The 54,462-nt window shown below is 47.2% G+C and overlaps 1 protein-coding gene across 1 annotated transcript; it reads left to right on the top strand.

The window, feature by feature from the left end:
- Positions 1-435: 435 nt before the first annotated feature.
- LOC144132258 (uncharacterized) lies at positions 436-53,992 on the top strand. The gene is made up of 6 exons (XM_077664537.1): positions 436-502; positions 24,832-24,891; positions 29,456-29,529; positions 41,830-41,908; positions 48,248-48,388; positions 53,850-53,992. The coding sequence occupies exons 4-6, from the start codon at positions 41,854-41,856 to the stop codon at positions 53,990-53,992; spliced, it is 339 nt and encodes a 112-aa protein (XP_077520663.1). The 5' UTR covers positions 436-502; positions 24,832-24,891; positions 29,456-29,529; positions 41,830-41,853.
- The last annotated feature ends 470 nt before the right edge of the window (positions 53,993-54,462 follow it).

The raw sequence follows: 54,462 nt of genomic DNA, 5'->3' as shown, positions 1-54,462 counted from the left end.
AATCAAGCGGCAGCCTTTATCGTTGCGTTCCTGAGCCATATCTGTTTTCTGCTCGTTTGTTCGAACGCCCAGCTTCCCTCAATATGCACTGACGACAGCACAGCTGAATACCAGATTGAAAGCGCTGTACGCCTGCCTTAAGGTTCTCGTGAGCCTCCTCGAGCTGCTCAGAGAATAACTCCTCCAGCTTTCGGCGCACCACATGCTCGACCTGGCTCTCGAGCACAATGACTATGTCCTTAGGGTCGTTCGCCCTCATATATCTGCTGAGCTTGGACACAGCTCCGGAGAGAGCCTCGCTTTCGCTTTCAGAGCGGTACGACTTCAGCAGTGCCCGAATCTTCTTAGCGTACCTGGAGCAACGGAAAAGGTTGAGGTACTACCACTGAACTGTGATTTGTGCGTGGAAACGGGGAGGAAGAAGAAGAAGTTTGCTTGGCTGACGTGTTTTGCTTGCAGCTGCTGTTCTCTGGTTCTCCTGGTGGTTCCGGATTGTTCGTTGGTGAGCCCGTACTACGTTGGGGGGTTTTGGCCAAGGCGTAGGTTAAGGCGCAGTTCATGTGAACTTGATGGTGCGTTTTGTTGAGAGACGTCGCTGACCTCCGCAGGTGAAGGGTTGGCAGTTTGGTTTGCCAGCTTGTCAGCCCAAAGTCTGCCGCTTGAGTCCTCCCAAAAAAATGGCATTGATGCAATTCGCGTTGCTCTCGTCCCAATCGGTGAGGGTGCAAACAAAATGAAAACCCCCAAACTAATTCAACAAGAGCTAAGATCATTGGCAGCCCATTATCTGAAGATCTAGGAAACGCGTCCATTTGGCCGTTGAGGAATGGTGTGCAAGTCCTAAGGCATCGCTTGTGTTGCTGACTTGCTTCAGTGCAAAATTTTCAGCTCATTTCCTGTGAAAGCATTCATTCCCGAAGAGCTTGCATGCGTCAAGGGAATCGTACGTGGGGTCGACCCAGCACGATCCCCGCAAGAAATTCTAGAAGAATTTCAGGATTCAGGACTTGGGGTCCTTTCAGCCTATCGCTGTAGTAGAGAGGTAAATGGCTCGCGTGTTGCTGCTGAGTCTCTAATTACAACTTTTGCTGGCTCTTCCTGCCCTGCTAGGCTAAAGATTTGGCCGATTGTTTACCTTGTGGACCCTCTAGAACCCCCACTCTTCAGTGCACCAACTGCTGTCGGTTCGGGCATAGCGGCGAAGCATGCAAGTCGGAGACCCCCTGCCGTTTATGTGGAGAAGATCATTGTGCTGATAACTGCACTTCAGAGACCCCTCATTGTTGCCTCTGCAGCAAAATTCACTCAGCTCATGATGTCGACTGTGCAAAACGTAGCGAAGAGCGTAGCTTGCTGGACATTATCAAAGAGAAGCGGTGCTCAAGAGCCGATGCTTACGCTGCTCTTAAAAGGAAAAAAGACTCATACGCTACTCATGTGCGCGCTTCTGTTGGAGACATTGAGTCCAACTTGATGCCTAAAATGTGACCACAGTGGAAAAGGTTCTTAATAAAATGATTGAGCGAATGCTGAACACTTTTTGTGAGGCGTTGGCTCAGTGTGTTGCAGTTCAATCTGCGTCAACATCAACATCCGTCCTGCCAGCAACGTCTGCATCTGTTTCAGCTTGTGCAGCTAGTGCTGGCTGCTCATCAAACTCCTGATGCTCCCCAGGTCCCTCCTAACATCTCTGTTCCTAGCAGTGCATGTCGCACTGACATCTGTCCACGAATGTCGAAATACCGTGCCCTACGCACAAGCGCCGTGTTTCCTCGTCACCATCTAATTCTAGTTCTCCACAGATTAAAGCTAAAAAACGACCAGCCAAACTTCTTCCTCATGTTGATATCGTTAAAGAGGCGGTTTCTGCCTCTTCATTTGGTCGGTTTCCATGGCAGGTATCAAAGTGCTACAATGGAATTGGCGATCCGTATTGTCTTCTCTTCCAGATCTAGAAATACTTATTCACAAACATAAACCTGATATTCTGCTTTTACAAGAAACTTGGTTATCACCTTGTAAATCATTTTAATGCGAAACCTTCGAGTTTTCAGGTCAGATCGAAATGTTGGCAGAGGAGGCGGATTGGTAGCCATGCTATCTACACATTTATGTCATCAGACATCTATCTCTAAGAAAATTCCTCTCCCTAACTGAGAGCTTTTAGCGATCAAAATTTCATTTCCACATTGCGCCGATATTGTAATTGCTAACGTCTATTTTCCTTTAGGTGCACACAGGACAGACCCTTTAGACAGCTTGGTGACTGGCATAAGCAGTGCAGTCATCGCAGATTTTCTCACCATAGTGACAGGGAAGTCGTACTGATTCCTGTGACAAGCTTCTCTGGTCGTGGCTGTCTGTAAATTTTGTACGCTGCTGCAAATATAGAAAGATGACCTTTAAGCGAGGGGTTGATCGCTCAGTCATTGACTTAACAGTATCAGCAGGTAGGCTAGAAGTGACTGACTGGTCGACAGAAGATTCGGGTACATCTAGTGATGACCTTCCTATAACAATCACTATCCGGTTATCTCCGCTCAAAGCTAGTTGTGTAACCCACAAATTTTTCAGCCACAATATTTATAAAAACCTGATATCCGCTTCATTTGCCTCTATAGTTAGTACAAGCCGGAAAGACAGAGCTCAGTAGACGGTTTCGTTTTTGCAAAATGCAGTAGAACCCTCCATATTCTCTGTACCCGCAGCAGCTTCTAATACACGTCGTCTTCTTAGTGGACAGAAGAATTTGAGAAGGCCTATCGTCGCAGAAAAGCGGCCTGGAAGAGGATATCCTGCAACCAGAGTGCAGCTAACTGGTTAAATTACAAATTCTTTCCGGCATCATTCAAAAGAACAACGCCAAAAGCCAATGAGGAGTATAAACAATATTTAAACACATATCTTAAAAATCCTAGCAATCGAGAGACCCTGTATAGATTCATGGCACATAAGAGTCCTGCAGTCTATCTCCTCACTAGTTCGACAGTGTTATCACCACAAAAGGCTCAGGAAACCCAGGAGCGTATTGCTTAGGGATTGGCGTTACGCTTCCAGGCGCAGAGAAATGTCCCTTTGTGCTCAATCTCACCCTCTTCGAATTAAACCGAGGTTGATGCATCAGAGCTCCTCAGTCCTGGTAATGTTGCATCCTGCAGCTTCTGGACAAGATGGTGTCACTGTTGGTACGATTAAAATTTTAGCCCAATATTTTACAAGCGACCTCTTATATATGGTCAATGCTTCGTTGGAAAATGCATGGATTCCAGTAGAACACGTTCTTGGGCAAGTTGGTTCTTAGCTTGATTAGATGAAGCGCACAAAAACACAGCACACAGGAAAGTAAGACACGAGACAGGCGCTGGATTCCAAGCATTTGGAAGACAGTGAAAATTATTTTATTGATGAAACATGCAGGATAAGGATACGTCTCAGATAATATTTGGCCAATTGAGCTGACTTCAACTTTAGTCAAATTTATAGAAATAACAGTAGACAGACGCTTCACAAAACATGTTCATGACGTCAACGGTCTCAGCTCAGCGCAAATGGGTCTTCGCCGCGGATGCTCTATATGGTCCGCGCATGTGGATCTAGAGAGCAGAATTCGGCTTTCGCTACGCAGAAGGGAAGTTTCAGCTTTGATCACTCTTGATGTAGCAAAGGTCTATGACAGTGTAGAACATACTTTTTAGCTTTACAGACTTGCTCTGTAAAATCCTCCAGCCTACATTTATGCGTGGATATCTGAATTTCTCAAGGACAGATACTTTTATTGCACTCAGGAAACCCTATGTTCTAAAACATATTATCAATGAAGAGGTGCGCCGCAAGGATCGGTGCTATCCCCGCTGCTTTTAATATTTTGCTCAGTGGCATCCCCATTCGTCCTGATATAGCACTTTTTGTGTATGCGGATCACATAGCTTTTTTCGCCTCGTCCAGAGATATCCATTCCCTTTACCACATTCTGCAGGGATATTTGGATGCTTTTGGAGGAAAATCGAAAAAAACGCTAAGGCGCCCGTGTGCTGTGCGATGTCAGTGCACGTTAAAGATCCCCAGGTGGTCGAAATTATTCCGGAGCCCTCCACTACGGCACCTCTTCTTCCTTTCTTCTTTCACTCCCTCCTCTATTCCTTCCCTTACGGCGCGGTTCAGGTGTCCAACAATATATGAGACAGATACGGCGCCATTTCCTTTCCCGAAAAACCAATTATTATTATTATGCTCTTCGAGTATGGTTCCAGGGTAATAATTTATTCGAAATGACCGGCGGAGAAACAGACGGGGATCCGAGAAGAAAAAACACTGACGACAGGACGAGCGCTAACATCTCTTTAATTTCGAGAAAAGCCCAGCATAATATATGCCAAAAATCAAGTGACAATCAGGGGGCCAAAGATTACAACCTAATACACAGTCATCAAGGGGCGGCCAACATATGTATGAACCAGGAGGAAAGAAAACCACCAAAAATTGAAAAAGGGCGTGAAACTTTATGAAGTGAAACGATCAAAAGCACTTGAGCCAGCAAAACCAAAGAAAATACACGTGCAAAACGACATCGTGGCCGAAGGGCGGTGTCAAGAACACGTTAACAGCAACAACGACCGAGCCTAAAAGGGCCCAGCAAGCGAAGCAAAAGCAGAGTCAGAAATCTAAAATCAGATAAAACGTCATGCAACCCTACGGATGCCACAAGAAACTAAAAACAAACGAATACAACCTAAAACTGAGCAAAAAACTTGTCAACACCAAGAAGGTAAGAGGTAAAAACAGTCTACATGTAAAACACAATTTGAACGATTACCGTCCACGATTGAGCCGCACCAAAAGCCTGAGGAGAAGAATGCGCTCCGGCTAACATAAGAAAACTTCATGAGCAAACGGGAAGTGGCAGACGAACATGCAAAATACATGTATCCATGTATCCTCTAATATAGGTTTAAATTTGTGGCGAGGCTGGTTGCAGTGGTATTGCTAGGTTACCTCCAGACCCTCTATCTACGTTGAGGAAGTGCTCCCTGGCCCTGACATTAAAGCATCTTCCCGTTTGGCCCATGTACACACTACCGCACGTTAGGGGTATCTGATAGACAACCCCAGCCCGGCAGTGTGCGTCAGAGAAGATCATGACATCGTCGAGATATACGAGGCACGACTGCCACTTCAGGCCAGACAGCGCGGTGTCCATCATTCGTTAGAATGTGGCATGCGCCGAGCACAAGCCAAAAGGGAGCACCTTAAACTCGTACAAATTGTCAGGAGTGATAAAGGCGGTCTTCTCTCAGTCGCGTTCTTCGACCTCCATTTGCCAATACCCACTGCGGAGGTCAAGGGACGAAAACTAGGTGGCATGGCGCAGGCGGTCTAGGGAGTCATCAATTCGTGGCAGAGGGTGCACATCCTTTTTCGTGACGTTATTGAGGCGTCTGTAATCCACGCAGAACCTGAGAGTGCCATCTTTCTTCGTGACAAGGACAACAGGCGATGCCCAGGGACTCGGGAACGGTTGTAAGACGTCGTCCTGGAGCATTTGTGTAACTTGGCGGCGGATAGCGTGACGTTATTTTGAAGACACCCGATAAGGGCGCTGACATAGTTAGTGGTATTTGGTCGTCAGCAACGATAATTCCGTGCTTTGTGAGTGGCGTCTGTCGCACCTTGGAAGTTGATGCAAAACAGTCGCGGAAGGAATAGATGAGGTTTTCTACATAACGTTTCTGACTGGCCAAGAGGTGCGGGTTTACACAGGTCGGAATGGCTGTAGCCATTGCATCGTCTAGGTCTTACGAGGTGGACAATGAGCACTGCTTGGTACACTCTAAAAGATCGTCAAAATAAGCGACGACCTCTGTCTTCGTTAAATGCTGCGGCACACGGGTGAAGTTGGTGACTAAGATGTCAGTTCAACCGTTGGCAAGTTCTACTAGGCCTCGAACTACACAAACTTACCGAGCGAGGAGGGGCGACATGTCCGCTTCAGCGATGCCAGGAGTGCCGGTGCTGTCGTTACACTCGACTGTGACGAACTTGCTGGCTCAGGGAGGGATTGCTATGTGGTCGTCACATACGCGTAACGTTACTCTTCTGGGCTCGGTGTTGGTGTCAACGGCTCGCTGGGCGGAAAAAGATACCAAGAGCTCGCGAAGTTCGATGGCTGCACAGTACTCTTCAAGGAAATCCATGCCCAGAATGAGATCTTTTGAACAGTGACGTAATACGGCAAAGGAACCAGTGAAAGTAAGACCGCGGATCTGGTTGGGACAGGTGTAGCTGCCGCACTACAAGGCCACCGGTGGTGCGGATCACGGATCCACACAAAAGCGCCAGAACCTTACGGAGAGTTGTGGCGAGCTGCCTGCTCATCACAGAAAAATCAGCGCCGGTAGCGACGAGTGTGTTCACTTCATGACAGTCGGCAATTAGTCGCCGACCGATTTTTTGGATTGAAGGGACCCGAAAAATGGTCCGAATAATTGAACAGTCCCAAAAATTTGTGAAGTAGAAAAAAATCACTTTACTGAGATAAAATCGGCTTAAAAATGTCACTGATTTTACCTCGCGGCACGTTTCTCTTGCTGGCGACAATTTGCGCCTGTATTTGCGCCAAACTTGTGCTTTCACTGTACATGCTAGACATCAAGGTCACCGAATTGAGTTGGAATACTTCCCAGGCTTCTTTGACGGACCTAGCGGGACCATGTTGTCCACAACCCGAGTGTGCACCACACCGCTCATCAAACACACGCAAAGATAAGGCTATTTTCGCTCAAAGCGGCGGAACCGCCGGACGCAATCACAAAACGGTGAACGGATGTAACTTCGTGAAGACTGAGCGCCACTCGGTCGACGCGGTAAGAAAAACCCAAGTGACGAAACGGCGAATGGCGAACGTATGGGACCCGCCGCTGTGGCTCAGTGGTTAGAGCGCTCGGCTACTGATCCGGAGTACCCGGGTTGGACCCCGGCCGCAGTGGCCGCGTATCAAAGTAGGCGGAACACAAAGGCGCCCGTGTGCTGTGCGATGTAAGTGCACGTTAAAGATCCCCAGGTGGTCGAAAATATTCCGGAGCCCTCCATTATGCCACCTCTTTCTTCCTTTCTTCTCTCAGTCCCTCCTTTATTCCTTCTCACCGAGATGTCAGAAAGCATCTGCACAATTTCCTGCCCCCGACAACCAATTCTCAATGGATGCGACAAGCGATAACTGCCCGCGACAACGTCGGTGACAAAAGCAAGTTCACGGCGATGACAATCTAGCTGACCTCGAAGTGTCAGAGATCGCAGGGACCTCTACTGGGAACAATGAGGTGCAGAAAGTATGTCAAGCCAATCCAATGGCGCAGCGTAAATCCACCTCAATCCAAGATGGCGCTTTTTGCGCCGGCGACAAGCCGATAAGATGGCCGATTTTGGCTTGCAGGCGACTGAAATTAGTCCGAAAAATCGAACTTTCGGACTTTGGAAGTCCGAAATATACGTCGCGAATATGTATGTGCTTCAATGGAATGACTGACGGTTTCTCATCGAGGTCCGAAATATCCTACCAGTCCAAATTATTGGAGTCCGAATTACACGTCGGCTACTGTACTAAAATTTCAGCAGAAACTAATCGTTCGCAGCACGTCGGTGAGGTCGTCACACCGGGTCGTCGCCGCTCGGGCCGTTGTGTCGAATCGTCGGATGCAGGCTGTTTACTCTGTGCAGTGGCGGCAGTCCTACCCCCAGAGGACGCCGTTTTCAGTTTTCCTAGTGAGGGGACGTGCCTCTGAACTGACCATAGGATGAGGGCCGACTGGGCGAAGCAAAGCGCCTCGGGGACGGCAATCGCGATTGGCGCCGCTGCGAGGTCGGGGGCAGCACCTGAGTGGCCAGGTATTCAGGTGAGTAGCATGGAGTACATTGCCTGTAGAAGATGTGCTTGCTGACGGAGTATCCAAGTGGACGTGTCGCAGTTCTTCGCTTACAATGCTCCGCACAAGCTCCCGCAACGCCTCGTCCCCGGGGGCTGGCAAGGACGTGCAGTAGTGAGCAGCCGCTACATTTGCCTGACGTCCGTATTGGGCACTCCGTTCCTGCAGCGAACATTCCATGCTCGTAACTTCCTTGGCGAAGGCAGCGACGGTTCTCGGAGGGTCGTGCATGAGGCCAGCAAACGGCTGGTCCTTTACCCCCACGCATAAGGTACCGCACCTTTGTAGCTTCGGGCATGGCCGGGCAGGCCCGATTGAAGAGACGAGTCATGTCCTCAATAAACATGGCCACGCTCTTGTTGGACTGCTGTGACCTGCAGCGAAGGGTAATTCCAGCATTTTCCTTTCGCTCGCTCGAGCTGAATGTGGCGAGCAACTCACGGCGAAAAGCGGCCCAGTTGGAAAAAGATGCCTCGTGGTTCTCGAACCACGTTTTCGCCATGTGTAGCAGTGCGAAATACACATTAATCAGCTTCCGCTCGTGATCCGATTGGTTGAATGCAGCAGCACGGTCAAAACAGGCCAACCAATCTTCAAAAACCTCGAACCGGACGCCATGGAAGTATGGTAGCGACCGCGGTGTGAGAATGCCGTACGGCGGGGCACTGCCGGAGTACCGACCTGTCTGGCTGCCAGTGGTGGAGGTCATATCTTGCACAGGCCTTGTCAGTGGCTCAAACTCGGATTGCAGGCCTCGCAGGCGACGGCTCGCTTTGTGCACAGGTGTGGCGTCCGCGCGTCGTGGAGAATTGTCAAGGAAATCGTTGGGGTCAGCGTACATGGGATGGCACCCAGCGCCTCCACCAAATGTCACCAACAAAAGTAGCGGGACGCGGGAAGCACAGCAGTTTACTGGAGCAAGGCTTGCCGAACAACCGTGCTCATTAAAGACAAAGAAGACGTTCTGCCAAGCACTAAGAGACAGGTTCAGCTACCAGGTGGCGCCGGCAGAATGTCAGCAGTGTGGCAATATGCCTATTTTCTTCTTTTTAACGTTGACTGCTAGCCGGAGTTGGTCGCGGCGCCCACAGCGCATGCATTTCGAACGCTATCCTCGCGTGGGTCTTGAAAAGTTGGGTGCGGCCTTTACATGGATATTATTTCTTAAATATTTCCTGCCAGAAAACGGGGTGCAGCCAATACACTGTTGCGGCCTTTACATGCGTTTATGCGGTATATTGCAACGGACGTAGCTGCTAGCGTCGGCACGCACACTGCCACTTTTGGTTCACACTGCTACCGAAGATGGTCAACACATCTGGGATGATGATGATGATGGTGGATTTTTATCGCACAACGGCATCCGTGGCCAAAGAACGCCATGGCACAAGGTTTCTTCTACTCAGGGTGGGGGGGCGGGGGTATGAAAGACCCGTTTCCAAGCATTTTACCCCAGATAAGCCGAGCGCCAGGCCAGGGGAAGGCTTGTACCCATTATACTATCACTGGTGGCTTCCCAGCGGCACTGGGGATCGAACCCCATACCTCCCGCATGCGAAGCGGAGGGTGTGTGGTTTGATCCCTAGTGCGCCGGTCAACAAATCTGTGCACTTAGCGGCAAATAACTGCTCACTACCCTACCAAACGAGTTTGCAACCACTTGAAAAGAAAATAGCGATGTTAATGCACGACTCTTGAGCCGGTGCTTAAATGCGTGCACTAAAACAATGGCACAGAGTGGACTGACATTCCAACTTAATTTCGATTGCCGATTCTTGCCATCATCAGCACCAAACTTAAGCGAAGCGGAGGACATGGTAGGCGTATGCTGGCGCTGCCTGAAAGTCACCACGTTTGATAAAAGATGAGCAGTGCAAGCAGCGCAGCTGGTAAAGTTTGGCTCTTTGAATTCCACTCTGAGAATCATGACAGCTGCACCGGTATTAAAGTACGCATAGCAAACGCTGCGCCAGCTCGACGAACCCGACTGCATCCAAATGGAAAACAGAAGCTGTGGACGTGTTGTTGACAGACCACCATGTAGTTTCGCATGTTGTCTGTTCGAACCTGAGTGGTATTCTGTACTTTATTTTGGACCTTGTAGAACCTAAATTTCGATTATTCAGAATAAGTAAGCCGCGAGCGATCGCTGCTGCCACGGTCGAGCCAGCTCTTTTCCACCGAAGAATGTGCCATTCCGGATTCTATGTGCCAGTGCAACGGCTTAGGTAAAATGGCAATTTCTGTGCCTCATTGCTGCGACTTGAGGCAGTGGTACACGCAGTGTTTATTTTAATTCCTGTGTATTTCTAGCAGCAGCGCAAGCAATACAGCCTACAAAGATAGTGCTCTGTCGAGCCAACAACGCAACTGTGGGAACATTCATTACAGCTCGGAAGCCACTACCAATATGGAACAAAGAGTGGAGAAATGGGGTGAAGGGTTGTTGTAGCCGTCAGCTTTCTGCTTGTTTACTCCTGTGAACATGGCCAGGCCGCCGTTGCCCTTGGTATGAACTCTGTAGTTTGGACTTATTCGCAGACAACAGTGCAACGGCTTTAGGACAAAGATACACAGAAGGAAGGGCTTAAAGTACTAACACAGCGCTGCGTTCGTCCTTTCCACACTTCCTTCCGTGTATTTCCTTCGACCTAAAGCCATTTTGCTGTTGTCTACGTATATGTCAAATCTACAGTACCGACAAGCCGAAAAAGTAACACTTCTGAAGTCTGTCCACGACTCGCGGAAGAGTGAGGGGATGCCGAAATCTAGCATTGCAGAGAATGTACAGCCAGGTGGCAAGGGGCGTGCGCTACAGCACAGTAGCACAGAATTCGTTCACGACATAGTTCGTGGTATGGCCTGTGGGCCGCCCGCGCAAATGGTCTCGGTAGCATGCGGTGTGCGGTCACACCTGCACATTGGGCATAACATAAGCATAACCCCATCTCGAATACAAGGTTCATTTGATTCACTTGCACTACGTGTACTGGCTCTCGAGCCGCTGCACTTTGCCATTCGTTTCAGCGGTGCAGCACGACACTCTCTGCACGACTCCGTTCATTAAAAAAATGCTAATGTCGTGTGGGTCTACTTCAGGAGAAGCTAAAGAAAACTGTGCTCCTCCTCAGTGTTCAGTGCCGAAATCATGCAGATTGTGGAGTGGAAGTATGCTATGGAAAAGCCGGAATTGGGTGCACCCACGCTAGCACCGCATTTCCTAGTGGTGATGCGCCACCCGCGAGGCTCGGGCACTGGCGGAATACGTGCCATAATAGCACGCAGTTTGTTTACCCACCACGGTGGCTGTCGTTCAGGCGCTTGTCTACCAAGCCGGAGTAGCTGGGTTTGAACCCGACCGTGGTGGCCGCATTTGTTGGATGCAAAACACAAAAGGCGCCCGTGTGCTGCGCAATGTGTGTGCACATTAACGATCCCCAGGTGATCGAAATTGTTGTGGAGACCTCCACTACGGCACCTCTTTCTTCCTTTCTTCTTTCATTCCATCTTTGATCCCTTCCTTTACAGCTGTTTGGTACCCGTGTACGAGATATGTAAGACAGTCACTGCATTGTTTCCTTTCCTCAAAACCAATTTTCATTTTTTACGCAGTTTGGTTGGTTTCGCTAGGCCTAGCATGCTTCACTTCGAAACCACAATGAAAGTACTCTGAATCTTGTCAAAGTTTATGATAAAAGACCTAACCTTGTTACCAGTTTGCTGCAATAATCTCGCATCAAAATGAACATATAATTGATTTCCACAAGGCATTCGACTGTGAAGCGTGCAGAAAAGCAGGCCAGGCGGAGGTCTCCTTAAAGCGATTGCCGCGTGTCGCACGCATGGAGTTCCGCTCGAACCGTTGGCCAGGGCATCATTACTGACATTCAAGCACCGGATCTTTGCGAGGATCATAAGAACTTATATTGACAAGATGCTTCCTAGTAAAGTGATCTAACAACCGGTTTTACTCCGGGCGGTTAATTCGTGCTGGCCGTCAGGCATGCGTCCTGTCATCCATACTTCAGTGCATTGTGTATTTGAAGGATTTGCTGGGGCTGTGCTAATGCGTCAAAAGTGTTTCTCAGCATAAAATGGGTCGCGAATTGGGGGGCCCAACTGTAGTCGGAAAAATTTTATGAAAAAATGCTGGTCCCATGTAAGGGCTACACCCTGTCAAAACAACGAAGAAAACATTGGCCACTATGTAAGTATATACGGTTTATTTCGTGATAATGTTGCTATTTTCTGCTTCGTGTTGGCCTTACCGTTATGATACTGGATAGCATAACAAAGATGAGAGTTGAATGGCACGTGAGGTACAATGACTTTTTCAAGACTTGTGTTTTGAATGATTCAGGCCTCACTTAAGTAAATTGCTCCAAACTGAAACTTTTGTTTTATTGTGCTCTGAGCATTATTTCTTGATGAGGCTCAGAAAGTCAACTTGGCTGAGCTTGAGATCTGGAAAAATGTTTAGTTGTATTTAAGAGTATGGTACTCCATGAAATATGTATCTACGTACAGTGCCTTGATGCAGTTCGCACGCATAAAACGCATGTCTGCTGTCCACTTTGGGCACAGGATTGTTGGCGCACACGCACCTTTTCCACATGCGGCTGCCTTCAGCAGAAGTTCGGACAGTCTCTAAATCAGCAGAGGAATGATACCCCATGAGCGTCAGTAATAAATAAAGGGCAGCGGCAATAAAGGTTGAAGTCAGCTTTCGCCAGCCTCTGTAAGAAAATGCCATGAAGATAAAAATCAACTTTCGCCTGCCTTCGTTACTATCACTTGAAGAAATAGAAACCACGACAGTGCATCAGAGCAAACCATTCGACTCATGAAAGATCGAAATCTGTTCTTTCTCCACTAAGGTAGCATGAGAACTTCTTGTTCACTCCAGTAAGCTTGTATATTCTTTAGGGCATGAAATTCAATCACAAGGTCGGAACCGTTGCCATATGGCAAAAATGCTGGGGCACAGACATTGGTCACGGTATATGAATGGAAAAACCAACGAAGGGTTAAGGCAGTTCTGATTTTGTTCTATTACCCTAGAAAGGCAATTTATCAGTGCCGAATTAGTTTTTTAAGTATATAGCCCCTGTAACGATCACTGATATGTTGTGCAGCGGTACTCCAGCTGCGCCATTTGTGCCATTCTGATATATCTACATTTTGATGTGCCAGTCTGCTCCAAAAGTGGCAGAATTGTCATTATTGCACCTTAGCTGCGCCAGAAAGAAGACGCAGTGACGGAAAAATTTGAAAATTGAAAATTGGTTGTTGGGGAGAGGAAATGACGCAGTATCTGTCTCACATCTCGGAGGACACATGAGCCGCGCTGTAAGGGAAGGGATAAAGGAGGGACTGAGAGAAGGAAAGAAGAAAGAGGTGCCGTAGTGGAGTGCTCTGGAATAATTTCTGCCACCTGGGGATCTTTACCGTGCACTGGCATCGCTAAGCACAGGGGCACCTTTGCGTTTTGCCTCCATCGAAGCGATGGCCGCATTTCGATGGAGGCGAAACGCAAAGATGCCCGTTTGCTGTGCGATGTCAGTGCACGTTAAAGATCCCCAGATGCAGGAAAACAATTATTTTTGGAACCATTCAGGCATTCAGTTGGCAACCTACTAAACGTTTCTGCAGTTGACAACTTAGGGCGCTGGTGGGCTAGCTCGTGGTGGAATATAGCAGCCAGTTTATTTGCGCATATGGAAGAAGGAAAGCATGCGAGCCAACTCTTCCGATTTTTCCGTAAAATGTATGAATTTTTACCCGCCTTACTAGTTTACGAATCTAGCGTAAAATTTTTCGGAAAATAAATTTTATTTGCAATTTAAAATTCTGCAAAAAAAACACCGATGCCGGTTGTAACCTTGCACCGTCAAGAGAGAGGGAGATGTATACTCTGTGAAATTAGGAGCAGCAGCTGGAACATTTCGCAGTAAACAATCGTTAATTCAACCCAACTAAAAAATGTTTATGGTGGCTCCTCATCCCGGGTTAATTCAGATAACCTTGACTGCCGCCACAGTCCCGCCAAATATCTGTGTAAGACTATGGCGTCGGGAGCTCGTTTATTCGGACGCCCAGGAGCTGGCATCAGTCAATTCGAACGGCTCCCAAAGTGGTGCCGTATCAAGCTATGGCATGCTGAACTAACCGATGCCCAGATATTTGTCCCCAAGCCTGAACTGCATGTCACATTGCTATCAGTGCCCCTTCGACATGCACGCGCAGCTGCAGGTGTTTTGAATATCAGCAGGCCTCTTGTGGTAGGCCGATAGTCTGGCCGCATAGTTTCGTTTTCGGAGCTTCGTCGCCAGCCTGAAGCGGCGGCGGCTATCGACTGCGTTTATCAGTCAGTTAGCCAAGCTACCCGCTGTGCAGAACAATGATTGCGTTGTCACGGACATTTTTTGCTTGTTTATTTATCTAAAACGTCTTAATTGTCACTGCGGCAATGCTCTAAAACAAATGCGCGCTGCCCTCGATTCAGTCTGCGTGATATACTTGCGTTCTTTCAGCGCACCGAAATTCCAAGCTCGTCAAGTGCAGTTCGCTGTTTCTGCGTGTCTTCACGTGCGACGCCACATGTGAAAAAGGTTCAGCGCTATCGCGTCTTGTACTGGCCGCAACATTAAAAAATTTGTGTGCTGGCTTGGCTGCAACTCCCCCACCTCATGGCGAAGGTTTTACGAATTAAAAGCCTTGAGGTTGGAAGGTATGGGAAAGAACTCAGGAGAGACTGTACATCACATTTTTTTGAAGCGAGATCCCCCTGCTCCCTTCCTACTTGGCCGCCATCTCATTGCGCTTGCAGCAGGCATTATAGCAGACAACAATGCTGCGCCTATAAAAACTATTGGATGCGCCAATAGTTGTTGCAAAAGCGCGTGACTTACAGCACACTTTATGGCGTAAAGCTCTGATAGCGAGGGCCTCTCCGCAGTCTTCCTTCCTCTATGTTCCCGCATCATGTTGGTTGCATAAAATGGTTGCAGCATGTCTGTCAACCCTGAAGAGGGCTGAAGAAGTATATTCTGGCTTGAAGGACAAAACCTTGGAGCAGGTCCAACGAGGTCATGCTTTATTGGAAGGTGGGAATTTCCTCGTTGCTGATACACTTCGCCAGCTTGATGAATTTGTAAAAAATTCTTTGAACCGTTGGGATACTAAAGTCAACATAAAAAAGTTTCAGTGATCATGTTCTTCGGACTTTTAGTCAAGCACGTTTGGCAGAACTTGTGGGAAAGACAGTGTCGGCATTAATAAAATGATTTGTCACTGTTTTTTATGAACTACTATCTTGTTTCTTTCCTTCCTAGCTACACATGGCTGAACCTTAACTCGTTAGGAACAAACTCTTTTTTTACTCCTTTATTCCGTCGCGCTGCTCCCAGGTTGTTTCAGGTTTGTAGTTCGGATACAAAGGTGCTCCAAAATGGATATTTTCCTGCTCCAGAAATTTTTCAAAAACTTGAAATGGCTGCATCAGCATTCGTTGTGTATTTGTGTGTACATGTGCACATTGCGCACTTATCTACTACAAATACCGTATTTACTCGAATGTAACGCGAATTTTTTACCGAAAGTACAAAAGGAAATGTCATCCCCCGCGTTACAATCGAATACTAGGTTTAAAAACGCTATAAAGAGCACCAAACACACACTTAAAATCATTTCATGTGTCAAACTTGAACGTTGATCGTACTGGTCATTCGAAATCAGGCACTCCAACTCGCCGGTCAACCAGTACGCGAATCACAAGTCATAACTTCTAGGACAAAGCGGAAACCTAATCGCAAACGCAAAAAAATGACGCCGGTGAGAACAAGCCAATAAGAGTCGACGCCAGCTTGAGTCACTGGATGAATGGATGGAAGGTAGGAGCGTCCCCTTTCAAACGGGGCAGTGGTTGTTGCCACTATGCTCAGTTTTTTCCTTTATTTTTGTTTACTCTGCTCTATGTTAATACAATTCGCCATTTCCTTTAAAAAACGTCTTCATACACTTTAAAACTTATGTCACCTCTCTGCTTTTGTGCCACCAATCCTCCAATCGCTTTTTGCTAATTTCCACCGCAGATTTATTTACATGGCTATTGTTATCACTAAACCGTAAGGCCTCAGGAAGAGTGACTGTGCCTGCATCGACATCGGGATGGATACCATCGCATTTTAGGATGAGGCGTTTTATTCTTTCTTCAGATTTACCACACACAGCACATGTGTCATCGTCTTTGTTAAATTTTTTTCTGTAGCTGCGCCTTCTAAGACACCCTGACCTAGTTTCAAAGAGGAGGGCACTGCCTCTTGAGTTATCATAAAACGTTTCCTTCCTGATCTGCCTTTTCCAGCATCGATATAGTTCGACACTATGCAACTTTTCCATTGAATCTATCCAATTTTTACCTTCGACGTTTTTAACCTCTCGTTTAATGCTCTTTCTTTCTCCTTTCTCATCTCTTGCAAACTCACTGGCCAGCTTTCCAGTTCGTTTCCGCCACTGTGTGTCAAAGCTCTTTCTGTACAGGTATTTATATACCTTAGCTGCTCGCCCGTTATCATCCAATTTCCTCAGGCGTTCTTCGTATAGTACTTTACTCTGAACTTCCCGTGCTTCGAACGTTGCCCAGCCCATATCCCCCTGTACTGCCTGGTTTGTGGTTTTCCCGTGGGCACCTAGTGCTATTCTTCCGACAGTTCTCTGATTTACTTCTAATCGCGACTGAACTGCAGCCCTTAAGCATATAACCGCATTCCCGAAAGTAAGCCCCGGTACCATTATTCCTTTCCAAATACCTCTGAGGACTTCATACCTGTTGTGCCCCCCCAATGCCCTGTTTCATTATCCCGACATCTCTTCGCCCTTTTGCTATGAGAGACTGTTCGTACTTTTCCGTCTACATATGCCCGTTGTTTACCCATACCACGAGATATTTGTATTCGGACACTCGGGGTATTTCATGCCCTTGTGTTGTAAGCTCCTGATCTGCTGTGCTGTTGAAAACCATCACAAATGAATTTGTTGCGCTAAAACTGAACCCTAGACTGTCTCCTTTGTCTCCACAGCAATTCACCAAAGTTTGCAAATTTTCCTGGCTAACAGTACAATATCGTCCGCATACATCAAACCCGGTAGACGTTGCTCAACAACCTTTCCGCCTAATGTGTATGACAGATCATAACCTAGATTGCATCCTTGTAGCCTTCTTTTCATACTAATCATGTAAAGCATGAACAGCAGCGGTGATAGAGGGCAACCTTGCCTTAATCCTTTGTGTATCGGGACAGTTGTTGTACTCTTAATTCCTTCCCATGTTATTTCAACTTCATTCTCTCGATATATTTCGTGTAGAAAATTAATTACCTCATTAGGGAAATCTTCACCTTTTAATATGTTCCACAGGAGTTCCTTGTTCACGTTGTTGTATGCACCGCTTATGTCCAAGAAGGCTAAATACAGAGGTCTGTTTTCCGCCTTAGCTATTTCTATGCACTGGGTAAGCATGAAAAGGCAATCATCTAAGCGCCTACCACTTCTGAACCCGTTCTGATGTTCTCCGAGTATTCTATTACTTTATACCCATGACTGCATTTTTATTTTCACCGCCTGCATCGCCAGCCTGTATGTAACTGATGTTATCGTAATCGGTCGGAAGGATTTTATGTTCGTCTTATTGCCTTTTCCTTTATAAATCAAATTCATTTTTTCTGTTTCCAGCTGTGCAGAATTTGCTGATTCGTTATGACTGCCTCCAATACTTTTATCAGCGTTTCCTTGCCTCTTGGGCCAGGTTAATTGATTAGCTTGATTGCAATTTTGTCGATCCCTGCTGACGTAAATCTTTGAATATTTGCTTCCGCCTTTTTCCAGTTAAGATGCGTCAGTTCCACGCTGTTTTCTATTGTGCATTCCTGTGTTGCTCCCTCATTTGTGGTGATTACTCTATCGTCTTTCCTAAATGACTCAGCTATGACTGATGAAATGTAGTTCACAGCGTCAGCTCCCTCTAAACATTTTCCTTCGGCATCGTGAATCTGTTTCTGCTTTCTGTGATTCGCTTTGCCCAGCCAGCTTATATGGTTCCAAAATTTTTTTGGCCCCCCTTTAGTTGCATCGCGAACTTCAGCCAGCCAGTGATCAGAGGACTGCTTTATTTTAGCCTGGACGAGGACGTGCACTGCTCTTTCTTTTGTCGATAACATTCCCATTTTCGGCCCATTTCCTCATCAGATAACTGCCCCCTCTTTGCTTCTCTTTGTTCCCGTGATGCCAACCGTCGCTGTTCGGTGGCCTCCCTAATTTCCTTATTCCACCAACTTCGTGGCTTCCTCTTTCCTCTACAGCGGTTTACTCCTTTTACTTGTTTTATTTTTGTACTAATGAGGAGTTCTAATTTATTATAATCCCACGTTTCCATGGGTATGTGTCTCTATTGCTTCCTCTATGAACGCCGCTATTTGCGCTATTTATTCGTCATTAAATTTTCCGCGCTCTGTTTGGCTCCCCTTCATTTCTCTTTTGAGCAGGGCTCCAAACTGTAAACTAATATGCTTATGATCACTACCGAGGCTGTACTTCCCTCTTCGTCTATTTCCATCATTGCGAGCTTGCTATACATCCCCTGCGAGGTTAAGCAGTAGTCATTGGTCGTTTGCCTGTTACGGGATTCCCACGTGATTTGTCCCTCACACTTAGTTTCTCTATTTACAATAACTAGGTTGTGTCGCTCACAGAAGTCTAGCATCATCTTCCCGTTATAATCTGTGTATCCATCCAGATCCTTGATGCGGCCATTCATGTCCCCAACAGAATAATATTGGCGCCTTCTCCAAACTCCTTTATATCGTCATTGAGACACTTAACTAGATCCGTGTTCTCTTGCCTGCATTATTCCCCTGTCCCTAAATAAACTACTTCTAGCCATGTCCTTTTACCGGCAATTGCACCCGATACCCAGACATGTTCTTTGCAAGTTGACTTTATTCTTTGCCAATTTGTTCCTTGATGTATCAGCATACCTCCTCCTCCTCCCTTCCTCTCCGTTGTTGTTCTGTTGCTCCCTTCCCAGACGTAGCCATAAATATATGGTGGGTCTTCTAGATTCCTGAGGTGTGTCTCGCATAGCGCGTATACACCTATTTCTTCGTCCTTCAACTGCTGTTCTATCTCTAACCACTTCGCTCTCTTTCTACCGCCTTGCATGGTTATGTACCTGATCGTAGTGTTAAATTTCTTTTTTGTAGTTTTCTTCCTGGACCTACTAGTGGCCATTTTATTGGCGTCAGCCTTCAGTGCTACACTTTCTACTTTGCTTCTACCTACCCCTATGTCTTGAGCCGCAGTGGGCCCCCTAAAAAAGCTACTGCCCGGCCTGCCAAGCGCCACCCGATCTCGGCTCCTAGCCTTCTAATAAAGTGGATGCCATCTCGTGTAAAGCATCCGCCAAAGCCTGCTCTATGCACTTCCCTGTTTATGTCTGCCACTTCAAAGCCTTTCTCCTGGCTTAACTTCCATATCTCCCGATTAACAACCATAACGTACTTGGCAATTTCTCCGTTCCGTCCTTGCACTTCCGGCACTGTGCACACCACGATCTGGACTTGCTGTGCTATCGCCCTTAAATCGTCAACTACCTCCGCTAATCTTTCCGCTACTTTTTCGGCTTCACCATTCACGACATTATTTAGTCCCGCCGCTATCACTACCAAATTGCGCTCTTGAACATTCTTAGAAATTTCGTTTTTTGTTTCGCTCAGTACTGCATCCATTTTCCTGTCTGGGAAAGCCCCGACTGCTTTCCTACCCGCTTATCACCCTTTACACGCTCCATTATAGTTCTTTTGCAGCTACTCATAGTTGAGTGATCACCGATAAGTACTTGGGTACTCGCTTCCTCCATCCTAACTTCCGGTTTATTATGCCGCCTCTTATCTGTGGCTGCGACCTCATTCCTGGAAGTTATCTTGTTCCCATTCTCTCCATCTCCAACAGACTTCCTAGCTGCCACGTGTGCGTAGCTGTTCCTGTTTGAACCCGCCTGACCTAACTCCTTATCGCTGTCCATGCCAGCGCGGGCCCCATCCACGTGGCTGGCGCTGGAATGTCCGCCAATGTCACTTCGCTTGGCTGTGTCCGCCATTTTTGCTCTCAACAACTAATTAAGCTGCTCTTGGAGTTTGCGTTTCTCTGCCCTCTCTACCTGCAGCTCTTTTTCTAGGGCATCCATACGTAGCGCTAGGCTGGTGTTTGCTTCGTCAGCCCTGTCCAGGCGTGCACCTAATATGCAGCATTTGCACATAAAATTTGCGCTTTCGGCTTCCTCTACAGATTCGAACTGCGTTTCTTTCAGATTCATCAACGTCTCACACTCTTTGCATTTAACTTTCAGTTGCTTGACCATCTTAGCAGCACTGTATTATTCCTACCAGAAAATTCTAGAGAAGAAAAAAAACCACTTGCAACCACGTGTTCAAATAAAATTCTGCCTACCGCTAAAGCCAATCACCTATGAAGTAATACTAACTACCTGTCTTCTACTAACTAAACGAATACTAACTACCTGGCTCACAAGTGAGCTCTGCAGATCTATAGCTGTCAGCCGGAAAAGACCCGGCCGTTAGGCCATTGACCTGCTCTTTCGCGAGCACTTCACCTAACTAGCCCAGATCTAAAACTAGCCTAAATATAAGCTCTCAAAATATTAAACGAAAAAACTCATCGATTTGTCGTAGTCACGCACTCTCGCAGTCGTCCGTCCGTCAGGTCCCGGCCACCACGCGTAATCCGAAGAGCACCGAGACAGGCGTGCGCACCGCACGGTTGTCAACTGTCACTGTATGGATGGATGGATGGAAGGTAGGAGCGTCCCTTTCGAAACGGGGCAGTGGTTGTTGCCACTATGCTCAGTTCTTTTCCTTTATTTTTGTTTACTCTGCTGTAAGTTGTTAATAAAATTCGCCATTTCCTTTAAAAAACGTCTTCCTACACTTTAAAACTTATTTCACCTCTCTGTTTTGGTGCCACCAATCCTCCAATCGCTTTTTGCTAATTTCCACCGCAGATTTATTTACATGGCTAATGTTATCTCTAAACGCTAAGGCCTCAGGAAGAGTGACTGTGCCTGCATTGACTTCGGAATGGATACCATCGCATTTTAAGATGAGGTGTTCTATTGTTTCTACAGATTTACCACACACAGCACATGTGTCATCTTCTTCGTTAAATTTTTTGCTGTAGATGCGCGTTCTAAGACACCCTGACCTAGCTTCAAACAGGAGGGCACTGCCTCTTGAGTTATCATAAAACGTTTCCTTCCTGATCTTCCTTTTCCAGCATCGATATAGTTCGACACTATGCAACTTTTCCATTGAATCTATCCAATTTTTACCTTCGACGTTTTTGACCTCTCCTTTAATGCTCTTTCTTTCTCCTTTCTCATCTCTTGCAAACTCACTGGCCAGCTTTCCAGTTCGTTTCCGCCACTGTGTGTCAACGCTTTTTCTGTACAGGTATTTAAATACCTTAGCTGCCCACCTGTTATCATCCAATTTCCTCAGGCGTTCTTCGTATATTACTTTGAGCTTCCCGTGCTTCGAACGTTGTCCAGCCCATATCCCCCTTTACTGATTCGTTTGTGGTTTTCCCGTGGGCACCTAGTGCTAATCTTCCGACAGTTCTCTGATTTACTTCTAATCGCGACTGAACTGCAGCCCTTAAGCATTGAACCGCATTCCCGAAAGTAAGCCCCAGCACCACTGGCGCGATGAGAGGGCGCCACCTCTTGACGAATGCTCGCAACCTGTAGCAAGTTTGTGTGGCCTCCGTGACTGCAAAAGGTAACAGCCATCTCGGAGACAGCGAGCGCTCGCAATCTCCGCCAAGACGCCAGTAAAGGAGCAAGCGATCCCATCGCCATCTGTCTGTTATTCCTTGCAACTGATACAAAAACGTGGCCACGTGACTAACAGGCAGCAGGGCATGGAGGAGCGCGATTTGTTAGCTCTTTCTCGTGTTTAGTGCCAGTGCGTGTAGTTGTGCGTTCCGTGCTTCGAGTCTTAGGCCTATCCCCATCAAATGGTCGAGTTGTCTTCAAGCGCAATGGCGTGCTCATGCGCTCAGTATACAGTTGGCTTCAAGCGCAACGCTATTATGCTTGCTGAGAAAGTGGGAAATTCAGCGGCTGCAAGTTGTCTGGACGTCAACGAATCGACGATCAGTGGATGGAGGAAACATCGCGAGGAATTGTTTAACTGCAACAGCCTGCGAAAAGGCTTTCGGGGAACGAAGAAAGGCCGCTTCCCGGAGTTGGAGCGTCGCCTAGCAGAGTTCATTAGTGAGCAATGTTCCCGACTACTGGGAGTAAGCATTGAAATGCTTCAGTGCAAAGCACAGGAGCTTGAGCGGGACACGGGTTTAACCCAGAACCAGTTTAAGGCATCACGAGGCTGGGTGCAGTAGTTTATGCGAAGGGCCGGGTTCTCCCTTCGACGCACGACTTCTATTTGCCAGAAGCTGCCCGGAGACTTCGAGAGTTCCAACACTACGTCATCGATCTTCGTCGCTCTACCAACATGCCACTTCGACATATCGGCAAAGTCGACCAGACCCCCAGGTATCTGGACATGCCTATGTCCAGAACAGTGCACAAGTCTGGTGAGCAGGAAGTTCGCCTTATCTTCTTAGAAGCACAGACAGCGAAAAAATCGGATTACCGTTATGCTGGCAGGTTTGGCTGACGGCCGCAAGCTCCCTCCATTCATCATTTTTCGCCGGAAGACGATCCCGAAGGAAATTTTCCCGAAAGACTTTATCGTGCGCTTTCACGAAAAAGGTTGGATGGACTAGAACCTTGTCATGGATTGGTTTCAGAACGTGTGGGACCGAAGGCCAGGCGCATTGCTGCATCCGGAAACAATATTGGTTCTGGACTCTTTCCGGATTCACCTGACACCCGGCGTCAAACAAAATCTACAGCGTGACCGAACGCATCTCGTTGTTATACCGGGTGATATGACCTCCATTCTCCAGCCTCTGGACGTTTGCATTAACAAGCCCTTAGAGGATCGCTTGCGACAATTAAACTGGGAGTGTATTGAAAGCGAATCAACAACAACGCCTGCAGGTGTGCTGAAATGCCCAAGCGCGTCTACCGTTGCCCACTGGGTTTCAGCAGCCTGGTACGGGCTGCCTCATGATTTGGGCTACCGCGCATTTAAGAAATGCTCAATTTCAAATGCTCTAGACGGAAGCGAGGATGACCTGCTGTGGTAGGCAGCTAATGAGAGAGAAGAGTCAAGCTGTGATGATGACAGTGACAGCGACAACTGCCGTGAGGATGAGGGTGTATAGGAATGCCTGTTTGGCTTGTATTTCAATAAAGTTGTCTTTGACCCTCAGAACTGTGCGATGTCGGTTCCTCGCATCCCATTCGGGTTCTTTCGGTTCTTCTGTCGCACGCCCGAAGCTTACCCTCGGGTTACAATCGTAATTTTTTTCCCCTTTTCACACTCGAAAAGTCGACCCTCGCGTTACAATCGTGGTCGCGTTAAATTCGAGTAAATACCGTATTATTGCATCGTGGATTTCAACTTCTTGTCTGAACACCAGATGTAAAGTGGCTGGCTTTCATCAATTTGACAGTTTTGTGTAGAGTTCCGAGCATTTTGCAAGCTTAAAAGTTACTTTCTCCTTCAGTCTTGCTCTCCTATTGAGACTCGTGCAGTAAAACCTCGTTAATTCGACTAGATAATTGGGGCCTTTGCTGGGGACTTGAGCAGCCATGCCAGTCCATGGCTTCGGATGCTCGCTTATTCGGGTGGTACTAGGGTCGCACCGTTTAGTTCGGACGGGCTTCCAAAAAGACAGCGTGTGGAGACATGACCCGCTCTAACTGATCATCCAAATATCCACCCTAGGGCCTGGATTACATGTTCCATTACTCCCTGTGCACCTTTGACGTGCATGCAATGGCTGGCGGAACCATGATCGGCAGGCACCGATCACTACTCCGAGGAATGCGGTTTGTTTTTCATAGCTTTGCCACCGACTCACAATGACAGTGGCTATTGGTCACTTACAGGCCACTCTGCGTGCGTGCCAAGCCCAGCTGCACGCCTTTTAGAATGCCGTCTTGCTTGTTACTCTCAAAACGATTTTTTGTTTAGGAAAGCCTCCTCACACGCGATGCCACATGATAATAGCCGCCGCAGTGACCCAGTGGTTATGGCGCTCATCTGCTGACCCGAAAAACAGGATTGATCCTGGCCTCGGCGGTCGAATTTCGATGGAGGCGAAATTGTAGAGGCACGTATACTGTGCCAAGAAAGTGTGCACCCCAGGTGTTCTGAATTTCCGGAGCCCTTGACTACAGAGTCTCTCCTAGCCCGAGTCACTTTGGGATGTTAACCTCCCCATAAACCAAACCAAGGCACATGAGAAGAGCCTGTACAGAGACTGCGTTGCACTGTGAAAGAGGCCGCGGAGAGCATTATCATTACAGAGCAGTTCAACCTGCGACACTCCTGTTAGTATGTGCGCATTAAAGCGTTTGATGGAACAGTGAAAAATCGTGATCGCTGTGCACTTTTAGTCTCAAAAGCGGGTGATCTTTGCACAGTTAGTTACCAAATAAATTTGCTCTCATGCAGATGAAGTTTATTAGTTTTTTGGGGGCCATTTGATGATTCGACCTTTGCATATTTAAGATGATTGTTTTGCTGCATTCAAGTCGGTATCAGTGTGGTTCTACTGTAGTTCATGCTGCACAATTTGTGTTTATATATTTGGCATCATTGAATGTATTGGTACAATTTGTGCGGTGTTCTTTGTCATGTTTGCCTGTTTGTTGTGGTGCGTGATGTTGGGGGACTTCATTTGGCTTCGCAACAATGGCTCGCAGGTCCTGGTCTGGAGCAAGGAGATGCAGGCGCTGCCCGCTTTCAGTTCGACCTGGTAAAACGTGAGTGCAGTTGGGGCACATTACAACTCTCGTCACATCACGGTGATGCCACAAGCCTTTTTGTATGCACATTTGTTAGGCGAGGCTAAACAGCCATCATCTTGTGACGTCACTGTGATGTCATAAGTTCGCATTCGTAGGCGGAAAGAAAAAAGCTGCATTTTTAAAACATTTACTGTGGCAGTGATATTCGTAGCCCGAATCCCTGTGATTATTGCCACCACTGGGCACCCCATAAATTTTCTTGGGCACGGCATGGCCAACCAGTGAGGCACTGGTGAAACCAGTTTGAGCTGCCACTGGATAGGAATCGGGACCTGGCATGCGTGCTTTTCGCAGGCTCTTCGAAACTTGCTGAACTATCCCACCATTTTGTTGTGTCATTTGGTACTCGTGGCCACACAGATTGCGTGCACGACGTGATCCACTGGTGATCAATTCCTCAGTGAACATGTTAACTTCTCTCGTCAATAAAATGTGTTTCACTGCTGAACAAATACTGATGTAGCCACAGAAAGGTGCACAGTAAATTTTTAAAAAGAACGAAAATTATGCAGAGTTGTTTTGTGTGCTCTTTGGGGAATGCCTGTGACATTATTCTGTCAGGCACTGTAAATCAGATACAGTCAAATTTATTTAACATCCATACCAAATCAGAGGTTTTTAAAAATAATTTTCATACATGTTTGCAGTTCGAACCCTGTTTTTCTAGTTAACTGAAGCTCCAAGCCGTAAGCTTCAGCTAAAGTGACCGGCACTGCACATCACATAACGGAGTAGCGGTGGAGCAATGACTGGTGTACCTGCACACAGTGCGAATTCGACATATCGCGAGGAAAGACGATAAAATACGTGAGACGCAGAGGCCTTCATTTCATGCTATGAAAGTTTGGCAGACTCCCTCAACGCCCACAGTGTTGCCGCTGTTGCATGCTAATTACACTAATCTGCTTTGGGGACATGGAAAGCTTGGCGTTGCTACTGCACGAGGAAAGGCACTCTCGCTGTTTTTTTGGTATCGGTATCTAACGCATTTAAGTGACATCAAACTCGCATGCTGCAACGCAATTTTCCAATGCTTCCTCGCATGAGAACTTGTTTAAATGTTGCCGAGAACAAAAACCAGCATTCGAGAGACATCACTTGCTGCGCAGTTGAGTGACTAGGAGGAGTTTTTTTTTCGCGACAAGGATGCTTGACATGGTTGACGTGGTGATGGCACGGTGGAACTCTATGCTTATCTTCGTCTCTCTCTTTTCTATGTTGTAATTATTTGCGCGACTCTCTTTAAATGGAAGGGGCATTTGAAAGCCTCCTCTTATACACTTTTGTTTGTAAACCGCTATCCACTTTTCATGTACTCTGGCCTTGTTCCTCGCATTAGATTGTTGTTCTTTCAGTTATTTTCCTTTACGCACCCGCAAAGTCAGACCTTATGTTACAATCATGGTCACATTACATTTGGGTAAATATGGTGCAGTAGAATCTCAGTTATAAGACTTTCAGGGGATCGCGCGAAACCATCGTGTAATCGAACATCTCGCACAAGTGACGCAGTTGCATAATAAACACATCCGCTACTCCGGCTTTCGAAAATTAGTTCTTTTCCCTGTACTTTATAAAAGCGACCATTTTAATTCTGCAAGTATTGATTCTAAGGTCGTGCGCAGCCAGGCTTTTCGGCGCTGAAGGGGTGGCTTTAGAAGAGGCGCGCCCGCAAGCTCCCGTCCCTGCACATGAACTCATTAATTTTCATGCACTGAAAACGTCAAATAAAAGTTAGACTTCATTATTAATGGCTCCTTGATTGCAAAAGAAATGACATTCATTAAACAAGAATTAATTACATTGTACTTGATTTTAGGTTATTTTTATAATATGAGTGCCTAAGGTCCACAAAATCATGTGCTAACACACAGGCGCATGCAGCAATTGAAGTGCAAAATTCAAAACTGCTGTCATCTGTTATTGCAGCAGTACTACCACACAAATTTCACTGTTTTGCGTTAGTGCTAGCTTCTGCACGACTATCTTTTTACAGGCCTCCTGCATCTCTGGCAGCTTGTACTTTGGCCTTGCATGAGATGAGTGTTACTTGAAGTATGCTAGCAATTCATGTATATATGCAGGCAGAAAGTACAATTATTTACAGTTTTGCTCACTGTATCACATAAGCAATACCGGACATTACAGGGTTAAGTAGGCATCACGTGTACTTTGAGAACTACTTGGATGATGCGGCAGAAATATGGCTGCTACAATCCAATGAAGACATTTTGCGGCGCGCTCTATAGCCATACCAGCGACATGTCTTTCTCTAGAGCCGCGGTCACTTGGTGACATCAGGGAGCAGTGTCTGTACTAGGAATTCACATCATAAAGGGAGAGAAAAAAAAGATGTTCACCTGCAATGTGAATGCGCTGGGGGCCCTTCCTGCAGCAATGCGCGGCCCATACCGGGTGACAACGCACGCCGCTCGCTCCTGGCTTGCTTGATGTCGCTAGACCTAAGGTGTTCTGCATTGAAGTCGCAGTGGAAAAGCGTTTTTGAACTAGTCGCTGATTATCATACAAATTTCTGATTTTCTTACCGCCTCTATGATAACTTCATGCCGATACGAATATGAAGTTGATTTCCCTAACGCCTTTGTCAGCAAAGTGCACGGAAAAACTGGCCAGGAGAGCCGCCTCACACCGATGGCAATAGGTTGCACGTGCGGAGTCCGAGCCACTGGCAGAGCCATCATTACAAGCCGTCGTGTGTTATCAATCGCATCATTGCATTCACATCACCGTCTTGATTCCGATCCGGAACCAATATTGGTTAACATCAAGTATGCCAATAAAGTGCTCCACCAGCGTGCCTCATTCCAGACTGTTCTGCTGACCATCGTATGAAGTGGGAGTACATATTTTGCAGTTGTATAATTGAGGCTTTTAATCCATTATCTGTCTGAGAAATTCGCCGGCCTCGTACCAATTAGTCTTAAATGTGGGTCGCTGCATAAATGAGACACATAATCGGGGCTCCACTGTAGTTAGGTTTCAGTCTCCGTACTGTTGCACACATGAGATGATATTGCCCAACTATTGAGGGTCCCTCCAGACTGTCGCTTGCTTCTTTTCTGTCATGACATATTGATTTTTTATTCATTTCATGGAGGTATAAAGTCATCATTGAAAGGCACGGATTTACACATTAGTGTTCTTTTGACCAAGAGCTAGGGATATCAGACGCATGCTTTGTAAGAAAAATCGCTCTACAAACACAGGGCACAAAGCCTTTAGTGTAAATGGACTCTTACACCCCGCCTCATATGTGGCCAAATATTGATGGAGGAACAATGCAAGGCATTTGCGCACTTAACTCTGGTTGTATGTGTGAAACCAAGAAGGGTATAATACTAATTCAATGTTTAATTTTACATTAGCTTAATTAGCTTTGTGCTGTTACTGTATTTACTCTCGTAATTTGTACACTTTTTTCTTTATATTGGGGCTTCAAAAAAGGGGGTGCGCAAATTATGCAGAAATATACTCAACGCGCCCTAAAAAAACTCTACAAAGGCCATAACGCACAATATGTATTGTATAACCGTAGCAGTGGCCTAGTCGCTTGAGCATCTGCCTCGCATGCGGGAGGTGTGGGGTTCGATCTCCAATGCCACCGGGTACACACCGGTGATACAAGAGGCGCAAGCTTTCCTCTCCCTGTTTCTCGGCTTCTGTAAGGTGAAATGCATAGGAAAATGGTTTTTAACCCCACCTTGACTAGAAAAAACCTTTTTCCAAGGCGCTGTTTGGCCACAGATGCCCTTGTGCCATAAAAAATTATGATCAATATATATTGTATATTGACGCCTACACGTAGTCCCTCCATCTTGCACCCCTCTCTGGCCAACAAAACGTTTACTCCAAATATAACCGTGCCCCCTTCCATCCCGCGTCACACTATGTTTTGCCCATGGTATGGCATGACGGCACTTATGCAGCTACAGACAGCAATCGCGCAATGATACAATCACAAAGCCAGCCGCGGAGGCAAAGGAAATAACGGGCGATGAATTGGTGCCCTTGCGTGCAGCCCAACTGACTTAGCAAACTGAACAGCAAACGGTTCGGTAGTTTCGGATTCGGGCATGCACGCAACAGTTCATCCGGGAAAATGATTGCCAGCGTTAGTGAGCCGGGTAAATGGCGCACAATTCGTACCCTCGCCACTCTTCTTTTGCTACCACACAGGGCGACACGGCCGCGCCAATCTTCCCAGCTTCCCTTGCGTGCCCCCACGTACGTGCTGGTTATCTGGCGAAACAGAGAGCCCAAATTGTGCGAGTAAAAGTTTTTTTTAATAAATCTGGGTAAAAAGTTGGGGGTGCGCAAATTATGTGCAGGCACGAACTAGATGAGCAAATGCGATAATTGTTCGTAAGGAAGCTGTGGTAGTGCTGTTTTATCTCGGGAGTTTTACAGTGGTGTTTCTGTTGTCAAACAGCGGTAGCTTCGGAGTCTGCCAAATGGCATCGCTGTTTTAGTATCCACTATAAGTGCTGGCACATTGCAGCCATCCTGCGGCCTTCGCTGAGCCCTGCGGACTACGTCGATTCCAGCGGTTCGCCTGGGTACGTCTTCACGGAGGTAAGTGCACAGTATGCTTTGGAGATTTGCCTGTCTGGATCTTGGCTGGGGTACGGCTGGCGGGTTGCATTTTCTGGTTAGTGCAAAGAATAAAAAAATTGCTGAAATTGCCAACACTTGTTTCTTATAATTTCGACGTGGCAGGAAGACGTCCCATTGTTCAGTCTTGTGCGTTCATAAGAAAATATAATTCACCATTTTTTTTGTTCTCCAACTATATTTTTGAGGGAATATTCTCAATCTATATACTCGGTAGGCAGCTGTTCTGCAGGAGTGTGCCAGAGGTGCCATAATTATAGATTATGCTCTACACTAGTGTGTTGGTCAAATTGAAGTTTGTTTATATTATTTGGTGGGTAACGAGGTATACGTTGTGCGAAATCAAAAAAATATATATAATTGGTTTTTGTGGAAAGGAAGCGGCGCAGTATCTGTCTGATATATCGTTGGACACCTGAACCGTGCCGTAAGGGAAGGGATACAGGAGGGAGTGAAAGAAGAAAGGAAGAAAGAGGTGCCCTAGTGGAGGGCCCCGAAATAATTTCGACCACCTGGGAATCTCTAACGTGCACTGACATCAAACAACACACGGGCGCTTAGCGTTTCACCTCCATCTAAACGCGGCCGCTGCGGTTGTGTTCGAACCCGGGAACTCCGGATCAGTAGCCGAGCGCTCTAACCACTGAGCCACCGCGGCGGGTATCCCAAAAAATGTAAAAAATGTAAAAAACAGACTTGTGACGACAAATAAACAAACCCATTTTCGATAATTTTAAACTTTGGTTGCATATTCTTCAGTATATCAGCAATTCGGAAGAGTAAAAGATATATTGATTAAGCTCCAGTGGTGTGCCGACCTTTGCGCAAGTCTCGGCACACCATGTAGCTACGAGCAGGATACGACAGGTGTGAAATGCATACACATTTTAAACACGATAGCTTCAAATGTGTCGTTTAGCAGAGAACCCGTCATCGTAGTTACCATTGATGCGTGAAGACAACCTGGATTAGTCGAAAGGGTCGTGACAGCACACATGATGCAGAGAAATCAAAATGTGATTAAAATGTTAAATTAACTGCAATTATAAGCTTTGGAACATTCCTCAAAAGTGATTGACAGGTAAGAATGTGTAGGGGACACTTAAGCTCCGCCTTAAGATCACGATACGATAGTGTTAATGGGTTAATTCCCATGTACGCAAGAGTGGTCATTCTCGACTTCACATTCATAGATCCCTGGGAGTCCTTATACCGCTCCTGGCGTAATGGTGCAGCGGATAAGGCGGGGGACACTGGTCTTTGAAAAAAAAATATTAATGGAGTCACAATTGTGCCATCTTCAGGGAACATGCAATTTTGTGTGCAGATTTTAAATGTCGTCTAATTTGTGTACTTATGCAATATGATATGCAAGTCTTTTGCAACAGGGCACTTGCTGGAATGCATGCCATTGGATTCTATTGACATCAAGGAATGCAGTAAGGGTAAAATTATCATCCTACCTATGATTGGAGTTGAGTTATAATGTTCTGAAGTTGCCATTTCAGAAACGTGAAGAAAAGTTTGTATACCCTGTTTCTGGAGTTGCAATTTAAACACTGTAACTCAAGTTCTATGATAGACAGGATGATACTTTTGCCCTCATTGCATTCCTTCATGTCATTAAAAAGTAATGCCATGTATTTAGGCATGTTTCTTGAAGCAAAATTTGGTAAAAGCTCTCCCCATAAAATTGCAGAATGGGAGCCTTAAAGTTATCGAGTTGAAAATTGGGGTAACTATATGGGAATCGAAAATGGGTAAAAGTGGGTCTTTTTTGTCATGTTCGACAGACAGTGTACTTGTCTTTGAAGTGAAATGCAAAGACCTCATGCTGCTGGAGGAACCCATTAACGCTATTGCGTCACACAAGCTTGCTCAAGTGTACAGTCATTATTCTGGTTAATTTTGAGCGGATGGCGGCATTTTGGGTGTTTTGTGAGGAGCTGCCGAGCCGCAGTCTGGGAACGCTTGCCTATGAGCTGGTGGGCATGACATCAAGCCTACCCTCAGCAGTGCTGTAGGCAAGCTGCCTTGACAGTGCGCATTTCGGGAATCCCTCTCCTTTCGTTCCTCTGTCGAGATGGCATTACCAGTACAGTGTTCGTGAAATTCGCTGTCGCTGCAGATGATGGAGATTTCCGATTAGTTCTGACAGAGTCAGGCAAGTAGTCACCCAAAGTGTACAACCAAGATCTGCAGGCAGAAAGTCTTGAAGTGTGGACAAGAGGAGGCTCAACAAAATCAACTGTAAACTGAAGGAAAAGCATGCCATATGCGTTCACTTATGTGCGGTCTGTGCTGGCGATAGCCTGCGACTGTTTAGCCTGACGTCACATCTTGTATTGTGAGAGTTTTCACAGGCCGCCACGAGGTGCGGCGGTTCAATAAATATTAATTCAAGTAACTACTTTCTGCTCATTTATGTTTCAAAAATGTTGTTTTGGTTATTACCCGCTGCGCTGGCTCAGTGGTTAGAGCGCTCGGCAACTGATCCTGAGTTCCCGGGTTTGAACCTGAACGCGGCAGCTGCGTTTTTATGGAGGCAAAACACTGAGGCGTCCGTGTACTGTGCGATGTCAGTGCACGTTAAAGATGCCCAGGTGATGAAATTATTCCAGAGCCCTCCACTACGACACCTCTTTCTTCCTTTCTTCTCTCAGTTCCTCCTTTATCCCTTCTCTTACGGCGCAGCGAGGTTCAGGTGTCTGATATATGAGAGATACTGCGCCATTTCCTGTCCCCAAAACCCAATTATTATTATTATCGTTCTGGTTATTCTCGGTTATTCTTCCTGGCAGATTTTTGTTCACTATGTCTTTAAGGTGGAGCTTAAGTGTCTGTCCCCTGAAACATCTAATGTGGTATGATATGGTATGTGGTGTTTAATGTTCCGATGCTTCGCATGGATTATGAGAGACCCCGTAGTAAAATACCCCGGATCAATATCGACCACCTGGGGATTGTTGTAGTTGCCTGAGATCTCGCAGCACACGGACACTTTTCGCATTTCGCCTCCACACGAATGTGGCTGGAACTCAATCCCTCAACTTTGATTACAGGTTGAAATCAAAGAAACTAAGTTCTTGCAAATTTGAAGCAAAATGAACAAATTCAAAAATTTGATGAAAAACTGCTTCTTTAACTAATGTCCTTATTGTGGAAGTCTTCATTTGTTCTTTTGAAGAAATATGAGGTTTAAAATTTAATGCCATTGTTAAGAAGACTCATCTACGCGCGAGCAGCATGGCCACCGCTTAGTGCATTCTTCCGGCTGGGCTGGTTGATCTCGCACTGCTCTTGGCCCTGATACCATTGCGACGCTTCTCCAAATAAACCCTACCTTACATGTGGTAGAGATGCTGGGTAACATCCTCTCGCCCTGGAACTCCACAACCACACGCTACCCCTGCCGCAGTGGCCATGAAACTCATGCGTATATCCGACTTCTTTACAATGGCCCCCCGGCATTGCAGGAAAACTAGGCGCAGCAGTTCCTCAGGTGAAAACTGCGAAGTCATCGAAATTTGCAAGGCCTCGTTTGTCTGTCGCTAACTTAATTGAGGTTTTTGTAGAGGACGTATTTGACTGCGCTTATCGACGCCGGTGCTGCTTTCTGTCATGGATGCAGTGCTTTGCCGTTCTTTGCGCAAAGTGAAGACGCCCCTTTCTGGCCTGTCATTACGAACTGCAAGCGCGCACCTCATCCAGCTATTAGCAGCATCCACTGCTCGGGTAGTCGTACAAGGTTTTTGATATTTGATAGAGTTCATCGTTATGCCGTCATGTTCGCATGCGATCATCCTGAGCTGGGACTTCCTATTGCTCCGCGACGGGGTCATCTACTGTGCTCGGGCTCAATTTGGGCTGTCTACGCTGCCGAATCCTGTGCCAGAGGCTGAACTTTTCGATGCCTCTTTTTCTGCCAAAGCTCTTGTAGCTGACATTACCGATATTCCTGCGTTCTCTTCCGTGATTGTGTCTCTCTCCTGTTATTCTGTTCGCGATGAAAATATTGTCTTAATTCACACCATTTCATACTTTCCTGCAGAGTAACTGTCTGTCGCTCCCTTATACCCTGCTCACCATATCCGCCGGCCTAACTGCATTGTGGGTCTCCAACCCGTGTTCAGGCCCCTTTGGTTAATGACTTGGCGAATGCGCCAGCACGGTGCACTCTTCGACTCCGTTCTCAACCACGACACCACCGCAGAATCGCCACTTGTCGCCATGGACGCCCTCAGCTCACCTAGGCCTGCACCCGCCCCTTTGTGGGCTGACCTATTCCTTCGATCTGTTGACACCTCTGTTCCTCCAATTCAGCGAACCTAGCTTCCTGAGAAGTTTCGCTCCTCCTTAGATTGCCACTAGCCCGTTTTGGGGCGCACGCCGACTGTCGAGCACCACATTTACACTGGAGTCCATGCCCCGCTGCTGCAGCGCCTATATAGTGTTTTCCACCATAAATGTTGAGTTATTGAAGAAATAAAGAACAGGTGGACACCATGATATGTAGCGGAGTTATACAGCCCTCCAACAAGTCATGGGCATCCCCGGTTTTTCTTCTGAAGAAGAATGGGTCCGTTCGAATTTGTGTCGATTACTGCCGCAATAATAAGATCACGCGCTAAGACGTCTACCCTCTGCATCGCATTGATGAGGGGGGCGCTGCGAGCGGTCGAGCCGATCGGACAAGCTCCGCATGGGCTCCGTCGAAAATCTCTGCCACCCGCGTTGACTTTCGCCCACGACCCAAAATCTGGTCGGATTCGTCAATCGGAACGTTAAGCGACCAAGAGGATACCATACTCTCGGAGGTGGGCTCACTTGCTCGGGTTTTATTGGACTTTGAGGCTCCGACCACGCCGGACCGCTCAGCCTAGCGTTAGGGCTAGCAGGCTCGGCGGCCTTCGGGCCCTAAATAATAGCTGTAGGGCCCCTGGTGGGCTGGTCCGAAGCAGCGGAAATGGACGCGGAAGTCGGGGGAACCTCCGCGGAAGAAGACTACGAGCCATAAGGCTGGTATAAGGTCAAGAAAGGAGGAAAAGCTGTACCAATGCAACGCGAGGAGCGGCAACCGGAAGTCAGTGGCGCCGACACGCAGGAGAGGCCGAACCGTTTCAAACGCGCCGCGGGAAAGAAGCTGGCGGAAAAATCAGTTGGAAAACAGCACGTGCCCATCCCCGATGGCGCCACGCGGATAATTCTGCGACCGCAAGCGGGCCTCGCTCCCCTTACAAGGCTCGGAGCCGCCAGGCTGCTGTACTACGTGTGCAAGGAGACTGGGATCTCCTACGGAGACGCTCGGAGGGACATCCTCTCGCCCAACGAAGCCCAGCAGACCCTTTTAATCGCTACGGAAGACAAGAAAAGGGCGGAAAAATGCAAAAAATACCTTCTATCACCACGGAAGACGGAAGCAAGACGGAAATCAAGGCACATATGACAATCCCGGAGAGCAGGGGAAAAGGAGTGATTCACAACGTCCACCTCAGCGTCTCCGACGCCGAACTGGTAGCAGAACTCGAGTTCAACGCAAGTCTGGGAATAAACCCGAAAGTCATCGCGGTCAGAAGACTTAGCCCCCAGTCGACTACGATCCTCCTCGTCTTCCAAGAGGAGCGGGTCCCAACGACTATAAAGCTCTTCGGCTTCTACGAGAGATGCTTCCTGTACAGGAAACGCTACGAAGTCTGCTATCGATGCGGGGACCTGGAGCACCGGATGGGCGTGTGCCCTAACCCCACCTCGATCAAGAGATGCAGAAACTGCGGTGAAAAAGACCCTCAGAAGGATCACAGCTGCAAGGAGACTCGATGCGACATGTGTGGCAAGGCGCACCCCCTTGGCGACAAGACGTACAAGACCATGTTTCGAACACCGTACCTGGTAAAGAAGAATTTCTGGGAAAGGAAGCTTGCGGAGGAAATGCTAGCAAAAGAAGATTTTAAATTGGTGCCAATTCTCAAGACACCATTCCAGGAGAGGAAGGCCAGGAGCAGGAGCAGATCCCCAAACCACTTCCCACCTCTGTCCCCCTCCCCTTCTCGTTCGACTTACAGGTCCAGATCACGATCCGCGTCCAGGGAAAAGAAGATAGTGGGCCAGTCCAGTTCCACCCAGCCAGACAAGAACAAGAGAACGCCCGCAGACCCCTGGGGCCTCAAGAAGGACTCGGACGGAGAAAAAAAAGGTGAGCTTCGATAGGAGAGACTCCCAGCCTAACCAGTACATAAAAAAGATAGAGAAAGAAAACCACGAGCTCAGAGAAGCAGTAAAAGAACTTAATGATGTCATTATGGCACTCAAACAGGAAGTACGAACACTTAAACAGGAAGTGCACACTCCCAAAAACACCGCGGCCACACTGCTCAAAGAGAAACAGCTGTCACAAACTGCCCAACCTACAATAACACCGCTAACAGAAGGGGCAGGGAGCCGCAACGAGGCACAGTCCCCGCCTAGCATGCGTAAATGTGCGGAAAAAATGGATGACATCTTCGTTACGAAGGTACAATTTGAAGCCGCCATGACAGGAATCAACAACAAGCTAGAAAGTATCGTGGCTGAAATGAGACGGGCCATGGAAGCAATGTATGCAAAAATGCAGTGCACGGCAAGCGAAATCAAGGGACTCCAAGAAAAGCTCGGGTGTGGAGCGGCAGTACGTCTGGAAGGCCCATAATGGCTAGTCACGTAAACAACAATCTCCCACCACGTTTCAGGATAAGCACTCGCACCCCCACAACCATTCTACAATAGAACTGCAGGAGTTACAGACAAAAAAGAGCGCTGCTAGAAAACTACATTTCTTTACTTGGCGAGGTTCCTTTAGCCATCGCACTTCAAGAAACAAATATAGAATGGCCAAAACAGAGGCACTTCAAGGCCTATGGAAGCAACAGAGGGGATGACACCAGGGTAGTTACACTAATTCGAAAGGACATCACGGCCATATGGCACGACACATCCTTCGAAGACATAGAATCGGTACTGGTGGAAATCGTCACTGGTAACAAACACGCCCCCAGCATCTTTATGCTTAACGTATACAGCCCACCAAGGAACTACAGGGACCGCTTCAAGCCGCTCTTTAATAGAGCGATTCAAGCCGCTGGCACGTGCCCACTAATTATTATGGGAGATTTTAACGTCAAGCATCAAGACTGGGGATACGACAAACTAGACGGTAAGGGCAGAAGGCTGTGGGAGGATGCACACGACCTCAATCTCACTCTCCACACAGACCCCAATTCCCCAACCAGGGACGGCAACAGTGTCACTAAGGACACATCGCCGGGCCTCACGTTCACAAGAAACTTAAAAGAGTTTATGTGGGGGAATACCGGATGTAACCTGGGCAGCGATCATTACGTACTCAGTCACACCCTCTCCCTCGCCAAAACACTTGGATCGAACAGGAAATGGTCACAGCAAATCACTGATTGGGATAAATTCAGGAACAAAGGAACCCAGTCACAACCAGAAGACGCGATCCAAGACATCGAGAAATGGACCAAAGAAATACGAACGAGAGTCAAGAATAATACGCGAACGATCGAGGACGAAGATGCCCCTGCCCCGATGGACTCGCGCCTACTACATATGTGGGAAGCCAAGAAGAGCATGGAAAAGAGACTGAAAGGACAGAGATGGAACAGGAACCTTAGGAGGCGACTACACAGACACTACAAGGAAATGGAGAAGCACGCTTTCAAAGTATGCGAACAGAATTGGCTCCAGAGATGTGACGACATGGAGAAACAGATGAGCCTCCCCAAAACGTGAAACATACTTAGGCACTTTCTGTGCCCGGAGCAGACTAAAACGCAGGCAAAAGTAACTCAGCGAAAGATCAAACACATCTTCGAAGGCTCCGAAGAAGAGTTTTTCGAGGAACTAAGAAGGACATACATTGGCGACAGTGTGGACCAGGACCTCCCACCCTACATTGGAGCTAGCAATCCGGAACTGGACAGGCCTATAACGGAGGCGGTGGTGAGAGCGGAAATTCTCAGCCTAAAACGCAACACGGCTCCAGGACCAGATGGTATAACTAATAGGATTCTCAGAAATCTAGACGACAGTTCGATCACTAAACTCACGGACTACATGCAACTAGTCTGGGAACAAGGAAAACTCCCGTTGCCATGGAGAACAGCGGATGTCATATTCATCCCCATGCCTGGTAAACCGTACAAGCTCGAAAACCTGAGACGCATATCTCTCACCTCCTGCTTTGGAAAGCTCATGGAGAAGGTGATACATACGATGCTTTATAACTACATGGAGTCCAAAGGACTCTGGCCGCACGAAATGGTCGGCTTCAGGAAACACCTCAGCACGCAAGACGTAATGCTGCGACTGAAGCATGACATCGTCGATAAGTGGCACTCAGGTCACACGAAGGCTATTCTGGGGCTTGACCTCCGGAAAGCCTTCGACAACGTTCACCACGCGGCCATTCCTGAAAACCTCGGAGACATGGACGTTGGAGCTAAAACCTTCGCCTACGTCAGCAGCTTCCTCTCGGAGAGAAGGGTCACCCTGACATTCTTGGAAGCAGAATCATCGAGTATAAAGATAGCTGGGAAGGGCACACCTCAAGGATCCGTCTTGTCCCCCCTGCTCTTCAATATTGCGATGATCAAACTCCCGCAAAGACTTGGCACCATCCCAAACATCAATTTCAGCCTCTACGCCGACGACATTAATATCTGGACCAACCGAGGATCAGACGGAAAAATTCAAGAGAATCTCCAACTAGTGGCGGCCGCTGTGGTCGATTACGCGGCGAAAATCGGCCTCAGTTGCTCTCGTCAAAAATCTGAGCTATTGATTTACACCAAGAGCAGACAGAAACCCGACATCGAAGTTACAGTGGGAGGCCTAAGGATCCCAGCAGTCAGCCAGATCAGGGTCCTCGGACTCATCATCCAGGCCGACGGGAGGAACACGACCATGATAAACAAACTGCAAGGATCCGTAGCGCAAGTAACAGGGCTCATCAGAAGAATCTCTCTCAAAAACAGAGGTCTGAAGGAAGGGAACTTAGCCAGAATAATGCAGGCTTTCATCACCAGAAGAATCTGCTATGTCATCCCCTACCTGCACCTAAATGCGAAGGAAAAAGAAAAGATCGAAGCATCCGTAATAAGAAGGAGTATCAAGAACGCACACAGTCTCCCTCAATCAACCTCGACTACAAGATTACTGGCCATTAGAATGCACAACACAGTAGACGAGTTGGAGGAAGCCACACGAACCACACAGATAGAGCGGCTCAGTCTGTCTGACACCGGGCGACAAATACTGAGATGGGTGGGGCTTCAACACGACAGGGGCACCACCCCGAAAGTTAGTCTCGACAACGGGTACAGAGACAACATCTACATCCAGCCGATGCCAAAAAACATGAGCCCAATTCACCACAAAGAAAGAAGGGCAAGCAGAGCCAAGGCCATAGCTAGAGAAATGGACTCGCAACCACCGGAAACAGTGGCATACACGGACGCAGCCACCGGAAAATCTGGGGCCGCGATCGCCGCGGTGGTAGATGGGGCAGGCATCCTGTTAATTACAGCATCGATCAAAACAAGAAATGCTGACATCGCAGAGGAAGTGGCTATTGCACTCGGGTGTGTCGGGACGCAAGCCAACACCATAATTAGTGACAGCAAGGCGGCCATCTGGAACCTCGCCAAAGGAAGGGTGGCGGCAGAAACGAAGAAAATACTTGAATCCAGGGAGATTTCCCGTAAGGTCAGAATTATTTGGACTCCTGGCCACGAATCTGCACCGGGGAATGAAGCCGCACACGCGCTCACTCGAGACGTCTACTACCGGGCGAGCGCAGAGCGGCTCGACGACCCAGTACAGGAGGAGCGGCTGACCGCCTTCAGAGACATTTGCGACCACTATAAACTGGGTAGAACATCCTACGCCACACCGCACACACAACTGGACCACGAACAAGCCAGGTGTCTCAGAAGACTCCAGGCGGGCAACTATCCGAACCCACACTGGCTATACCTCCTTAACATAGATGCAATAGAACACGACAGATGTAAACAATGCGACCAGAGAGGGACACTAAACCACATAATCTGGCAATGCCACTACTCACCTTGGGCTGCCGTAAACATTCCTAATGAGGAAGCTTGAGAGTCTCTCCTTCGAAGCTCAAAACTCGAAGACCAACTCGAAGCCATCCGCCTGGCGACCGAGGCCTCGAAGAACCAAGAGGTTCACCACACAGGCCTCTATTCGCGGAGCCCCCTACTCCCTCCCGGGTCTGCGTACCTGAGCTGGGAAGGTAGGCGTGTCTCCTATATCGGTTGGAAATAGTTTTTCTGACTGACTGACTGATCGCATTGATGACACTCTGGACTGTCTCCAAAGCTCGGATCTCTTCACTTGATTTGCGCTGTGGCTATTGGCGTGTCCCAATGCCAGCTGCAGAGCCTGCCAAAACCGCGTTTGTGACACCTGACGGCCTCTGAGAGTTTAGTCGTGCCTTACGGCCTATGTAACGCTCCTGCTACTTTCAAGCTAATGATGGATGCAGTTTTGCGTGGCCGAAAGTGGAACACGTGCCTGTGCTACCTGGACGATATAAGTGATCTTTTCGCTCCACTTTTTGACACATCTATGTCACCTCAAGCACGTCTTGACTTGCCTCACAAACGCCAGCATGCAGTTGAACTTAAAAAAATGCACTTTTGCTGCCAGTTAGCTCACAAATCTAGGTCACGTTGTTTTGAAAGACTGCGTACGCCCTCACCACACTAAACCTCGGGCCGTGACTGCGTTTCCCAAACCTTCCACCACTAAGGAACTCTGCAGCTTCATAGGGCTCTGCTCTTATTTTAGGCGTTTCATTCGCAACGATGCATCAATTGCTGCTGCTTTCACTCAGCTGCTCGGGAGCAAATCAATTTTTCGGCTTGGTCATCCGCCTGTGATGACGCCTACAACAACTTTTGTCATCTCCTCTCGGCGCCTCCCATCTTGCGCCACTTAGACCTGGCGGCCCCAAATAAAGTCCACACGGTCTCCTGTGAACTATATTATTGAGCCACTAACGTTGTCTCCCAATCTCCGACGCCGCAGCCATGAGAATGTACATTTACAGCGGATTAAGCCCTACTATGACCCCGTTGTCTTGTCCGCCTCTTAAGTCGCCAGGATGGCAGATCTTCTGCTTGGGGGCCATTGTAAAAAAGAAGACGGATGCGTGCGCGAGCCGCATTGGCATCACCAATACATGCTCCTGGCTGATCTCTGAGTGCTGTTGGCCCTACTACCATTGCGAAGCTTCTCCAAATGAACCCTATTTTACACAATACATGATAATGAAGCCAGTTAAAACACTTTTTAATAATTAGAGCTTTGTTCAGGTGTATTGTCTTATAATACTTCGCGAAATTAAGCTTTTTAGTTGAAATTTGACAAACAATTTGCGGGGCGTCATTTTTATTAAGAAATAAACTTTTGAATGTACAGAATGTTTGGCTGTGCATCTGTATATCTGTACAGTTTTCCTGCTAGAAAATCACTTTAGGCCTTACAGTTGGCCACGCCGTTTGGCGAAACAGGTCGATGAGTCCTTCGCAGTTCAGGTGATGCCAAATCTTGTTGAGGTGATGTGGAAACCTCGCAAATGAGAAACCTATTTTAACGTCAATATCTTTTCGAAACGGAAGCTGAGTCGGCAAAACAGGACCAGATATGAAACAAACTAGGTGCTGTCACCAATGTTCTGAGCTGGTTCCTCGGGTGGGCACTGTGAAGGGGTCATTGTGTGGGATGGAGTTCTGCTTTGTACCAGATGGGCACTATAAACATGTTCCTATGCCCACAGTCTCCTGTAGAGTGTTATGCTCAACTGGCTGGCATGTGCACTCGGAACAAAAGTGTTGAAAGCTGAACTTGCCAGAATTTATTTGCATTTGTAGCAGGGCTTTTAGCTTAGTTGTCACTAGTTTCAGAGCTCTGTTATTGCAATCCTGTTGCAGATGAGCGTTGAGGCATGTCATTGTTCCAAAACTATGGATTGCAGTGTGAGTGAGTCATTGAACAGGCTGAGAAAGCACACATGGCACAGGGGCTGTGCAAGCCTGATTTGTACAGTGATTGTTTTGTGCACTACTGCTCATTGGCGCTTCTGCTGCCTCAGTGTGCGAGAATGCGGATGCAACTTAGTTCATTTTTCTTAAAGCCAGTGTCCCATTTCTTTTCTCCTCTGTGTGACGCATGCAGGGGCCATGCGATAACAGAAGCCTGATGGACGCCTCCTGGGCATATGCTAAAGGGTATGCTCGGCCTCGAAAGAAATTCCGTGAGTGCCTCCAGCGAGTTTGGATGTCTTAATGCCATTGTGTTAGTTGCTGCTTTGCCTTGTATTCTTGTTATCATCATCATAAGCAGCAGCAGCAGCTGGAACCAGTTATACCGCAAGACAAAGGATTCCCTAGTTGACCACCAAAGAGCCCTGTTTTGAGCCATCCTGACCACGTTCTTCATCCCATAAAATCTACTTTGTTACACATGGGGGCATCACTTCTCTCTTCAACTCACTACATGTTCCTTCCAAGTTCATTTCCTGGTTGTGATTTCAGCTAGGGGACCATAAACTTGGGTTTACTCTCAAATGCGTGTGTTCTCTTTCTGTTTTATCAAATATTGCCCATACCTAATGTGCCCTCCACATGTCTCCCGCGATGCCGCGAAAAATCGCAGATTTTAAAATTTTTTTCAGAATTGTATGTTACCCGCCGCTTTCTCTTTTTCGGAGACAAGGCGTTTGTGGACATCAGCAGGAATGAGGGAATGATTTGCAGAATTTTGTGTTAGCAGCCGCATTCTCTTTTTTGGGGACAGTGTGTTTGTGGACATCAGAAGGAATGAGGGAATGATTTGTACCTGCATAAAAAAATCATCCAAATTCTCTCGAAAGGTAGAATCTGGTAATAAGCTGATGCCTCGACATGCTTGCTCCCCTCTCCACTCGAGAAAGTTAGCATCTTGATTTTAGGTTTGCTGTTATCGTCATTCTATTCTTATTACCCGAACACACTGCCTCTGAGGCCTGGTGTGAAGGAATCAGGGAAACGAAGGCAGGCGGTTGACGGCGGTAGCCATCTTAGCGGTGGGCCAAGCTGGCTGACCCTCTTCTTCATGTCAGCAAGTGTAATAATAATAATAATAATAATAATAATAATAATAATACTTAATCGACCATCATGCGATACATGATGACAGGGAGCCCAGAGTAATAGCTGCCCATTGACCATTGACAGCTTGACAGAGCCCTGGTTCCCCACCAATTTCGCAACAGCAATGAAGGTCGACATGAAAACTTATTACAAGGAAGAAAACGCAACGCAAGCAATCCCGAAATAGCACTTCAAAGTGAAAAACTACACGATCACAAGAAATAAAAAAACACCAACAAAAAATTAACACAGCCAACCATGGACACTTTTTCATATTGCAGAGAGGTGAGCAAGCATGCAAAACCAATAGCACTGTCACAAAATATATGTTCAAGAAGAAAATATATGAAGAAAGCAAGAAAAGTTACGCGTGAGAAAGGAATAGTTCCTCTAAAAGTTTGTGTGAGATATCCCGCAAATTTATGTTCTGTTCTACAAGTTCGTTCAGCATTCATGGCAGCCTATTTTGTAGCGTATGCAGACTGTAGCTAGTGTTATTTTATTTTCAATTGGTTTCTGATTCTTGTTTCATACGTAGTAGTGTGATTGTCTAATTCTGCTAGTGTTTGAAGGAAGCGTGTGTGACTATATAACTCTTGTTTGAAGGCTCGACACAGACGATAAGGAAACATATATAGAATAGGAATTATTTTATGCTGCGGGGAGAGTTCGGCGGTGTAATAAGACCACGACACGTTTTCAAGAAGGCACAGAAAACTTTTTTGCAGTGCGTGTATCTTTTGCTGGTTTTTCTGAGTTGTAGTACCCCACACCAAGCCGCAGTAATTAAGGCGAGAATTAAAAAGGGAGTGATAAATTAAGAGCGTCGCAGATTTTGGCAGTACGTGACGATTGCGGTAGAGAAAACCAAGAATTTGAGATAATTTTGTGGTTATGTGTAATATGTGGGCGGTCCAAGACATGTTTTCATTAATTATAGCACCTAATGTTTCGAACATTGCTACTACTTCTAAAGGACAGAACCTTAAAGATATAGTTTTGCTCAAATGGACTTGTTTGTTTTTAGAGCGGAAGATTACAACTTTCGCCTTTGTGATATTAATTTTTAACGCATCTCTCAGGGCTTATTGATCTAGTTGCTCTAACACGCGGTTTCCTTTATCTTCCAACTCATCTATATCTACCAAATTCTGTTGTCCCCGATATGAAAACACTAGTGTCGTCCACATAAATAACGAACTTTACGAGCCGCACAACAAAACAATGTCATTAATTTAAGTATTGAAAAGAAAAGGACCAACTATACTTTCTTGGGGAAAGCCAGAGCAGACGGGCTGCTTTCAGATGTGAAACCTTGTAATGTAACTGCATGTTTGCGAAATTCTTGATATGATTTTATTAGACTGCGTGCCCGCAAAAGCCGCATAGTTCTAACTTACCGAGTAACACTTTTTGATTAATAAGATCAAAAATTTTCGTGAAATCGATAAAGATTCCAATTACTATCCTATTTTATTCAAGCTCCTTCAATATGTGTTCTTTCTGGCCTAGTAAAGCACATTCTGTGGATAAGGATTTTCTAAAACCATATTGAGAGCTCGTTAATATATGGTTATCAGACTCAAAAGAAATAAATTGCAGATAGATAATTTTTGCAAGTAATTTAGGCAATATAGGAAATGTTGATATTGGCATGTAGTGTTTCATTTCATTTCTATCACCTTCTTCGTTCAGAACAGAGAGACGTGCACGCTGCATACCTCTAGGAAAGACAGCATTTGAAATACATACATTCATAATATGCGTAACACAAGGCAAAATAAGGTCAAAAATGAAACGGATAGGCTTCATTTGCATCCCGTTGACGTCACAAGCCGTAGAGCTGTTTATTGCATGGAAAAGTGTGAATACTTCAGCTTCATCAACAGGTTTAGGAATAGAAAATTTGTAACTCTATTCACATCCCTTTGGTCGTTTTCAACAAGAACAGCGCTAGGGACACTAACAAAGTGTTTCTGGAATGCTTCTGCTAAATCCTGCTCAGAAATCTCAATATCATTTATTTGAACTGAAGAAATGGTATTTTATTAATGTTCCGCGCTAATAAATTATTCATTTTTTTCCACACGAGATCTGAGCGGCCATTAGTTGAAGCAAATGCAGTAGCATAATATTAATTTCTTTCCTTTTTGAGTTCTTTGTTAAGGTGGTTCAGGTATCTCTTAAATGTATTAAAGTTACTGGCTTCTCTTGTTTTATTTAAATTATGATAGAGCCGATTTTTGAAGCGTATCTTCGTATTAAGTTTGGGGGTTAGCCTCAGCTTGCGAAAAAAGCGATTCCGCTTCGCAGTTTTAATAGGGAAACTAGCTTTGTATAATGGCTTTAAAATGTGCAGGAACTCGCCATAAGCTCTGTTTGGGTCGCTCAGTGAAAAGATGGATTTAAAACCGGTGTTTTCAATTTTATGCCTAAACATTGATACGTCATTGTCAGTTATTGCTTGGAAAAGGTATGTTATGTTGTTGCGCTTCACATATTGTTTTCTGAAGCAAAAGAATACAGGCGTGTGGTCACTTACGTTAAGTACAACGACACCGCATTTAGTCATATTATGGCCAAAGTTTCTGAGAAACAGGTCAAGCAATGACGTTGATCTAGGCGTAATACGCGTTGGTAGTTGGATTACATTAGAAAAACCTTTTGAAATCATTAACAATTCTAGATCTGTCTTAGCCGCGTCCATACCTAAAATATTAATATTTAGATCTCCTCCAAACAAGTGTCAGACATTCATCACAAGCAAAAGGAAACAAACATTCCAAGAAATTAAAAAACGTTTCAACCTTTACCTGTTGAGGCCGGACAATACTTCGTGGTCAAGAGCACACTCTGTAAACAGCGGTAGTAGGTAAGGCGGCTATTCTTTCCGGACCAACATGCAAACACCACCACCACGTCCAGTATCATGGTTTAGATGGAATGTCTGATACTCTGGAAGGCGGACAACATCAAATTCGCTCGTACACTATCTTTCTGTGATCATGATGATGTAAAATGACGTAAAATGTTATCGGAGAAGGCATTTAAATTTGCATCCTTATTTCTAACGGATTGGGCATTAAGATATATACAATTAAACGCTTTTCGGAACTCTGCACCAAGATAGCTTACAAATTGGCTTGAACTTATGAACAATCGATGCATTGGTAATGTTAGCTATTAGGAAGCACGGAAAACAAGAGAAGCAAAGCTGCCGTTTGCAAACCTAAGAAAGCTCGTCAAGCCTTGCTGACCGAGACACAACAATCGCCGGTAAGGGTTTTGCCATTAGAATGCCAGACATACTTGTAGCCCTTAGTTTTTGCCCATTCTTCCACTACTGCAAGTAGTGAGCGGCTATGCTTGGTCAGATTTGCGAGCACGGATACTCCACTGTTGGTATCAGAAATATTCTGTCTGTTTCACCACCACCGATCTCTGCTTCGTGAAGCGACAGATAACGCCAGGAATTCTATCTTGGCAGACTATCAAGCGGTGGATTGCCGTCACGTCAGCATGAGTAAGCAGTGGTAGGCTACTTTTGTCAGCTAAAGTGTTCAGCTTATCCAAAAGATTTTCGTTTTCTTCCTGTGGTACTCCAATTATCTCCAGATTTGGTTGGCAGCTGCGCCACTCAAGGTTGTCAAGTTCAGGCACGATTGACTCAGTTTTACTCTCGGCGGGTACAAGTTTTTCTGCTTTGGCCCTGAGTTCCTTATTGTGCAGTTCATTTTTCTCGGTCCGGTTCAACAACTCTCTCATTTGATCCGACATGTATTGAACAGACAGCTGAATTCCGTCAACTTTTTCTTTGAGTGGCACCAGAATATCGAGCTTCTCATTCATTGCTAGAAGCATCGCCCACACATTTTGAAGGTTAGGCTCATTTTCAGGCTTTTCAAGTTGTTGGGAACGAGATTTCACACCCTTTGCACTTTGAACACTTCCAATTTTTTCCTATATGATTCGCCTTTCGATTTCAGAATTGATTCGTATACGGCAGCACATTTACTTTTATGGTACTCAGATTCACACATACTACAAGAGACACTTACATTGGGATCGGCTATGAGCAGTTCACATTCCCTACACTCAACAGTGGGAGACATGGTAAGGCACTTGGCAGCAGCAGAGGCAACAGTAGTAGCGTGGAATTTACAGCGGGTTAACAAGAAAGAATGTGTCGCCAACGTGTAACGGTGCAGTAGACGCGATCGAGGAGTGTTCCGCCCACGGTCCCTGCTGCCGCCAAAATGTCGTCTTCGGCTTTACGTGGGGGTTTATATCCAGCGAAGGAAGAGCAGCATTCGTCAGAAACGGCGCTGGGTCCTCTTGCGGTGACTATCGGCGACTTGCATCCAAAACGGAGCATGCGTCGACAGCCTCTCGGTGTGAAGGCGTTCTGGTGGTCCCTTGACACTGGGCTATCGGTGAGAGTAGATTTCCTCGATAATACACGTGGCTGTAACGATACTGTCTACGGGATCAATAAGTGTTCCCACGGCCCCTGCTGCCGTGGTATCTGGTATCTTTCAATGAACAAGCAATGAAATATAATTAAGCCTGCCCTGTGCCTAGCTTTTCCGCCGTAAGTGAGAGAGTGTGTCATTGCGTGTTTCCACGCGTAGTCAGAGTGGGAAGCAATGTTTTTGGATGTGAAGTGAGAGCCAGGCTTCACAGCTGATGGGCATGCCGATGGCTCCGACCCTTTCAGTCCTTTTATCGAGCTTTGGGAGTCTTTAAATGCGATAATCACGAAGCACTAATTTTGGCCAAGATTTTGGCCAAAACCTGTGCCAGTTATGGGCTAGATAACGAGACCTTCAGGCTGCCCTCACTGGCTGTATTGATGCTCTTGCCAGCTTTGCTCGTACTGCCCCAGATGGTGCGGAAGGTGGGTTGCTCGCCAATTTGATCGTCACATTTCAATTTGCCTACGTGCTCCACAGTCTCTACTGGCCGGCGCCAATTTCACGTTTACGCTCTGCTGAGCCACTTGAGGCGGCAGACAAATTTTCAACTGGTTAGTTCCAAGTCAGGTACTATATTTTATACCATATTTTTATTGACGCTAAAATACATGGTGTTCTATGAATCTGGAGTTACGAAAACTAGAATACATGCTTGGTTGCATTGAGGTTTAATACATTCCACCTATGCTCTGACTTTTGGCAACGACCTCGTCATTGCAGTATTTTTTATATAATGCTCGTTCAGTGGAACTGTTTGATTGACGGTGAAGCCCTCTCAGCAGCGGCATTCACTTGCAAGTTGCCTTCATGCCAAAACTTAAGCCACTCAGAGCGCCCGGGTTTGACAAACTTTTAAAAAACTGCGAGATCTTAAAATGGTAGTCTTTCTTTTTCTTCTGCATTTGTTTGTGCACGCATTTGTAGAGAATCAGAAACACAGGGCCAGAAGTATGGAGGCTTACTTTTCTTTTTTCCCCTCTTCAATAGGGCTCAGTGACTTCATGCCGGTGCTGGCAGACTCTTCCTTGTCCCTGTCGACGGGGCCCTCTTTTCGGAAGTCCCAGATGGCGTCACCATGCGAGGAGGACATTCGGGCAGCAGCAGCTTCAGCAGCAGCTGCAGCAGCAGGTACGTTCCTTGTCACTGTGCCTGTTCAGCATTCATTATCGGTTGCTTTTTAATTTCTGTCCTTTGTAGGACAGTGAGACCCTTGTTGTCCCACCTGCTTCAAGTGCTGGCAAACTGACAAAGGTGCATCATGTGTGCGATACTTTTGCATACTGAATTACCAAACAATCGGACACACCATTCAGAGCATTTTTTCTGTCTAGCGGAAAGGCTTCCTTAGTGTTATTTTTTTCCAGTAAGGCCTTGCTAGTTGGACCACTCTTAATTAGGAAATTCGGTTGCATCTCACTGCGGCCGGATTCTCGCCAAACGCCCATGTAAGCCTATGACGTTACAGGCACGTTAATTTCGATGCCCCGAGGCTGACATCGGTTAATTCTGACGGGCTCCTGAAGTGTATGATCTGCGAGAATCTAATTCTAATTCTGTGGGTTCTAGGAATGACCTGCTGGACAAACTACCGTCAAAATATTCGTTTTCGGCCCTGCGCTGCATAAGACATTGTTACCCATGGCCCTCTGATATGCGCATGATGGTGGGCGTGTTGACGATCTCCATGCCCATCGATAGGCCGAAAGAGAGTCCGGTGGTGCAGTTTCAGTTCTGTATCTCTGCTGCCAGCAGGAGGCGAGAATGGCTATCAGTCGCGCATATTAATTAGGCAGTCAAGCTCACCGTTTAGCATGACAGCAGTGTTGGTGATCTTCTTTCTTTTGTTTGTTTTTCGAAGACTTCTTTTCACTCCGGTGCCAGTGGCGCTTCCCTTGCGGCCACTCGTCGCGAGGTGTTTTCGTTCTTCCAGTGGACCGAAACTCTTCGCTTGACACCTGCTGTTTGCAGTTGGTGCAGTGGAGCGCCCTCCCATGTGGTGCCACATGCAAAGAAGCTCCAGAGCTACCGCGTCGCACCCTGAAGGAAGCCTCGGACAGCCTTCCTATTATGAAGTAGTTCTTGTTCCGGCACTCCCAATAGCATGCATGAAGTAAAGCATTGGACAGAAGGGAGAAGAATTGCAGCAGTCAAGCAGTTGGCTTTAAAGATGACCATTGCCGTGGTTTTCACCAGCTAAATTTTATTTTCATGCGAAAGACATTTGGATGCGATTTGACATTCTGATAATTTGAACGTTATTTTCCACTCCCTTGAAGTCTGAGGCTTTACCGTATATTGCCGATGATATAGGCAGACACTTTTTCGAACAGTGACCCTCCTAAGGTAGGGGCAGACTTATAATTTGAGTCTACCTGTACGCGGACGCATTAAGTTGACACATGTGCGAGGTCAAAAGCAGTGTCGATCGAGCCGTGGATGTCTTGCCTGGTGCTTGCATAATTACATAATAAATTTCAGAGGCGATGCGAAATTGAGTTTCCTCAAAAAACTGGAATTTGAGCAGAAATTCGTAGTTCAAAGCAAAAATTCTGAGGGCACTTAAGTCGCCTTACGTGGAGGAATGCGAAAGCATGTGTTCTGTGGAAAGGAAAGGTTTTTGAGGAAAGGAAAGGGTGCAGTAGCTCTCACATCTCTACATTTCAGTAGACACCTCAAGCGTGGCCTAAAGCATGCAACTAAAGGTGCATATGTCATTGGTCCGAACCCCTGTTGCAAGCTAGCCTCCAAGTTGACTAAAACGCGTAAGCTATAAGCAAAGCGATATGTTCTGACGCCACCTGGTACGACGAAGAGTTGCTCAAAATTTTGATGAGTATGTAGTCGGCAAAACTGTGACCATATTTATGTCAACCAGTGATGCCATCGCTGGGATTTCACCTACGTTTTCATGTATTGGGGGGTGGGTGGGGGCTTCGTGTGACATTACTTTTACATCGCCACATACGTGACTTGCTATGATGTCACAATCATATGCCATTACTATAATACTAATTAGTTTTGGTGTTACCTAAACACATTAGCATTATTTAGGTGTGTGTAATTAGCATTAATTATGTGATCATCTCCATCAGTTGACTCGTCGGCTCGTGACGTCACATGGTGCCATTTCTTGTAGCCGCTTTTTTGCTGACGTAACCCTGAAAGTGAGCCATCTAACGCTTTCGCATTAATAAATGTGCAAAGCCAGCAGTCGGAGTCAGATGGAGATAATAGGCAATAAAATGGCACATTCGTGTAGGGCCGGCTTACTAGTGGCAAGCAGAACAACCAGTGGTTCGGTAGTTTCGATTGTTGTCATTGGAGGTTTCCTGAAGTGCACGGCGAGGCGGCCGTGTCAGTATTCCCAATCCTGCCTTGCGCACACCTTAATGCATGCTGGTGGTCTGGCGCAGCAGGGAGTGCAAAATGTGCGCGTAAAAGTATTTTTCTAATAAACACGGGAAATAAATTAGGGTGCGCAAATTACGCGAGTAAATACAGTAAACCATGTGACCAGTCACATGCACGCCCAGGCGTTTTCTTGCGTTTTTATATGCCTTTGTGCTATCTGTACGCGTCTGTACGAGTGGGCTGCGGAGGCTGATTTGTTTGACGAGCGGCAGACGGGTTTCCGTTGGATGCGGTGCACGGCTGATTCTATATCGGACGTTGCTACAGCGCTGGAGCATGCCAAGGCGGCAGGCCAGGTTGCGCTGCTGCTGCTACTGGACGTCTCGGGTGCTTTTCACAACGTTCACCGCGCACCAATTCTCGCGGTGCTTGAGGGGGCCGGTGTGAGCGGGCGCCTTTTGCCATACGTTCACGGCTTCCTGAGCGGGCGCACTATGCGCGTACGAGTACGGGGTAAGCTCTCCATGCCTCGCCCGGTCGACATGGGCGTGCCGCAGGGCTCTGTCCTATAACCATTTCTGTTTAATGTGGCCATGTCGGTGGTGCCGGCCTCCCTCACCACGAGCGGGCGACACCATGTGTACATGTTCATATATGCAGACGACATAGCTCTGTGGTGCCGGGGACCACCAGGCGATGCGCTCCGCGTGCGGGGGTGCCTTCAGGGAGCTCTGACCGCAATCGATGCCAGCTTGCTCTGCCTTGGTCTGTCGCTGAGCGCGGACAAATCTGTGGCCAAGGCCTGCGATTCGCGCTCGCGCGCGCACCTTGCGCCACTGTCACTGGACGGGACTCCGACTCCTTGGCGTTAATCAGGGCGGTACCTCAGCCTGGACATCGACTGGCGCGTTTCCTTCCGCCCCGTGGCGACCAAGGCCTGTCTGCAGATGAATAAGATCACCGCCGCCGTGCACAAGCTTACCGCTCGAGGCCAGGGCATCTCCCAGCAAGCCACGCTGCGGCTATACAAAGCCGAAGCTTTGGGGAAGGGTTGAAATGCGGCAAGTTGGTTCATATAGCTTTGGGGGCGGTTGTCTATGCGCTGCTCTTCGTCAGGGTGCGCAAGCCGTGCTAGAAGAAGCTCGAGATCCAGCACCGCAAGTCCCTGCGCGTGTGCCTAGGCCTGCCCAAACACTCGCAATGCGCCGCAACGTTGGCCGAGGCAGGAACGTGGCCACTTGAGCTCCAGGCAGCGCGCAGGGCACTGAACCGCATCGACCGGCTTCACCACGCACCGGACGGCGGCTCGCTGCTGTAGAGTATGCGCTCGCACCCGCGCTCACGAATGGGCGCGGCGCTGCTCGAGTATGAGCAATTGACCCAAGGCCCACCCCCCCTACGGCTCCTTCGCGCCCTGGCCTGCTGCCTCGGAGGTACAGCGACAGATCGTCGGCATTGCAGGAAAGCGGAGCACACCCCTCTGTGCTGTGCAGCAGCTTGCCAGAGCCGTCATACACGAGGAACTCAAGGACCATCTCCTCGCGTACACCGACGGCTCAGTGGCCCGCGACAGTTGCTTCCTTGCAGCGGCGGCTATCATCCCCGTCCTGCGACTGCACAGCCAGAAACACGCAACCTTGCTGGGCTCCTCCACCACGGCGGAGGTGATGGGGTTCTGGCTTCGGCTGGACCTGACGCTCACCCTCGGCCCTCTGCCGCCCAGGAGTGCTCTGCTGTGCGACTCCCGCGCCGCCCTCAGCCGCCTACAAGCTAACGGCCGCGGTACCCCACTAGTGCGGGAAATTCGCTCGCGTATCGAGCGCCTCGCACAGAGAGGATGTGCCGTGCGTGCACAGTGGGTGCGCGGTCACTGCGGCATCGCCGGCAACGAAGAAGCTGACGACCTCACGACCGCTGCGCATCAACTACCTGCCAGCGATCTGCCCCTTGCGCTGGAAGACGTGCGTAAGGCCATCCACGACCATCTCCGAAAGCAGCACCCCGACCCACACATCGCAGGAGGTGAGCACATCGACAGTGTCACCGGCTGTCGCGCGCTTACGCGGTCGCAACGTGTAATGATCCTCCGCGCGCGCATTGGCTGCGTGTGGCCCGGGGAACGACGGGAGCGTCACGGAATCGCGACGAGTGATGGGAGTGGCGGTTGCGGCGCAGTGGAAACACTAGAACACCTGCTTCACTGTGCCGCGTTCGCCGATGCTCGTCGCAATATGCTTGCGGCCTCTAGGGCGCTGGGAATACTACCAGACTTCCTCAAGACGCTATTGTGGCCGCGGGGCAGTGCGCGCACTCGTGAGCGAACCTTGGTGAGCCTCTGTGCATTCCTCGAACATACTGGCTTGACGTCCCGTCTGTTCTCCCTCAGGTAGTTACATGCAGTGACCGAACGCTCCGAAGTTCTACATTGAACGATTAATAACTGGACGCCCCACTCCAGTTGTAGCCAACACAGTGCTGTGCGCATTTTAATTCATCCAACATGAACTAATCACGCGCACAACCTGGACACATTTATTATTCTGCAAATAGTTTGTATATATTACTTATCCCCATATTCTCTCTTCCTGTCCCCTCACCTCTTTCACTTCATTGGTCCATTCTGCCTGCTACCCTTTATTTCCGCTGCCCCAGCTCAGGTGCTTCAGTATTGATGGCAGATGCCGGGGCTATCAAAAATGTTTTCCTTCCTTTTTGCTATTATTTTAATACAAACCACTACCACCACCATCTGCAATTATTCCAGCATGTACAACGACTTCGATGACAGAGACAAGCAGTGAAAGAAAGCTACAACGAAGTATAGAGAAGCCTATTTCCTCATTATCCTTTGCGCATTCTATGAAAGCGTGCCTCGCACATTTAGTCACTTGAAATTTTGCTACTCACAAATTAAGACAGCAAAAGAAGCGGGCCAAAGATAAAAAGACGGAGCCAAATAAAAGTAAACATAACCTCAAAGTTCATCATATGGGTGTCACAACGGTAAGAGTTTGCGTGCTATGTTGGACATGCATGGTGCCAGGAAGTGACCGCATTAACGATTTGAAGGGAAACGGTAGTCGTTACCATGCTACGACATACGCCTTAATGTACTGTATTTTTTACAGTGCTTTTAAGTTTGGTTTTTGTTTCGCATCTATGTATACCTATGGATTGCAAAACAGCGGCTCTGGCAGTCTGCAGTGTGTGTACTGAATATTAACTTAATTTTTTGCAGGATCGAACAGCGCACACAGGACGAGGACACTAGGAGAGCAACCGCAAGACACGACCGCCGTCGCTGTCTTCACATTCGCTCTCGTCCTAAAGAACAATGGCGCTCGCACTTTCCTGGTGGTATCAGTGTATGATGAACAATGAATGCAGCGTTGTCCTATCAAGAGCGCGATTCGTTATAACGAACTGTTTATAATTTGAGTTTTGATGAAAATAAAGCGTTCGTAGCAGCTTTGTCAGCATATCAAAATCAAAATATGCACAATTGGTCTTTGTGCGCCACTCCTGGAGCACCACTTGCCTTGGGACAAACATCGACTTAGTCTAGAGACTGCGGTCAGTGTAGCCACAAATCCGCTTGAACCTTTCTTTAAGTTTATATATATATATATATATATATATATATATATATATATATATATATATATATATATATATATATATATATATATATATATATATATATATATATATATATATATATATATATATATATATATTGCTACGGTTGTGCTTGTGCTTGGAACGCTCGTGCTTGGTGCGCTCGCGCTTGGAACGCGAAGAGGACGAAGTGCGTTTCTGCTGCTGGGCTTCGCGTGCCCGGTTGTTCGGCT

This window comes from Amblyomma americanum, chromosome 1, assembly GCF_052857255.1.
Source record: "Amblyomma americanum isolate KBUSLIRL-KWMA chromosome 1, ASM5285725v1, whole genome shotgun sequence".
In the NCBI taxonomy this organism is placed as follows: domain Eukaryota; kingdom Metazoa; phylum Arthropoda; class Arachnida; order Ixodida; family Ixodidae; genus Amblyomma; species Amblyomma americanum.
The sequence above is the reverse complement of the archived record's forward strand: the minus strand, read 5'-3'. Positions and strand labels throughout refer to the sequence as shown.

Coding starts and splice junctions, on each gene's coding strand:
- LOC144132258 (XM_077664537.1), top strand. CDS start 41,854: ATGGACGCCTCCTGGGCATATGCTAAAGGGTATGCTCGGCCTCGAAAG. Junction 41,909..48,247: donor TCGGCCTCGAAAGAAATTCC/GTGAGTGCCTCC, acceptor CCTCTTCAATAG/GGCTCAGTGACTTCATGCCG. Junction 48,389..53,849: donor AGCAGCAGCTGCAGCAGCAG/GTACGTTCCTTG, acceptor AATTTTTTGCAG/GATCGAACAGCGCACACAGG.